Raw genomic sequence first — 72,089 nt, forward strand, 5'->3', positions numbered from 1 at the left:
CATTGCATATAACATTTAAATTAGTTCTTGCATTGTGAATATTATTACTTTTCTCAAAAATCTTAGGTAGTACATTATTCTCAAGGTTGATTTTCTTGAAATATTTTGGCTCATCTGGAGGCATGCAGCTTTAAGGCTTGATAGCAATTTATTGCTCACCTATTTTTTGTTGCTAATGTAATATTTAATATTTTTTCAATATTAGAACCTTATCTACTACCTACAGATACTTGCTTACTGATACTCTTTTAAATAATAATGTTCTATACTTTGGATGTTGTGTTTATTTAAGAAAAATGTTGTTGTATAATGACTGATACCTTTCAAAAGATTTTAATCTCTAGACAAAATAAGACTTTTAAACTGCAATAATTAAAGAATTTAGGTTTGATATTGATTTAAGTATCTGTAAGTGTTTTTTGATACTTTTAACAAAATTTGAAGTTTTTGCATCATTCTAAGTAAAACCATAAATATTTTGTTTAAATTTTAGCATCAGACAGGGTTCTACGACCAATGATTTTAACGAAGCAGCTAGATTTAGCTTCGGGATCTTCAGTCACTACACCAAGAATAAACTTAGTGAAAGAACTAGAAAAATTCAACCGAGAAATGTCTAGGAAGGCTAGTGAGACAACCGAGGCAAAACCTGTGACCACATCTTCATCAGAGAGTGTAACAGTAGAGAAACCACCTACACCGACCCCTGTGCGATCTGTGTCTAGACCTAACATCCTAAGAGGACGTCCACATTATCGCCCTCAAAAGCGTTCATCTTCTCTTGATTCTGCATCGGTAGCCTCTACATCAACAACAACAACAACGACAACAACCTCTTCATCACCAGCATCAGAATCATTGTCAAAAGTAATAAAGTCTGCTGCAATAGCATCTCGAATTTCATCATTGGTAGAGAAGAACAATGATGTCATGAAATTTTCGCAAGACCTGATTCAGTCAAAATCGGAAGTGCGATTCTTGAAAGGGGACCAAACACCAGTTTGTGCGGATGCTGTGCTGACTATTCCAAACCCATCATTCTTCGCGAGAACATCAAATGAATCTACTTGTGTATCTAGTGAAGTGTCAAATTCTGAACCAATAGTTTCTTCTGCTGTTTCAAATATACCTGTGTATACTAAAGCAAACATTAATAACAGGATACCTGAAGCTACAACTGCACCGGTAATGCTGTCAAAAAAAGCTCAAAATATTCAAAATTCAAATAATAAAATGGTTATAGGTAATGTTTATAAGACTTCAGTTGTATCAGATCCAACAGCTTTGCCAGTGTTGATGCCAGTTGCAACAGATAAAGCATTTCCAGCCAGTCCAGATGATGTTGTTCTACCTGCGGGAAAAGGGTATGTTGTTTTTAAACCTATGGGAAATCTTCCAAAAGATTGTGTATATACAATTGAATCCTCCACTGGTCTCATTAATGCTGTCGTTGACCCACATAAATTTGTTAAACCATCTGGCACTGCTCCGAGAATTGTTTCTAGTCATAGTTCGAAGGTAAGCTTTCAATCTAACCCCATAATGTCTGTTAAACAAAATCAGTCCGTACAGCCTGTGAAACCAGTAGTCGAAGTTCCTACTAATCCAATAATAAATCCTAAAATACAGGCCATTTTAAAGAAACATTTTGCTGTTACTGATAAACAAGGTGACTGTCATATCAAAGAGGAGGATGTTTCAAAAGAAAGTACAGTATCAACTATGTCAGATGGAACTGTTTACACATCTTTTCTAAGCCAAGTTGCTAAAAATCCAACATTGGTTACAAAGCCTTCTATATTCAAAAATAAAACCTCGGTCTCTCAGGACACATCAAATTCTGGTTGCACAGAACCCACTAGCACTCTTGTATTGTCAGGGAGTAACCCAAAAAGTAATGAAGTACCAGTTAAAGTAATAGGTTATCCGGCCCCACCTGGTACCTCAGGTTCTTCATTTACGTTAACTAAACCAGTGGTCACACTGTCATCTGTAAAGTCTTCACCAGCAGCTATATCATATATTAATATAGCTTCACCTAATCCTACTCTTAAAAAAGTTTTCACCGACCCCAAAGAAAATCTTAAACAAGAGCACAATACATTAAACAAACTCCTTCAACAAACAAAAGCAGTCAAATATCTCAAAACAGAAATTTCTAATGAGGTTACCATGACAACTAACACTCAAATAGTAGGGTCTTCTTTATCCTCTGAAAGTAATGTAAATTTACAGCCCATTTTACTGCCGACTGTGGTCCCTAGTGTTTTCCCTACTGAAGTTTCACACACAAGCTCTCAGACAGAGAAAAAAACACCCACAGTGTCTGTATCTAAAACCATGGTATACAAAGCATATCCAGGTAACAAAACAATCTATTTAGGTACTACTGAATAAAATGACAGGGCCCTCGATCAACCAAAATGTCCCCCACACCAAAACTTTTATGTTTTCTCCCCCTAGCAGAGGAAAAAATTCCACCTAAAAAAATGTAAGATCTTAAAGAAAAAAATTGAAAAGTTATGTTGTTTTTGAAAAGTAAAATCCATGTATTTCAATGATTTTTTTTGTAAGTAGAATATACATGTCTGCACCATTTTCTGTTTTCACATAGTTTGACAGTGTTTTATACCCAAGATTTGTCGTCAAATATTGGCCTTTTGAGATTGAATGTCCAGTTGTAAAAGTCCAAGGGTTAATCACTGAGCCAGTAAATCAGTTGCTCGCTTAGTAGTACAATCATATATCTATGTTATATTATATGAACTGCGTATCATAGCATAGTTTCATGTACAGTTGAAGTGTTAATTACAGAAATTGTCAAGGTATATGTAGTTTATTTTGTACTGAAGTGTTGAAGGTTGAAATGAGTTTGATAATCTTCAATTTTTTTCTCATTTAACATTAAATATGTTTATCACCAAACTTACACATTCTGAATGGTTCAAGTTTGTTTTTTTTGTATGGACTGCTATTTCCCTTTGATGGACCCCTGTAATTTTGTTGAATAGGAACATCATGGTTCTTCCCTTTTCCATAGTCATCTAATGTTTCAGAATAGAAGTCAGTGGTTTCTACTTGTGTGCCGGTTAATATCTATAATATTGTACAGAGGGCCTCCAGAGGTCATTGTCTTCCAAAGAAATATTATAAGTTGCCATATGACCTCAACTGTGTTGGTGTGATGTAAAACCCAACCAAAAAAAAAAAAATGTCAATCAGTAACAAGTATCAGAATGTCTCATTTATATTGTAAACTTTGTGTTTGAAAAATGGTTGTCAGTTGCTTTGAGTTGAATTATATACATTTCCTTGAGATACAAACTTGTAATTTCAAGGTCATGGCGTGTTTAGATGTAACTTTAGCTATTATAGGAAAAATTAGTTTAAGACTAAAGTTACCAGATGTAGTATTTTCTTTGCTATTTCTTGGGATGGGGGGTGGGGGTAGGGGAGATAGGATGGGGATTAAACTTTCTTATGATTAACTGATGTTTGTTTTCTTGTTAACTACTTGGTAAATTTTTATAATGGTAGCAATGTGTTGTAATATCTGAACCAATGAGATGCATATGTTTAATATACTTATAAAAGAAAAATTGATGATATAAAATGTGTATTTTCATTTTCTGTATTTTCACTGTAAAAATTTATTTTCAGTATTTTCACTGGTGTCTTAATGGACTACTTTCTTCTTAATTCAGTCAATACACAGAATCAATTTATTTAACTAGTTTTATTATGTTACCATTAAATACATTTATATAGTATTTTATACTGATTTGTATTGAATATAAATAAATATAAATATAAATTTGTAAGTTAAGTATACTTTTGAATATTTACTTTGTAAGTTTAATTTGAAACAAGTTGTTACTGCTATCAAATAACAGAAAATTGTTTTTATATACACTCTTAATTACAAACCTGCAGTGACAGGATAGTTGAATTTTTGCACATCCTTTCTTAACTATGTTTTTTAAAAGAAAATAGACTGCCACATAACTGGGCATCAATGTATACTAAAAGTCACACCTAGGTTAAGTTTTTATGAACCAACCTGTGTTTTCACTGAGGTATTAGTTCGTAGCTTGGAATAATTGTATATTACTTGTGCCACCACCTGGTGGTTCTGTCAACAATTATGACTGATGTATCCGCTTTTGAATTTTAATTAAGTTTTTTTTGAAGGACCTGATTTTTTCTGATGAATTTTGGCATAATTATTTCCTCTTTTTCTATATATACAATATTTTGAAGACCTATAGTTATTCCATCTATCAAACACTTGATTATTTTCGGGCCTGCTGTCATGTACTCAGCTTTCATATTTACCCACTGTTAAGGTTTTGTATATATTTTATACATAAATGATTTTGCTAAGTAAAACCAAACCTTTCAAGCCATACAGACTGGTTTAAAACCCTGAGATAATATCATAAATCTGCATTTGAATAAAAAAAAGAAAACAATTTTCTTCTTGAAGAATCTCACTATTGCTAGTTGCTTGCTGGTTTTCATAGCATTTCAATTCTACACATTTTATATTCTGTTATTTGAATACAGTATCCCAAATATGCATTGAATTTACTTGATATTTAGTATAAGATAATAAACACATAAAATTAAATGACTATTTTTCATTTTGGCTGGTACAGAGAGTAACACTGTATTACTGAAAGGCTCCGGTTTTGCTAGATTTTATATATACCTGGTGACTATAGTACATAGATTTTGATAGATTCAGATATTGTTTGATTGTTAAATATTGACAAATAAAATGTTGAATATTTGACTCAGTTTTATTCTATTGTATTGACTTTGGGATATGATAGTTCTTCAAGTGATGCTGTGTTTAAGCATAGAAATTGTGATAAAAATTGAACAAAAGTGATATTATATAATACAGTAACTGGTGGCATATAAAATGGTGAAAACTTACATGAAAATTAGGAGACAAGACCATATTGTGTCATCCCCTTAATAGTTTGAGATTTAGCCCAGAATGCAAAGGACAATAAGTTCCTATCACAATGAAATTGTAATAATTCAGTTATAGTCTTAATAAGGGGGTTGTTGTTGGTGGTGACTTGAGAAAAAAATTTCTACTTTGTCCTTTACTATATGAACTTAAGCCATGAGAGGATCACATACAGTTGGAATTTTGTATATTGAATTGATAGAAGACATCGTTTTAGCTCACCTGTCACAAAGTGACTTGTGACAGGGTGAGCTTTTGTGATCGCTTTTTGTCCGGCGTCCGGCCGGCGTCCTTAAACTTACTTTAAATGACATCTCCTCATAAACTGCTGAGCCAATTTCATCCAAACTTCACAGGAATGTTCCTTTGGTGGTCACCTTTAAAAATTGTTCAAAGAATTTAATTCCATGCAGAACTCTGGTTGCCATGGCAACCGATAGAAAAAACTTAAAATATCTTCTTTTAAAAAAACCCAAAGAGGTAGAGCTTAGATATTTGGCATGAAACATCTTCTAGTGAGTGTCTATCAATTTTGTTCAAATAAAAGCCCTGGGGTCAAAATTGGCCCCGCCCCAGGGGTCATTGATTTTCCCTATATGCATATAGTAAAAACTTAAAAAATCTTCTTTTAAAGAACCCAAAGAGCTAGAGCTAAGATATTTAGCATGAAACAACTTCTAATGGGTGTCTACCAAGTTTGTTCAAATAAAAGCCCTGGGGTCAAAATTGGCCCGGCCCCAGGGGGTCATTGATTTTCCCTATATGCATATAGTAAAAACTTATAAAATCTTCTTTTAAAGAACCAAAAGAGCTAGATCTAAGATATTTAGCATGAAACATCTTCTTATGAGTGTCTATCAAGTTTGTTCAAATAAAAGCCCTGGGGTCAAAATTGGCCCAGCCCCAGGGGGTCATTGATTTTCCCTATATGCATATAGTAAAAACTTTTAAAAAAAAATCTTCTTTGAAAAAAAAACAAATAGCTAGAGTTTAGATACTAAGCATGAAACATCTTCTAGTGAGTGTCTACAAAGTTTGTTCATATAAAAGCCCTTGGGTCAAAATTGGCCCCGCCCCAGGGGTCATTGATTTTATTTATGTGTAAGGCAAAAACTTAAAAAAATCTTTTTTAAAAAAATCCAAATAGCTAAGATATTAAGCATGAAACATCTTCCAGTTAGTGTCTTCAAAGTTTGTTCAAATAAAAGCCCTAGGGTCAAAATTGGCCCTGCCCGGGGGGACATTGATTTTCCTTATATGTGTATAGCAAAAACTTAAAAATCTTATTTAAAACAAAACAAATAGCTAGAGTTTGGATATTAAGCATGAAACATCTTCTAGTGAGTGTCCTCAAAGTTTGATCAAATAAAAGCCCTAGGGTCAAAACTTGCCCCGCCCAAGGGGTGTCATTGCTTTTAACTATATGTGTATAGTTAAAACTTCAAAAATCTTTTTTTTAAAAGCTCAACGAGCTAGACCTTAGATGTTTAGCATGAAATATCTTCTAATGGGTGTCTACCAATTTTGTTCAAATAAAAGCCCTGGGGTTTAAACTGGCCCCGCTTTGGGGGCCTATATACAGGTGAGCGACTTCAGGGCCATCATGGCCCTCTTGTTATAATTATAAGTCAGATTTAAATATGTCAAATTAGTTATTCTGTATTTCACATAGAGGTCATTTAGTAAATTGTGTTTCATATTAAGGGCATGTAAAATAAAAGCATGTCGTTTGAACTTAGTACAACTAATAATTATAAAACAAAGTAGTAGCATGTACTAATCTTAAGTTGAAATATGAACTGCAAGATAATGTAATTGACAGTTATGCTAATCAATTTATTTTGCTGATAATTACTTAAAAGTTACTAATATAGCAACTTTACCCTGATTTTCTTAATAAACATGTATTTATGATATTATAATTATTATGATTTTTATGTATTTGAGAATGTGTAGGAACATGTCTTTATGTGTTTTGTTAGCAGAAGTAACTCCGCGCCCTGTAGTCCTAGACACCGTTCAGAATCACCTGACCGCATGCTGCAGCTATCACCAAGCTCACTGCCTGACCGTCTTCCCGAAGAACCTGAAACATCTGCTCGGGAAGAAGCCGCAGACACCCTGCTTCAGTTGTCTCAGGATTTTGTACCTCTCACACTTGGCAATGTCAGTTTACTTGCTGCTAACCGTGATCTTCTGACCTGTCCTACCCCAGGTTGTGACGGTTCCGGGCATGTTTCCGGAAATTATAGTTCACACCGTAGTTTGTCTGGTTGCCCATTGGCTGATAGAGCAACAGTACAGGCCAATCAGGTGGAACAGAAGTAAGCATTTCTATGGTGATAGGTTCCTGTTGAACTATTCTGATTAGTGGAATTTTGAACATTACATAAAATTTAAGTAAATTACATGTTTGATTTTGCGGGAATAAAATTATAAAACCTCATCTTATAGCAAGTTATACGGTAAAATTTTAAAGTGAATGTTTCAACATTTCACAAAAAGGTTTCAAAGTCCGACAGTATGGGTAAGGCAAAGGCTACTCATAATGTTAACTTGCGAATGCTTATGCCACAATAATCAGGATACTGAATAATGCTTCATAACTTCCACTAACAGGACTTGTTTGTTGTTTTTATGTTATGTCGGATTGATGTTGTTTCTTGTTTTTGTTTTTGTTTATTTATGTTGTAGATACTGTTCCTGTGTTGTTGTTTTTTTCAGTATTGTAATGTTTTTATTGAGTTTGCTTTTTACTGTATTCTGTTTGAAAGAGCATTTCAGGTTTAACTCCTGCATGGAAGATACCCAGAATCAAAAATACATAAGTTAGCTAAGGTCTGTCCACTAACAAAAGAGTAAAATTCTGGAACATAATGGAATGCAGGAATGTAGAGTGTTGTGCTTGTGTTGAATGCAAAGAGGTGCATGTGATGTAACAATTTCAAAATATTTAATTTCTATCCTATCTCACTAGAAATACAGGTTGAACCTGTATATATTGGCCAATGATTCTCCCTACCATAAGACAGTAAATGCAATTAAGTCGGTTATCACAATGGAGTTTGACTGTATCGGTCTGAAGTTGAAAGCCTTGCAATATAATCAGTGGCATGGTTTGCTTTAGAAATAAACATGGTCATCAATTTGAACATATTTTCGTGTAGATCAGGTACAGTTGCATTTCAAAGTGGTTCATAAAGTATCATCAAACAATCCAGGTAAGATAATTGTTGTCTTTAATTAGTATTTTCTTTAGTTTTTATGCATGTTTTGTTTCTTTATTATTGTGATAGACATTTTATATATCATTGGTTAACTAGGTTATTTTTCATTTGATAATGAGAAATTTTATAAAGGCACCTGCCAAAATTGCAACAAAAGGTGTAACCCTTGTATGAGTTTGAAAATTTATCAATTTAGTACTTAACCTGCTGAATTTGAGTAATGGATTCACTTGGCTTTGAATTTGGAACAATCCATTATAAGTTTAAATGATTTTAATATTTAAAAAAAAGTTGAGCAGTCGGCAGAATAGAGCCTGGATGAGCAGGCTAGAAAATCTGGTTCTATAACAAATCACTTTGGTTTCTACAGGTTAGGTCATTTGTGTCCTGGAATACATTGATTGAAATCTGTTAAGTTACAGAAATAATTATTTTTAATAACTGTCCTAAATTTTAGTGATTTTAGTAAGAAATTAAAGGAAATTATTTGAAAGTAAGTAAATTCATGTCAAAACAATCAGTATTATTATCTTGATAGTTTTCATTTCAACATGACTAAAACAAAAATTTCATTTAATTGGACGTTTTATATATTTGAAAATCTTATGACGTTTTATATATAAAATAATAGTTACCATAATTATTAGTTTGAAGATATTATTTTTGGAAAAATTTTCAAAAAATTATAGATGTCCGACACCAGGATGTGATGGGTCAGGTCACGTGACGGGGAATTACACATCTCATAGAAGTTTGTCAGGATGTCCGAGGGCGGCAAAGCTTAAGAAAATATTTGGTAAAGAGATTGAAAAACGAGATGATGAGCCATTGAGGTATTCAGTTAAGTTTTATTATCCTTTACAAAATACTGAAGTTAAGCATTACATTATATAACCACTGTGTGTATGTTAGTTTCATAAGAATTATTTTGAAATTTCTTTATGAGTATACATTTTCATGGATTTTAAGGGTGATATTGTTTATATGGAGATCACCAATTTATCATACAATGTCTGTTTTTTTCTGCAGATGTCCTATTCCAAACTGTGATGGGTCAGGTCATATAACTGGAAAATATCTGTCTCATAGAAGGTAATTGGTTTGAGTGATTTTATTTTTTTTTAGTCACATTATTCCCAGATTTCATGTTTGATGTTAAAATATTTGGCCGTTATGTATTTAAGGTGCAACAGAAATAAATTTTGTCTTCTGTACAAATATCTTTATTATACATTTTATATGCTGTATTAAACACCTTAAATTTAAGGACTTATCTTAAATTGTCTGTTAATAGATTAAAATATTTTGTTTTCAAAATATGAGGATTGTAAAAACAGCACAGACTCTGGTTCTATAATGGTCAAGAACAATATACAGATAAACATTAATTACATCATAATAACAATACAATTTGGAATATTTTACAGTGCCTCAGGTTGTCCACTTGCCAATAGATTTAAGCTTCAACGTAACATTTTCCCAGGAATTGACAGTAATAGTGGTGTGGATATATCTGCAGCCCTCAAGATGGAACCTTGTGTGTAAGTAGTTGATTACTATAAAAATACTCAATTTCTTAACTTGATGGTATAGGATTGACTAAAACAGTGTTAGTTTGTATTAATTTGCAATAATTGGAGCCTCTATGTCTAAGTGTTTATGTTTGCTGGCGTTAAACCACTTCCCTCCTACTACTGTGGTATAATTTGATAATTTGTTAGTGTCAGTCAGCTAAAGAGAATAGAAATAAAAAAGGAAATAGCAAGTTTTATGTTATTAAGAAAATACCTGAATGTTATGTATTCCGCATGTGTGGTGTCTATCAAACAGTTTAGTTTTATGAAGTTGTCTTACACAAAATCAAACTTATAACATGTGTTAAACTCACCTGTGATGAGACCAATGTAAAAGTTACTGTATTTGCACCCATCTGACTTGTGTGTACAGGGCTCTAGCTAGACCAAAATTTTAGGGAGAAGTGACTTCTCCCTCAGCTCCTATCAGGGAGAAGTTTGACGACATAAGGAGAAGTGAAAAAGTGCTTAGTACATTGATTTGATCTATAAAAAGGAGTTTTACTTATTTATTGATAGTGATATTTGAAGTATAAGTTCTAGAACCCTCTATCATACCATTATAATGTTTTCTTCCTGATTAACTCACACACACCCCCCTCCCTTAAGAAAATATTCATTGTACAACACATACTGGCAAAATTTTCAATGAAAATTTATGTAAACGATACCTTAAGGAATTTTCATTAATAAACTACATTTTAAGTGCTATTGGACACATTTTAACAAAACAAATTTTTCTTTTGGTAACTATTATTTTCATCGTAAAAATCGGCATCGCGAAAATATGTGACAAATGAAAATTTGTCTGTTTCCTGCAGAAACACTTACAATTCTAGTTGTTGTTGATTTTGATTATATTTAATTAAATATTCAATGATTATTTTTAGATTGTTATTCCACCGCTTTTGCAACAGGCATTGTAAAACAAAATTTTCAAATTTGTAGTTTACCGCATAATTTACCGACGTTTATGTAACTTTTTGAAGAAAAAAGTTTATCTACTAGTGTTTTTGACTTGTCCAAAATTGGTCTAATGTGGGTCAATGTTTTTTAAGTTCTTTAACAAATTTCATTTTTACTATCAAACAGGTGTCAAACCATTTACTTGTGCTTCTGTGTGTATTAATTTATATGCAAGTAAATTTACACGATCTGTGTGAGGTTGCGTGTAATTACTGTCAAATATGGTAAGAGCAATTCCAGGTGTAATTTTTTTTAAATAGTGGCAGGTGTCGTAAAATTATGCCTAAAAAATGTGATGTTTACATCCGGGCCCTTTACATCGGCGAATTTCCGATGCATCTGCATAGCATGTCACTTAAATGTGTTAATTGATGTCAATTATCGGCAGTAACTGCATGTGCGTCACCAATTCAGTTTGATTTATGCCTGGAGGCGAGGATAAACTTAATTAACATGCACTGTATGATATATATGTACATGTGGTCAGTAAAAAAATGCGGCGAAATCGTTTTCGCTTTGATGTTCAAACTCGGCGAAGTTCTGACACTTTAGGCGACTAAGTCGCCGAAATCGCCCAGTTGCTAGAGCCCTGGTGTAGTATGCAATTTTCTGCCAATAATGATTCCTGTTCAAGGTCACAGTTATAGGTCATAGCATAAGAGGAAAGCTTCATGTGCAATGGAATTTAGTAATAGTATAAATATATAATTTTAAAAAATACAACTGTGACATTTTAATTATCTATTTTTCAAGTTGTCCAACACCTGGATGTGATGGGTCAGGTCATGCCAATGGTAACTTCCTGTCACATCGAAGCTTGTCAGGTTGTCCACGAGCCACTCAAGCCATGAAGAAGGCCAAGCTGAGTCCAGCAGAGATGGCTGTACTCCAACAAAAGGTGGAGAATGGTGAAGGTATGTTCTTTCATAACTATTATATCTAATGTATGATTTTGTTTTAAATTATATTTCTTTGTTGGTCATTGATATTAATAAAAATGCTTGTAGCATAGGTTTGTTTGAAAGCTATGAGTGTATTGTTTTGTATGTCCTTTGCTACAAACATAAAGTCGAAGAAAAATGCTAAGATTGTTTACAACAGATAAAATATGAAAAGATGATGTAAAGCATACTTAAAATGTCCCAGAATTTACTTGTCTTTTCATGTGAGGTGCAGCACACAAATATTTGTTATTATGGCATGTTTTTATACATTCAAATCTTGATTCAATGATTCACAGATTGACATGCAATATAAATGAGGTCAGACACCTTACATTATATAAATCATTTACATGAATATGAAATATCTTAATTAAAACAATTGAAAGCTAGGCAACTGATTTTATGATTGTATTTCAAATTCACATATTTCACACAGATTTAAATGAAGACAGAGAGCTAGAGGCAATGGATTGTGAAATTAAAGAGTTAAAAACAGCCAACCTTACAGAAGAGTCACAGATTATAAAGCTGAAGGCAGAGATTGCTTGTATGGAAGTCAAGGTAAGAACTGTTTCTTTGGATTGAGCTGTGGCTGTATTGATTGAATCTATCCATTTTAATTGCCACAATTTTGATTATAGCAGAAATATGATGAAAAAGATTACATCTTGTCACCTGCCTACTTTCAGCTTAATGGCATAAAAAAAATTATAATGGTAATTCTTTTGAGGTAATTTTACCCAAATACTTGTCATTTGCCTGAAGGCATGCATAGAAGGGCAACAAAACAAAACCTCACTTTCAATTAAGTCGCCTGCATCTAAATTTTGGTTCATATGTCTGTAAACAAGATCTAATAACGAGTATTAACAATATCACTAATCATTATAATGCATCCTTATTAACCAGGTTTTCAACATAAACTGGTTATTGTAATGCCGAAGTCGGTGGGCAGGTGTCTAATTTTAGCTTCCGCTCAATAACTTTAGTTCCCTTAGGCCTATTGACACCAAACTTGGTGTGTAAGTAGCTTATATCAAGAGGCAGCTTTGAATTGCTACCCAGGTGTCTGTGATCAAGGTCAATGTTACTAAAAATAGAAATTCAGTTTCTGGTCAATAACTTGAGTTTTGCTTTGACCTATTGACACCAAACTTGGTTGGTAAGTAGCTTTTATCAAGAGGCAGCTTGGGATTGCTACCTAGGTCAAGGTCACTGTTTCTGAAAATAGATATCAGTTTCAGCTTACTTTGAGCTTATATCAGTAGGCAACTTGAGATTACTACCCAGATGTCTATGATCAAAGTCAAAGTCAATGTTGCTAAAAATAGAAACTCAGTTTCCGCTTAATAACTTGAGTTTGCTTAGACCTATTGATACCAAATTTAGTATGTGGGTAGCTTATATCAAGAGGCAACTTGGGATTGCTACCCAGGTGTCTGAACAAGGTCAAGGCCACTGTTGCTTTTAAAAAGAAATTCAGTTTTCATGTTTGCTTCACCAAATTTGCTGTGTGGCAGCTTTGGATTGCTGCTTTGGATATCAGGGAGCAAATTCAAGGTCATTTGCTTACAATACAATTTTCAGCTTCTACTCAATAACTTCAGTGCTTTTTGACCTATTGATTGCTGTCACATCAAAACTTGGTCGTTGAAAACCTAGTTTTTGTTGTATTACAGCGCTTCATGTGTTTCTATAAAGATTTTTGACAGTTTATACGGCCCTATATAAATGGTTGTTTGCATATATAACCCAAGCTGCTAGGCAAGGACTATATTTTTATCAACTGTTTATTTAAGGTCATATAACCTGTGAAGAATCTTTAAGATGAATTTACAGCAAACTTATTTTATTAGAGAAAAATGGAATTTCTTCATAAAGTGACAGCAACAGTATATAAAATTCTATAAATGTCACGATTATTTAATGAAATGTGACATTACAAACATACAGTATTATAAAGATGTTAATGTAATGAATCTAATTTTCATATATAATTTAGATCCAGCAGAACGAGCACGAGAACTCCGTCATTGACATTCAGAACCAGCAACTGAAGGACTATCTGCAGACGGTACGATGTAAAATCATCGCCAGTCTTAACTGTGTCCGATTTCCTGCCGTCGAGGAAGTTTTCCGAGAGGAAAATTTTGATAACTGCCTGAGTATGATACATCATCTGTACGCATCTAGAGGCTCTACGGGAGATTATTACTTACAGAATACAATAAAATTAGCTTTGTCGGACATTCCAGTGGCCTAGAATATAATCATTACAATTAGAAATTATTAAATAACTTATTACATTTGGTTGTCACTAATTTTATAAGTCACAGTAGTTTAAGATTTCTGTTTAGGATTTATTTATTCGCTAAAAAGTCTAGAATGTTTTTCACTCACTTGGTAACTGAAAGTGGCTTTCTGATAGATTTGGTCTGTTGCCACAAGAATGCCAGCTTTGTGAAAATGAACAGTAGAGGTAGTTAATTTATTTTTATAACAAGTGTAATTCATGTACTTGTTAATGCTTTCTAAATGTGGTCAGGAACTGATGTTTTAATATGTTTATTTTTTTGAACTGCTGTGTTTTTTTAGTCAGATAACTGGCAGAATTGTTTTGGATTCATAAATGTTTAACCTGTTGTTTGTGTTATTGTTTGTGATGTTAGTCTACAAGTTTTATTTATATGTAAACCATTTATGTGGTGCTTTAGAAGGTAGGCTTGAATATAATAATGTTATTTATAACCATAGAGAATTGCTGGGAAAGTACAAATGTATAAAAATTGTGGTTTTTATTAACATAAGTTATTTAACAGGTGCTTTGATAACGAACATTGGGAGATCAAGATTTTTTTTGTTATTACATGTATATTATTATGAATATTTATTAACCCTTGTTTCACAATGGTGCTTGAATTTGGTTAAGTTTCCATACTCACATGATATTGATGGCCAACCAAACATTATTATGTATTATTATAGCAACATTTTCAATTATTTTTTAACCATGTTTAGAAGGGTAAGGGCAGATAACTTATGATGTTTCAATAAGTTTAATTGTCCATTTTGTGGAGTAGACCCCTAAAGACTGTTAGAAAGATTTCAAGATTTTGTTTTTCAATTAATTCACAATACTAGTAAATATGAGGTGAATAACAAATTACAAAAAGTTTATGAGGTTAATATAACTCACATCTTATAATATTCTTTCTACATAGACAGGAGAAAGTACATTTATACAAAATGAAATAAATTATTTAAAAAAAAAATTACATATGTACAGGACTGCTATTTCACGGTTTTCAATTAAATTGGTTGTAAATTTTATCATATAACTGACTATTTCATTAATTGATCTACTTTAAAATGGGTATCCTTCAAGGGTATCACATACACACTTGTCAAAATACAGAGTTTGCTATACACATATTCATCCTTGTGCAACTTTTATCATGTTGTCAAAAAAATGAAAAATGAGCCGCGTCACGACAAAACCAACATAAAGTGTTTGCAACCAGCATGGATCCTGATCAGACTGCGCGGATGCGGAGGCTGGTCTGGATCCATGCTGGTCGCAAACCCATTATGTTGATTTTGTCATGGCGCGACTCATTAATGTTTATCATTGATGCCAAATTTCTTAAGAAAGGTTCTTCTTTTTGGATGCCAGAGGAAGCAACAATTTTAAAACACATTTGTATTGTTCTGTTATATTTTTCTTTATTGTTTATGATTAAATTCATGTTAATACATTTTGATGATATATAAATATAGAAAGAAGGGTTTTTTTAACATTTGATGATCAATTATAGAAGGGTTCTTTTGAAGTTGTCAGAGTTTTATATGAACAAATATCCTGGACCGATCAAATGTCTCTACATAGAATATAATGTTAATTTATAAAGTGATATGTGAACCTGTCATACTGTGAATTCACTTAATGTCGTGGACATGAAATTTCGTGGTTTTGTCATAAACAACAGTTTTTCGTGGGTATTTGAATTTATTTACAGTTTATTTTTCCAGAAGATAAAATGTAAATAATGTGATGTAAATTAATCATACAGCAGACAAAATAAAATTTCATTTGATCTTAAATTTGTGGATTGACCTATCCACAAAAATTAGTTCCCCACAAATAATAATGATTTTGCAGTTTTGTCTGTCTCCATTTTACTTGTTATTTTTATTGAGGATGTTTTTTTAAATTTTTATAAACAAGATTTGCAGGTATTGTATTATTAAATTATTTAAATGGTCTATTTATAAAGTTACTGTTAATATTGTGCAATAGTTGTGGGGTTAGTGCTTTTTGTGTTATTTATACAGTTAGTTGTTTTTGTTGTCATTGTTTAATATATACAAGTGTTTGTAATATTTATTTATTTAAGTTGGTGTTTTAACATGTGTATACTTTATTGTTGTTTTTTAACCAGGCCTTTTTACTGAACAAAAAAAAACTGGTTTTGATCATTTAAACATTATTGGCAGAAATTGTAGTTCTACGACAGTTTACTGCATACAAAACAAAATATAAGTAATAATAATAACAGATGTGGGAGGTACCTGACCAAATCCCATTATTCTGGAACAAATAAAATTAATCATCTGAAAGTGCTTTCAAGTTATATTTTAAAAAATGGGACCAATGGTATTGAATTTCCTGCAGGAATTTTTATCTTGACCATGTTTTAATTATCAAGTTCTCTCCTTATAAATGTTATTTTTGTCCATGTCTTATTTGTATGACTTTATGAAATAATTATTCCATGTTTTTTGTGTTTTTTTTTAAATATTATGTAAAACCGGTACTAGTAAATTTGTTGGGAGAATGATGATCTGTTAAAATCTCAAGAGTGTAAAAACTTCATATGTTATATACATTAATCTTATCACAATGTCCGTTAAACTGTTTTAATTGATTCAGATTTACACTGTCCTGATATTCATTGAAATGTCTCATTTTAATTTAAATTATTTTTGTGTATATTTCTATACTTGTATGTGCAATGTTGTGTCGTGCAATATATCTGGTCATAAATTTTATACCAGGGATTATTTGGAAATAAATTTATCAAACTGTTCTCTGGTGTCAGTTTCCTTGTTTTTGTATCTTCCATTTTACTTAATTGGTTGTTTAAATAACACTTTCCCAGGATTTCAAATTTTGGAACTATTTAACCTTTACCCTGCAGACAGCAACTAACTATCCATGCAACCAGTGCATACCAAGAACAGCTGACATATCTTATCTTGGCTGATCATGGTATTTATTAATAGTTTGCTTTTCAGTCAGTATACTCGTATTTTGAAATTTTCCCTAAAAATTATTAATGGTTTTGTCCAGTTTGTATGATGGATAACTTGTATGATAGATAAGCCCATTTAAAGTGGTAAGGTTTAAGATATGACTTTCACATCACATGCTTCACAGTTTTACTAACACAATTATTGTATTTTCTTTAACATTTCTTTTCCTTCTTGAATGCTGTTTTGACAACAAAACTAAGAAGACTAAATATGTATACAATTAAAATTCTCTGCTATAGAATATCAACAGCTTAAAGAAGTTGTGAAACATATTACAATGGTTCTTTAATATGTAGACATGAAAATTGTTAAGTCCAAAGACATCAACATGGCAGGCTACAATGTATGTCGTGGAATATGGGTTAATTTATCATTGAAGATCAAGGAACTACATTGGTGAGATCAGAACTTTAAAACAAGTTATTATTTACTTTCACGTACCAAATTAAACAAGGATGGACAGCTAAATCCCCTTCCGCAGTGAACATGTGTGTACTTCTTGACCTTTTACCAACCATGACCTTGATGTGTCATGCATATCATAAGCACATAGTCTCACGATGGTGATTATTTGTGCCAAGTTATTTAAGATCTTCCATAAAGACAAAAAGTTATGGAGAACATATAACCTTGACCTTGGGTGTAGCAACCTGGATGTTGAGCTCTGCAGATTGTGTCATGGTGGGGATCATTTGTGCCAAGTAATTTTAAAACCTTTGAATTGTCAATAAGTTATAGAGCTGACATGAAAAATAGATGTTTTTACATTGGACCTTTGAGTGTGACCCTGACCTTTAGGGTTGTGACTTGATTATGCTCTGCCAGTGGTGTCATAATGGTGACCATTTCTGCCAAGTTATTTTAAAACATTGCAGTAGTTTAAATGTAATGGACAGACACGAAATGTTGTCTTTCTAACTTTTGACCTGTGTGACCTTGACCTTGGGGATAGCAATTCAATTATTGCGCTCTGCACGTCTCATAATGGTGATCAAGTTATTTTAAAAAAATTCAGCGGTTAAAATGTTATGGAGTGGAGACGAAATGTAGACTTTTTTAACATTAGACCTTAAAGTGTGACCTTGACCTTTTGGGTAGCAACCCAATTATTGTGATCTGCACGTTGTTTCATAATTGTGATCAGTTGTGCCCAGTTATTTTGAAAAATTTTCAGCGGTTTAAAAGTTATGGAGCGGACACAAAATGTACACTTTTTATTTTAAATGAAGACTTTTTAACATTTGACCTTTAAGTGTGACCTTGACATTGGGAATAAACACCCAATTTTTGTGCTCTGCACATCGTCTCATTATGGTGATTACTTGTGCCAAGTTATTTCAAAAATTTTCTGCGGGTAAAAAGTTGTGGAGAGGACACAAAATGTAGACTTTATTATGAAATTAAGACTTTTTAACATTTGACATTTATGTGTGACCTTGACCTTGGGGGTAGGTCGTATTATGGTGATCACTTGTACAAAGTTTTTTCAAAAAAAATTCAGTGGTTTGAAAGTTATGGAACAGACACGAAAGTGTAACAGACGGAAGGACAGACAGACTGAAGTCATTCCTATAATCCCCTTTCCGCTATGCAGTAGGGGATTAACAAACTAGTATAAGGAACCTAGGTGTTGTCCTGTCCTTGATAATATCGCATGAAAGGTATATCAAAATTATTATTGTTCAGTATTCAAACTAACAATGCTATAACATGTTATCAGAAACCAAGGGGCATGTGTTAGGTAATAATTATCAAAGCGGTTTAAACACAATAATAAAGAAAAAGGCTAGAACACAGATTTGTAGAACCAAGTTTATTAAGCAAAACAAAGTGATAGAACAGGCTAACGGTTGAATCATGAACATTATTTACATGTTATAGAAGAGGAAATTTCTAAAATATTTATAATTCCAAATTTACACTGCTTCAAACCTTTGTATCAAAATGTTCTTGTCGACATTCTCAAATTTTCCTCAACATCATTTGTTGTTTTTCAATTGGCACGCAAATACTTGTTCTGCTGATATGTTGACAACTTGACATTAAAAACATCAATATTCCTGTTTCTTTTTTTATTATGATAGATCTAGAGAAAACGTGAAAATAAATAAAGGATTTTACATACAGGAGACAAGGCTTTCCTGTAAGCTTTGCACATCTGTACCAGTTCCCTTTATTACAAAGCATAGCTAGAGACATTTAAATCCGGAAGATATAACAAAACCTACAAAATGAATGTTACAATTAAATCCAACTGCTCAAACATAAATGCAAATAATATATGACCTATTCAAAACCTGTGCTATTCTGCCGTCACAAAAAATACCAAATAAAAAACAAAGCGAGAATGATCTTGAAGTAAGGATTAAACAAAAACTAAAACAAATATCTGAAAGACTCAAAAAACCTCTTTATCAACTGATTGGAAGAAAAAAATTTTAAAAAGCTGTAAAATTGTAACTTATATCCTTAAAAGAAACTGAAGTGGAAAAGAAAATGAAATACATGTATTATGATGCTCTTTAACAAATCATAAGTAAACTATGAAATGTTTTGACATTGAAATAATTTACATTTAAAATTTTTTTTTTTGGAAAATGCTTCATTTGCAATATTTTACCTTCCCTCGATGAATATGCATAATGAACAAACCCCTCTTTTAAATCTTAACTACTGAATGATAAAGTTTCAGAGAAGTCTGTTTCACAATTGAGCACCCAACAGGAGGAGTCCAGCCAGACTGCAAAAAGTGTACGCTGGCCCGACCCTATCCTGGCAGCAAAGATGTGTTGATATTGCCTACAACATTTCATACAAAGGATTAAACCATGCCTACATAATTTTTCCTATTTAACTTATCTAAATATTGATTTATAACACAAAAGTGTATTATTTGGCCATAATTTAAGTACATGTACATATATTGACAATAACTGCCTGAAACAATTACAGAATACAGTTGATTGGTCCAGTATCATCTAAGTTCAATGGCAAAAACAACTTGCCACATACAGTGTAGAAATTTACATAGATTTCATGTTCCAAAACATTCAATATCAATAAACTACATTTATGTACAGACTCTTTTATGACAAATTAACAATGAACTTATAATACATGCAACAAAATCTTCATATATAAATCAAACAGTGATCCTTCAAAATTTCTTCTACAAACTTTTCAAACTTCCATTCCTGAACTGTCTATTATCAGTTTCGGGGATATAAAGACGAAAAAAAATTTGCAGCCAAAACTACGGAGCCTGGTCAAGTCGCATTGATGTGTAAACTGAGTTGACTCTAAACTGGCTGAAACAGGTGCTTTCCTCAAAACTGGCTGAAACAGGTGCTTTCCTACTGTCTGTTCCAGTAAGTTCTATGGGTTATATCACAAATCTTAACTATCTCAATTATAATAATCAATTGCACATGTGAATTACATAATATAATAATATATAAATCATGAAATAATAAACATTTATCACAGATTATCGCATCCCTCTCAATACATTATCTTAACATCATACATAAATGCAGAAAATTTATCAAAATCCAAAAAAGCAACTGGATTGGTGGAACATTCCAATTTCCAAAGTCGACCTTAATCTAACACTTGATGATTGCATCAAAAAGCATTTTGTCATTAACATATGTGTTATTCATAATATGCAACCATTCATTGTTAATAAAGCATAGAAGTTGTATAATGTGACCTAGGGTTGTCAAACCAAGGCAAATGTAGGCTAAAATAACTGGCACAATCACATTTTTGGCAACTTCAAAACTTTGAAAACACTCTGTTGTAGAAAACACTCTGTTGTGAAATGAAAAAAAAAATATAACCGTCTCAAATTCAAAATCGACAGCCTCAGAACAAATAATTAATGACAACACTGCATGACGTAGTAAGACTAGCTTTACTGTATTCTAATGAATTCTAATGACAAAGGTAATTGTCACCAACAGTGCTCTAAAAATATACAAGAATACTACATAATAATTTTGAGTGAACAAATAATGGACAAGTCCTTTTTATCAACCAATTTTGAATTATTACTGCAAATAGGAAAGAATGAAAGGAAAGCATGTAAGATTGTGTCTAACACTTAAAATGAATGGAATAAAAACAAGCTCTATGATTTTCCCCACATTACCAGATTTTTTGTGCTACTATGAAACAAGTTCTTGAGATTTTAATGTATGTATTTTTTGGTAAACAATTATTCAGAATCCAATTCCAAACCACCGAAAAGAGTATGGTACTCAATCATTCAATGAATATTGGACAATACACCCACATAAAATAGTCAGTCAATTCATATGTCAGTATGTGTGTATAGTATACATATATTAAGCCATACGGAAGAAATATATAATAATATTAGCTAATCCAAATTGAACGATGACTTAACATACATGTAAAGATATTGTTACATGAAATGTTTTATTATTCCAGGCGTATGCACAGCTTTGATCAACTACATGTACCAAACAGCAAAATTAGTGCTGTAATACCAATATATTATCTACACTGCATTAATAATAGATAATATAATATGAACACAATGAATTTGTACAAAATATACACATTTTCGGAGCACTAAGTCAGCACTAAATGTAACAAATAAGAGAAAAAAATTACATTGTTATAATCATCAACAAATAACATTTAATTGAAAGGGTTAATAAAACCAGAGTTAGTAAATCAGTCTATTAATGCCACTATCTTATTGGTCAATTTCAAAAATACGGAAAGAAATAGCCAATCAGATGCCAGATTAAAGTAAGACTGCTCTACCAACTTTAGTTAAACATTTATGGCCCAAAGTGAAAAAACAATAATTATATCACAATTTGTCGAAGATGCATTATAATTGCCTTCATTATAAGTATTAATTTACTCAACAGGGGAGATCCATACCGAGTAAAACAGTATTTCTTGCCTTCATTTAGATATGATTAATCTTAAGTTAATACGAAAATTTTAATTTTCATTATTTCTTGCTTTCATTTAGATTTGATTAATCAAAAAGAATATTAAAATTATCATTTTCAACTTAATTATCACTCAAAGCATATCTCAAACAATATTTGATCAAAACAAAATCATACAATGTACAAGAGAACATGCATGTACATTAAGATGTAGAAATATTTCATCTTATCCTTACTTTTCAACAAGAATTTATAAAATTAAGTTTAACTGTCAGACTAGATTATAAATTCAACGGTCATCTATTATCCATGCATTAAAGGTAAAAACCTCCTTTACTGGAGAAAATTCAAGGTAAGTTAATATTCTGTGAAATTAGCAATTATACTGTTTTAAACATCAAATTTATCAAGTAAGTCATTCACCATACGGCCATGCATCTCTCTATCCTAATCTCTATAGTATTTAATATAAGACTTCATCGAAGATGGTAAGGGTAGGGAATCTATGGCCTCTTTCATGCACACTGACAGGGAAAGTTTTGGAACATCTTCCTCCTCTTCAGAAACTTTCTCCTCTTCACTCTCAGATTCCTCAACATCCATCTTTTGGGTTTTATTTTCAGAACATCCAGGTTCAGGATCGAGATGGCTCCAGCCTGGGGACGTCTTCTCACTATCACATTGACCCATTTCTTCTTCTAGGTGTTCTTCAACAAATGAACCAATCCCTGAAGTTGTTGATGTATCAACACTTGTGCTGGATGAATATCTCGACTTCCTTGGAGGTTCTAATGTCTTTCCCTGTGCACCATACTTTATAAACTCTTCAATGTTATATATCTTGTCATCTTCAGCATCATCATCTGTATCTGACCAGTGGGCGTCTGGAGGTTTCAGATTCTGTGTATGATTTTTGTTTCCATCTGGACTACGAGCTAATACATTTGCAATCATTTCATCAATCATGGATGTTGACTGTTGTGTGCTCTTTCCAGCATCTTCAGCTGAAGTATTAACCTCAGCTACAGAGTTTATAGCTTCATTCACTTTTCCTTCTTCATCACTACCGTAGTCACTTTCAGAATCACTCTTATTATCATTTGGCTTTTCAGATACACTTTCGACACTTTTTCCATTCTTTCCATTTGCCTTTACTACCACATCTGTCTTTACAAACTTTTTACCAACGTTATCAGCTTTCACACAAGCTCCCTTGTCCGTGTTCACTTCTTCATCTTCATCAGTAGAAAATTTCCCATCTGATCCATCTTTACTGTCTTCAACATCATTCATTTCATCGTCATTATTTTCTTCCTCATTGTTTTCAATCTCTTCAACTCTTCTGTCTTGATCCTCATCACTATCTGTAAGACTATTTTCTCTGTCAAACTGATGTAGTATCATCATTCCCATACTTAATGGAACAATATTTAGATTAGAAAGTCCTTTTGGGGTCTTCTTTTTAGGCTTTTTAGGGCGTTTACGAACCTTTGTCAGTTCAGGGTGCTCTTTATGTATGTTAGTACGTATTACACGCCTGACAGATGTCCGACATAACTCTTGTAGGGTTGGTTGCTCAGGCTCAGCTAAAGAAACAAAATAAAATCTCAGTACAAAATCTAGCAGGATAGTGGAAATTCTAAATGACCCTACAATTTTATTGTTGTACATAACCAAAATAAAATGTTCAGATGCCACACTCATTAAAAGGTATTTTTAAATTATGTACTGTTCTAGTTTATACTATAGTATAGTAAGTCTTCTTATAAAGTTTAGCTTGTAAAGATTTCATGGAAACCAATTGTCAAACTGAACAACAAAATCTGTCTGTACCATATATCAAATGTATGCATACTTGAGGTATTGATCAATCTTGAAAAGTTTCATTAAAATTATAAATGAGAAGCAGTTCGGACAAACTTTAAAAACAAAAATAATCAAAGGGCCATTACTCTGACAAAAACCATAGAACTACATCCACAACTAGACTTAATGCCTGTTAAGTTTGGATGAAACTGCACCAGTAGTTTTTGAGTTGTCCGGACAAGTTTTGTGATGGATGGACAGACAGACGAAAATTAATCCATATATGTTGCTGCTACTCTGTAGCAGTCAGAAATGGAGCGCCTCAATCATTTGTACAACTTTAATAAGCAAAGAAAACAAAATTATCATCAGTTGATAAAGATTCCAATATATATTTTTTTCAGATTATTTTTTTAATTATTTTAATTCAGACCAAGATCAGCAAATGTAACTGGAATGAAGGGCAGAAAAAGAAACTTACGAAGGTCTATCAAATCTGGAGGAGCATCTGGACTTGGTGAGACGAGAGTGGCAAATGACACCGGCAACTTGTTCTTGATATCCCACTCTGTTTCACTTACTCTCTTTGCTTGAATCAGCTAAAAATAAGCCAAACAAATTTATGATTCATTAATGTTTATAATGGTTTTGTTGGGCAACTTTGGCTAAGTGATTACGGTCATTAACTTTAAACCACTTGCTTCTCACCACTGTGGGTTCGAATCACTGCAGGGACTTTGGATTCTTTCACATGAGGAAGTTACACATGTATTAATTGAGGTAGTTAACAGAATTCCAATTGTTCTACTCCGATGCCCAATCATGCCTGAAATAATGCATGGTGGGACATCTGAGGTTTTCCTTCCCTTATAAAGCTGGAAAGTCGCCATATGACCTTTAAAGTGTTGGTGCCATGTAAAACTCAACAAAGCATAAAGTTTTTATGTTTGAAATAAGCTGCGTCATCTCTTTAACAGAAATAAGCTGCGTCATTTCTTTAACAGGGAGGCTACACCAGTACTAGGCAGACAAGACTGACAAAAGATAATCAACGAAAGTTCAGTGCCCTTTTAAAGGACAAAATATCTGCTAAGTGAACCCTGTCAAAATGAAGTCTGTGAGTGTGAATTAATTAATAATTGTTGTAAACTTAAGTTTTGAACTTGAGACATTTCCTCTTTAAATTTCATATCTAAATATTATAAACGAGTACTACACTATTATATGGTAATCACTGATGGGTGTAATGGTAATCACTGAAGACTGTTATCAACCATGATTAAGTGCATCATAAATATCTGAAAACAAAATGCTCCAAGAGCTATGTTAGAAGATTGTATGGAATTAAATTGATTAATATTTAACTGAATTAAAAACAGTAATGTTTTTATTTCTTCTCTTACCCTTTCATTTAATGGCATTACAAGCACACCGCCTATCTTCAACATATTTTTCATGTAATTTTCATGCTCCGGTGGACAACCAGCTCCCACATATACTCTGTCATACAGCTGACATCCAGAGTTCAACTTGAGACAGTTGCCAACAATGAAGGTTGGCTCACAGAAATCAAACTCATCAAATGCAGCACTGTTGCGCTTGAATTCTGCCAGTCTCTCCTGAGCATACTGCACCACATCGTCATACTGCTCAACACCATGATTCACACCATATGGTCCTGCAATAATCACATACATCAATTAAATAGGACCTTCAGTAACTAATTAAGTCTAAAAATTTCTATAACTATACAATACATGTATAAGCAAATAAAGACATTAATTTCAATTAGAACTACACATTGTTAAAGCAGTATGTCTGCAGATAAATGCTAATTCTTCCTAAATCAACATAATTTATGTCAAAATAACTTAAATAGCTCTTACACTAAGTAACAAGAGTAGAAATATGCTGGAAAAAAGATTTAGTTTAAGGAATCATATGGGTTGTGCATGCAAATATATTTCTAAATATCAGAAATTTTCTTTTCAAAATTCATTGTTTAAAAATTTATCCACGTTCTAGGTGTACTTCAAATCTGTGCATGAAACTTTTGAAGTCTTGATCAACATTCAACAATGAAACTGTACAAATGATTTTTACTTTTTTTAAGGGCCAATTTGGGGTCAAAATTTCCCCCTTGCAGAGGTGGAGCCATATAAGGCTTACAGCAAATTAACAAGGTATTGTATTCAGTATTAACCAATAATATCACAGAATATTTGCTTAAACAGGGCATAACTCTGTCAAATGAGTTGATTAAAGTGAAAATTTATCTTAACTTGTGTTTTCATATAACATACTTGCATGCAAATTATAAAAGCAATTTATGAAATCCTTAAAAAAATATCTTCAATAATTTCACAGGAATTTTGCTTAAAAAAATGGGCATAACTCTATCAAAACTTATTTGGTTGTACACTACAAGAAGAACTTTAACCATAGTTTTACGCCAATGCAGATGCTGGCACCGATTCCAAGGTGTCAAAGTATGATAGCCCCACTTTTTTTCCAGTAGTAAAAACTAAAACTAAAAGTCTAACATGTTAATATGAATCCCTAAGGGTATATACTGGTACATACATCAAGTAATTGTTTCTCTCTATCATCTTTCAGAATATTGTTTATGCAAAATATAAAAAAATAAATTGAAAAATATGTCTTAGTTTTGACCTACCTAATATCAAACCAACCATTGTGCTCAGATAGCCGGTCCCACTACCAAGGTTAAGAAATGATAGGCCAGGCTCAAGTTGCAAAGCCTCCATAACTTCAGAGTAAATGCATGGTGCTGACATATGTAAATGCTCGTGTTTCCATGCTAAATCTTTGTATGCAGCTTCCCGTTGATCTGGTAAATAATAGTCTGCACGGTCAACAGCACGGAAGACTTTCTCCACCAATGGTGTTTTAATATAGTCAGCCTCAAGGAGATTGTCAACCAGATCATCATTGTCACTGCCTGTGCTTACAGCTCCGCCCATGATGTATCTTCAAGGTTTAATCGTAAGAAAGATTTTTTAAAAATAAATCTTTACATTTCTGGAAAGATTGAATTAATAGGTTAATCATACAGAAGAGACATGCATGTATGGTACAGTAATAATCAGCCCAGCCCAAGGTCAATCCAGCCTCAATTTAACCCAACCCCATATAATTGTTTATTATGTATATCAAGGGAAAACCCGTGACCCCCAACCCCCTGTAGTAACAGAAAGAACTATTTCTTCAAAAGGGTGAGCTCTGCCTTAGTATGCCTTTTTAAGTTTTACCAGTTATACAGTTAGAGAGGAAACAGGGCACTTCACCCCCCACATTTTGAAGACTCTTCACCCCCCAAAATCAGTAAGACACTTCATCCCTCATCCAATATAAAGTTAATAATTCAACAACAAATAAAGTTTTTGTATTTTTATTCTAATATTTCTTTAATAACTTTTCATTATGTAATTCATATTTTTGCAGTCAACATAAACTTTTATAATTAATACATAACATGAAGTACAGTATGAGTTTACAAACACTTAGATATTGTAAATCTATGTATCAGCTTCAGAAGTTGGCATACCAATATTGCTGATTAAATGACAATAAAACACTTTAATCAATAGATATATAAATTGCTAAGTTATTTCTTTCATAGTATACAGTTTATAATTTTTATACCTTTAAACCCTGCTAAGTTACAGTCTTTAAGGACATTCTCACTTTTGATTCATGAACTTACTTCTTTACAAAATATAACCTATACAAATTAAGTTTAAAGCTAAATAAGGAATTGATTGCGCTGCCTGTTGTATTATACAAAATACTTTCATCCATTATGTGTTTATTGCATGTCACCTTGTTTATTCAACATGTTGATTGGTTGTTTGGTTTATTCAACACTTATCACATAATTGAATAGTTAATTGGATTAAAGTGGTATTTCTGTAAACTATGATATAAATGAAAAAGCTTGATTGAATGTCTGCAAAAATGGCCTAGGGTGAAGTGTCTGAGGGGTGAACTGTCTGCAAATTATTAGAGATATATTGGATGATGTTTCAAGCCAAATATCTCAGACTAAGCGCTTGGTGTATCAGATAGGAAGATTTAACTGTCTGATAACTTTAAGTTTTAAACATTAAGATATATAAGGAAAACCAATGTCCCCCTAGGGTAGGGCCAATATGTAGACCAGCAAACTGAACATGCATTCATTTGAACATAGTGCCACCTGATATTGTACTATGCATTGGGGTGATGTGCTTTATTGTGTAAAGGCCATAACTCCCTCTGACCCTACAAATCTAAGTTTGGCATGTCATTTAGTTATGTAAAATTGTGTCATGGACATGGGTATATTTTTATTTGATTTAAATGGTTCTGCAGAATATGATTGTTATTTTGTCACTTCAAGCTGAAAAGAAGGAAATTCATGCAAATAAAAACTAATAGATGACAAAAAATGATGAAAATCCACATCACATTATAAAGTTCCAGATCTAGGACATTTGCTTAAAAATCAGCTGGTTACAAGTCTGTGCCTCCCAAACATGAACCGATTGTTATACATTATATTTCAAGTAGTGGCTCAATCTACAAGATCGGTTTTCACTATCAATGAATAAAGTCATATATTACCAACAAAAACCCTTATCGGTTTAATACTGTCGCATGTGTCCCTTATGTCCGTCACACAAAATAAATGTCAGACCTAACCAAAACAAAAACAAATGAGGTCATGACGTCATAATGCTGTTCAACATAAAACTTGTATAAAATACCTTGACAGGTAAATAGTTTATGGTTAATTTCACAGTAAACAGAAGTATGAATTATCGCAGAAATATTTGTAGCTCTTAAGCTGAGCCATTCATGCATTTGTTTCCCTGCAAAAATTTTCTAACCTTTTTCTGTATCTCGGACCATCCAATAACTATCAAAGCTGTGCCGAATAAACCGGAAATCGCCAAACGAGCTTCCGCTATTCCCAATTACTCCCTACAATGCAAATGGCGCAAGGGACGAAATTATAATGTGAATTTTCCGTAATAAATGTATAGTAAAAAAGTTTGAGGTGTTTTTAAATTTTGTGAAAGCTAAAACTTACTGTGTTTTAAAACATTACTATAGTTTTTACTCTATTGGTAAGAAATCTTCTTGTTAATTTTACAAAATTTAACCTGATTTCGGTTAAGAGGTTGCAGTTTTCGTTTTCATTTCAATTAAATTGGAACTTTGCTGCGATTAATTCAGCATATATATCGTTAATGTTTTCATGGCACTAAAATAATTTCTTAATGTTTTATAAAGAAATTGTTACAACATTTTACTTTTTTTGAGTGGGTGATTGCAGTTGGGATATGATTTAACCATCTAAAATAGTTTGTTGATCACGTCCGTTGAAATTGGAAACGAGGCTACAGGACACGGCATATTTTTAAGTGCGCTTATTTACTGTTAACGCTTTATTTAACTTGAGTTAGTCTCTAATACTCAGCAAAATTTTAGAAAAATATCGTTTGAAGTAGTTTAGGGTAATTTTATTTTGAATAATCTTGTAATTGTTTCATAATCTTGATTTGGAAATTATGCTTAAACAAACGGATGCGTCGCCATTTTGATGCGGTCACGGGCATTGAGCACGATTTACAAGGAACAATTTGCAAATTATTGCAGACTTTAAAAAAATGTCATGCAAAATTGCTTTGAAATTATTCATTTCAAAATAATTTCGAAATCATTGATGATTTGCAATTGATTATTTATTTATGCAAAAATCATTTTCAGCAGAATTGAATAAAGGGGTTCTCTAAAGGGGAAATATTTACAAAATAATTGAGTCATCCAAAGGGTGCAAACTATTTGGGGTTTCCAATCTTAATAAAGTCATATTTTATATATACATTTTCTCCAAAAAAAGACAATTATAATAACATGATATGTACTGAGATTGAGTTAATTTTATATATTTATAAACTTGGAGGGTTAGTTATAACACTAAATAATTATTTAATACATGTATTATAAGTAAGTTATAATATTCTATTTTTCAAATGATTTATTTTATTATATGTGATGACTTTTTTCAAGGTATGATACAGCTTTTTTTAAATAATTTTTTTTACAAATATAATTACTAAGTTATGAAAGAAAGGAAAACGCCTAAATATTTATAAGCTTTTTTATGCAAAACAAATATTTGAAGTATATCCATAATAATTATGAGTTTAATTAAAATTGTCTTCAAGATTGTGTTTTTTTCCCAATAAGTATATTGAATTAAACTTGAGAAAAAAAATTACTGAAAGGTATGTGTAGGAGACTCCCATTATAACCTGCTTGCCATGGGACTTAATTAAACTTTAAGTTATTTAATAATAATTTACTACTCTAGTGTTGAACTTGAGATCACTTCCTTTACATAACCACTTTTATGTTGATGGTTTCAAGCTTTTAAGTTTCTGTTAGGAACATTATTCTTCTTCTCACCAATTTCCATGGTGCTTTCCAAAAATTTCATGTTATACAGAGGCACAGATCCACCTGGGGGGTGGGGGGACGTAAAGGTTCAACCCTGGCCTGTTAATTTTTTATTTCTTTAAAAGAAGGTACAAAATAAGTCAGATATCATTCAAAACTGTCCTATTACTAAATCATTGTTTATCGGACCCCTGCTGAGCTTCCTGTCCTAAATTATTTCTGCCTTATTTACTTTTGAATTCTTTTATTTATATAAAAAACAGAACCATAAAATTAATGATGTATAATTTATCTAGTAAGTATTTTTAAATCTTCTCTTTTTTAATATTATGCATCATTGGGGTGTAGAAATATGAATTTTGAATTGTGTTTGTGAAAACACTTCAGAAACCTGCATTTTATTTTTAGATTTTTTTAATTGATCAACTAGAAGCTTACTAAAATTTTGTGAAAATTATGTGGACACTTGTCTTAAAATTTCACCTAAAATGCACCAGAAGCCACCATTTAACAAGTAGCTTACATATTTTCCCAAAAAGGCCCAAACAGAAACATAATTAGAAATCTATGAGAGAATATAGCCATGTGTTTTAGGAGCTGTCTCGTAATTCTAAAGAGTCACATTATATTTGTCTTTGAAACAGTAAATACTAATCAAGTTGGAAAGAATGAATCCACAACAGGATAGTGGAGAGCCTCCTAGCAAGAAACAAAGGTCAGACAGTGCAGATGATCCACTGGTGAAACATGACCCAGTTGCCATGGCAACAACTGCACTGACTTTACAAACAGTTCCAAGTACTCTACCAACAGTAGACTTAAATGACCCACTAGGTAAAAATGACATATTCATTTAGCTATATCTTTATAAAGAGGATATAAATACAGCTTTATACAGTAAACAACAAATCCCAGTCTGAGGTTATGGAATATTTGATTATTAACCTTTTTAATAAGTAATATTTTTTCATAAATTCGAAAATATTGGAAAGGGAAACCACTCCATACCTGTAACAAGGGGAGCTAGCATGAGCAGGTTTTTTTTTTAAAAAATGTAGCAAAATGATAATACATGTATGTCTAATTTTCATAAATGTACTTTATTACAAATACACAGGAAAAGGAAAAGCGTTACCAAGAGCAACTGTTGCTATAACAACAGGAAATGTTAGACCCAGTCTTCAGTCACATACACAGGCTGTGACAAGTGACATAGTTATGAAGGTAAGCATAATTTCATGGTTGCAAGTTTTCAGGCATATGCCTGAAGCTCTGGGGGTTTTTTGTGACAAATTTCATCATGTTTTACTATTAGATTATGTAGAATTACAGTTTTCAGGTTTTTCGAAATCTTCAACTTGCAATTGTAATTGTAATTTTACTTTTGTCATCTGAAGGCATGCAGCTTAAAGTAACGCCAGAGCTAGAGAACAACAGCCTGCGGCACTGTGGTCTCCTAATTGCTAAACAATGAGATATATTTCATGTCATTTTTGTGATAAATACTCTTCAGTCTTTTTGTGCAACTCCTAGCCCCTACATTTCTTAAGGAATTTCAACTAAATTGTCACTCATAACCCTTTGTTGTTGTATATTTTCATGTATAACTGAAAGCAGGAAAACTGTTCTGCTCTTTACTTTAATTAGGCCTGAACTATTTTTGAAGGGATTTCCCAATTATTTTTTTGCAGAAAACCTTGTTTTGTGACCATTCCTGACACAATCATGTATAGTAACATGTTTGCATGTATTTATAACCACAGGCCTAATAGCGAATTTTTGTAAAATCTCCATAGTGTTCTCAAATAGGGTTATCATTTAATTGAATTTGCTCATTAATTATTTTTATCTACTTATAATATTTCAGACACAACCTGTTCAAAGTGCCCGAATATCCATTACCAATCCCCAGTTTATAACCACTCAACAATATGTAAGTTATACAGTTTTGTTTTCATATAATTATTACTACCATTTAATGATAAATGTAAATTGTTTAACTGTATCAGAAATCTTCTTTTAGTTTGATTTCTGCATGAAGTCAAGGCATTTTTTGTCAAAGTTGTGAAGGGCCTGTTCATTTTGTGAAAAAAAAGCACGATATGTCATAAAATTGTGGAAAAAAAAGACATATTACTTGGCATTTCACGAGATTTTGAAACCGGAAATGGTTGATTATAATTACTGACCTGTGTAAAATCTGCTTCAAGTCGGTACATTAACCCGGTAAACATGTGCAAAAACCATTTAACTTTATTAAAACTATTTATGTGTTATTGCAATTAGCGTAAGTCAAGTTTTACTGGAAGGTAAACAATGTATTTCGAAGACAAAGTGCCAATATTTTGTGAAATCTCTTTTGAAATTGTGAAATTTTTCTGCTGCTTTGTGGAAAAAAAAGTGCAATTTTGAATTGTGAATGGGCCTTATACCAGCCCCTGTTCTAGAAGGGAAAAAAAGCCCTGGAAGTAATTTGTTGTTTTGTTGTTGATGGTTGTTTTAATAGACCATATTAGGTATTAGTTTTTTGTTGTTTTTTAACAAACTGTTTAAGGTATTTTCTTCAAACTTCAAAATATTTGTTGATTATTAAGGGGAGGTAAGTCTTCCATGACTTCTGCAGAATTATCCCCCCTTTTCTATGTTGCTTTTATTTAAATATCCTTATGTGGAAACAATATTAAATGAGTTCTATCTGCCACAACCATTGTCAGGTCCAATGAGAAAAGGGCAAGGGTGCTGGGATCTGTAATTACAAAACATAAAGTAGTATGTTAAAAAGAAGTGCAATGATTGTGATTAAAAGTGCAGTGGTGTAGGAACTTAAAAATTTGTTGATGCATCAGGATTTTTGCTTGTCACACACATTTTCCTGTGCAAAGGAATAGTGTAGGATACCCAGGGACCTGTTAAAACAAAACTTAAAACAGACCATTAGATCAAACTGCATTGACATAGGTACTCTAACCTTTATACGTAGAGGCACCTTAAGTCTTATCTATTGGCAATGATCTTTTTCAGTTAAAAAGTCAAAGGTCAGGGTCACAATTAATTTAACGGTTTTGATTAATATGTGAATGCCTCTTAATGAGAACTGCCTGTCAAGCCCATTTCAGGCCAAAGGTCAAGGCCAGTGTGGCCTAAATTAAAATTATCTCTTTATTTAGAAAAAGTGTAGTTAACTACCTTGAGAAAAGTTGTGTGTACTGCTCTTAGTATAGCTTTTGTTTTAAATATTTGAATTCCTAAATGTTTTAATTTTAGATGTTTAAACTTTTATTCTTTTTTCGTTGACAGATTCCAATACAGCAGACATCAGATGGTACATTTACGTTTCAGCTTACTCCAGGTTCTTATGGTAGCCAGCCAAAGTCTCCAGTCACCCCTCCAACAAGTATGACCTTGACCTCTGCTGGGGCACCAAGATATCCTTCCCCTCAGATCATTACACTCCCTAGCAGAACAACTGTTGCAAATACTACAAGTGCAAAACCAGTCAAGCCCACTTTGACAGTAGTGGATGCCAGGAACCAGCAACCAGTCCAAAGGGTGATACAGTCTGATGGTGGTAAACCAGTGGAACCAGTCAAATTAGGGCCTGGGCAAACACAGATAAGTTTCCAAGTTCCACTTAATTGGAATACACAAGGATCTAAATCTTTACTAGACAATTCAAAAACTGTATCATTAGTGCCATTAAACCCTTCAGAACCAAACTCACGTTCATTGTTGCAAGGGAATGAGACAATGACGTCACAGAGTGGTGTTGCAAATATAACTGTTCCAAAAGTTACTCTCTCTGGGGTGCCTAATACAGCACCTAAAACATACATTACTGGAAATAAAGTTTTTGGAAATTTAGGCACTGGTCAAGTGATTACACAAACAACAACTGGATTAATAGCAGTTACAAAACCTGGTCAAACAGCATCCATCGCCCGAATTCCAAAAGGTTCTTTCATGATCAGCAACAAACAGTATACAATAGTTCCATCAAGTACTGCCCCTGTTGTAACCCAACTTGTGAAAACTGAAAAATTAAGTAAAGGTAAAGTCACCATGGCTGAAGCTCAGATAATGTTACCCACTGGACCAGCTAAGATTTCATGGCCATTACAGACGCAAACTTGCTCTTCTGACAGTAAACACATCTTGATAACAACTCCTGGACAAGCATTGGCTGGAAAAACAGCAATTCCTAAAACTCATTTGGTTGTCACAACAAGTGATTCTAATATCAAAGTCTCCAACATTTCACCAGCAGTCCCAACAGCTAAAGTTGTAGAAGTTGGATCACCTAATAAAGTTGCCATGGCAACAGGAATTCAAGCTGTTGGGCAGAAAATGAATGCACCTACCACCAAAACAAGCATAATACCAGCCCAGAAGAACTGGGAGTTAGTAAAACAAAGTTCTCAATTGTTGCCAGGTAACTCATCAAAATCTCCTTCTCCTGTTGTTGGAAACAAAAATGGTAGTAAAGTTGAAGATAAAGTTCATAAGGATACAGTTACTGATGTTAAACAAGCAAATGATAAACATGTAAAAACTGATGTTGAAACAAAAGGAAAAACAATGGAAAATAAAGAGAAAAATGTTAATAAAGGAAGAAATGAAATGGATAATAGTGGTTTGTCAAAGAAACAAGTATCAAGGAGTGATTCAAGCAATGGAATAGAATCAAAGGAATTTAAGGAAGGAATTGAAACCACTCAGAATGACAACAGTAATGACAGTGTAGAAATAAAACTGGAGAATGTGAAAGATAACTCTGAAAAGATGGATGTTGATGATGTAAATATGGAATCTGTTAAAGAAGAGGCCGATCAAGGGGAAAGAAAAGATAAAAAGGAAGATTTTAATCCTATGGATGCTATGATATGGAATAATGGTATAGGGGAATTACCAGGCAGTAATTTAAAGGTAAGTTCTTGATTTAGTCTTAGATTCTGTATATACTAAATTTTGCCTGAGGACGCATAAACATAATTGATAGTAAACAAACATAAATTCATGTGCCAGCAAGTGATAACAGCATAAGCTGGTTGGATCCAGTCAATTGGAAGAAAAAAAAGGTCGTTACTGAAGTACTTGTGCCAAGTTGCTTAAGCCTCATAGTTAAGTACATAAATAACTAAAGGGATATATCTTTCTTTTGCTGTATCAGAGGTTACTATTTTGGTATGGTCACTGGATAAGGGTTTAATGTAATTGAATAAGTGATGTTGCCTTGATTGTAAAGTTAATGGAGTAAAAATTGAGATTTAATAGTGAATTTTTTTTCTTTTCATATTTAACCAGTTTCTAAATTATTATAGGAAAATACATTTGTATGTATAGAAATGCTCAGAAAAGTTAATAACGTATGTGATAATTATGTAAATATGTATACATATTGAAATGTAAATCTGAGTTTTCTGATATTTTTCCAGTTCCATTTGAATGATCTCGGTATTCTTGAAGTTTTGAATGATGACCTTGAATGTAATGAGACCTTGAATACAAGTGATGAGTTAGATCATATAGAGACTACAAATGACACAGAGAAAGAACCCAAACAAGAAAAGAAGACAGAAAAGCTAGAGCCGGGAAGTAAGCAGGGTAAAATGCTAAGTAATTCTGATTATATGATGATTGATCATATTTTTATATTTTTGAAATTTTATTGAAATTGTGTAATCTATGCTTAAGGTGAGCTATTGTAAGACCCGAATAATGGATGTCTGTTGTTAAAATTTTTATTTAAGGTAAACAACATATTACCCTGAACCACAATCCTGATGAAACTATACCAGACTTGTGTGATTCAGTATCAAATTTGCACAAATGGTTCTGGTCTGCTGAACAATATGGGCACCAAAGTTGAAAAACTTTTAAACAACATCTCAACTACTTGGTAGTTATCGATGAATCTGTGCAGCTGAATGATCAATCCTTTAAAAATTGCTCAAATGGCTCTAGTTTGTTGAACAAGAAGTGGCTGCCAGAGCTACATTGTAAAACTGAAGATGAAATTTAAATGACATCTTCTCCTCAGTCTCTTGGTCAAAAGTGATAAAAATATTTCCATGTACTGGCTTTTGATGAAACTAAACAGGAATGATCTTAAGGTGGTCCTCTTTAAGGATGTCATATCTCAAAATAGAAAAAGCCTATAAATGACATCCCTTCCTCAACCACTTGGAAGATTTTGATGAAACTGTCCAGCAATGATCAATATGGTCCTTCTGTAAGTGTCAGTGGTTTTGGTCTGTTAAACAAGATCAGAACAAGAGCTATATTTATAAATAAGCTTTAAATCACAACTCCTCCTGATTTGATACTTTGGCACAAGAATCCTTTAAGAAGAATTAACTGAATTTGACCTTGACCTTTAGTTTACCTTGAGATTTAAGGTCTCCATTGAGGCAATAGTGCTTTGATCAGACTTAAGCTTTGTACAAAATTACCTGAAATGAAAAATAAATTCATTTATCACATCATTGTAGAAACGTATCCAACACTGTAGTTTCAAAATTGAAAACAACAAATTAATGATTCCCTAAAAGTAACAAAATGATGTTATAAGCGTATTCTCAAATTTTTATGCCCCTGCCATATAGTGTTACCCTGTTCCGTCCTTCCGTCCTTCTGTCATTCCGTCATTCTGTCATTCCGTCATCATCAGTTTCCGTTCATTATCTTAGAAACTGTTGCACGTATTCAACTCAAATTTGACATATGGATATGTCATGAGAAAATACAGGTCAAGTTCGAATTTGGTCATGGTTCGATGATTTTTGGCAGAGTTATGCCCCTTTTACTTTAAAATAATATGAAATTTTCAGTTTCCGTTCATTATCTCCCCAACGGTACAACACATTCAACTCAAACTTGACATATGGATATGTCATGATAAAATACAGGTCAAGTTCGAATTTGGTCATGGTTCGATGATTTTTGGCAGAGTTATGCCCCTTTTACTTTGAAAATAATATGAAATTTTCAGTTTCCGTTCATTATCTCCCCAACGGTACAACACATTCAACTCAAATTTGACATATGGATATATCATGAGAAAATACAGGTCAAGTTCGAATTTGGTCATGGTTTGATGATTTTTGGCAGAGTTATGCCCCTTTCACTTTGAAAATAATATGAAATTTTCAGTTTCTGTTTATTATCTCCCCAACGGTACAACACATTCAACTCAAATTTGACATATGGATATGTTTTTGGAATGCCCAGGCCAAGTTTGAATTTGGTTATGGTTCAATGATTTTTGGCAGATTAATGCCCCTTTCACTTTGAAAATAATATGAAATTTACAGTTTCTGTTCATTATCTACCCAACAGTGTTACATATTAAGCTCAAATTTGACATATGGATATGTCAAAGGAAGGCACAGGTCAAGTTGGAATTTGGTCATGGTTCGATGATTTTTGGCAGAGTTATGTCCCTTTCACTTTGAAAATAATATAGATACATCTTAGGAATAAGCAGTTTAAGTTTGAATTTGGTCGTGGTTCAATGATTTTGGACAAACTTATCTTTCTTGAATGTTGGAAAAAGTTTGAACTTTCAGTTTCAGCACTCATACTTTTGTGGAAATGTATGTAGCCATTATTTTGGCTACAAATATGAAATACGCTTTTTTCAAAAGGTTAAGACTGAATAATTTCAGTGCCTTGAACATTGTATGAAATGGTTTGTGTTAACATTGAAAAGTTTTAAGGGCTTTGAACTTAAAATGAAAAAAATAATTTGTGCAAACAAATTTGGAACTAAATATTATAACATCTGAAATTTTGGCTGCATGCGGGGGCATCCGTGGCATGATGACACATTTCTAGTTTATAGTAGCAATTTCAAACTTAAGTATCTGTGTAACAACATACAAAATAATTCCGTGAATATGATATCAACAATATAATAAGCATATCCTCAATATTCATCAATAGTAATTTCTAACTGTCAGTATCTGTAATACTTGGTATATCATTTCTCTCTTTGAATGCATAATATGCATACATAGCATACATTGTTGTAACATTTTCAGAGCGAGAGCACATTAGAACATTAAATTTATGATTATTAAGATTATTAAAGAATCTTTGTCAATATAACTTTCTCTTTTCAAAGACAACTTTATACAAACTAAAACAAGATGATATTCATCGTGACAAAATTTACATATCCTTTGTTCTCTTAAAATATCCGGTATCTACCTTTTTCAATTTCTAAATCTTGGGAGGAAAACCGAAGTTTAGCAAGCATTTGAATTTTCAAATTGTCACTACTGTTAAGTAATATTCATTTTCAATATTGCGTTTAAACTGTCTATATGCATACAAATTAGAACTATCATTTATAATTGTTTGCCATTCTTGTAAATATTGGTCCCTTAATTTTTGTACAAAGGAATTTACAAAAAATTCTTCATTATTGACTGTTTGATTATACCAAATGTAACCAAAACCAATTTTTACACAAATTTACACAAATTTTTTCAGAGTTATACTTACACTCATTCAATATCCTCTATGTATCATATGGCGGGGATATTAATTCAACAAAATTGCTTGTAACATCTAAATGCATTGTTTTATTCAAAATCAATATCATTATTTAGTATATGTTTCACAATTGGTTTTTTGTTTTATTGATAATATTACATGAATGTAACAGTTTTATTATACACGTATATATGTGTTAACGGTTGGAGTAGAAAATAATCAAATAAACTATCAATGACTTGGCATGGAATCTGCTGGACTTATCAAAGGTGTACATATGTGTACATATGATGCTAAAATAACTGTGATTTAGTTTAAAATGTCATTAACATATGTTTTAGGAACCTCTAAAGAAGTAAGCAACAAGGATGAGATAAGTCAGTGTGAAAATTGTGCCGAATACGGTTTCACAACAGACTTTTATAAAGATGGCCGCTTTTGCAGTCAGACATGTATTCGAGCTTTCGAAAGCAAGTAAGTAAGAAATGTTTTGAAAACTCCGGGGATATTTTCTTTTTATTATTTTCATAAGGTCAATAAAGTCGTGAAGTTTTGTTTATTGGACATCCATATGTGAGACAACCTGTGTTAATTTGTACTGAGCATTTATACTAAACAATATATGACAAATTGTCGTACAAACTGACTTATTTTGTTGGTAGTCTGTCTTTCTTTCTGTCTCTCTGTCTGTTCATGCATTTTGGTACTTAAGTAGCTACCAGAACAATTATAATTATGTAACTGTACTTTTTCTTTGATGTCATTCATTCTGTAAGCTCTCTTATTCAAGATTCTTCAAAAATGATTGCTCCAAAATACTTTATAAGACACTATAACTGTAGATAAATTTAAAAGTCATTCTCACACTCTGCCCTCTTGTTTTAATATTTTCATTTTGGTTTATATTTTTGGCCTTTATTATGCCCCCGCCATGTAATGGCCAGGGCATATAGTGTTACCCTGTTCCGTCCTTCCGTCATTCTGTCATTCCGTCATCATCAGTTTCCGTTCATTATCTCCCCAACGGTACAACACATTCAACGCAAATTTGACATATGGATATGTCATGAGAAAATACAGGTCAAGTTCGAATTTGGTCATGGTTCGATGATTTTTGGCAGAGTTATGCCCCTTTTACTTTGAAAATAATATGAAATTTTCAGTTTCCGTTCATTATCTCCGAAACGGTACAACACATTCAACTCAAATTTGACATATGGATATGTCATGAGAAAATACAGGTCAAGTTCGAATTTGGTCATGGTTCGATGATTTATGGCAGAGTTATGCCCCTTTTACTTTGAAAATAATATGAAATTTTCAGTTTCCTTTCATTATCTCCCCAACGGTACAACACATTCAACTCAAATTTGACATATGTATATGTCATGAGAAAATACAGGTCAAGTTCGAATTTGGTCATGGTTCGATGATTTTTGGCAGAGTTATGCCCCTTTTACTTTGAAAATAATATGAAATTTTCAGTTTCTGTCATTATCTCCCCAACGGTACAACACATTCAACTCAAATTTGACATATGGATATGTCATGAGAAAATACAGGTCAAGTTCGAATTTGGTCATGGTTCGATGATTTTTGGTAGAGTTATGCCCCTTTTACTTTGAAAATAATGTGAAATTTTCAGTTTACGTTCATTATCTCCCAAACGGTACAACACATTCAACTCAAATTTGACATATGGATATGTCATGAGAAAATACAGGTAAAGTTCGAATTTGGTCATGGTACGATGATTTTTGGCAGAGTTATGCCCCTTTTTCTTTGTAAATAATGTGAAATTTTCAGTTTCCGTTCATTATCTCCCCAACAGTACAACACATTCAACTCAAATTTGACATATGGATATGTCATGAGAAAATACAGGTAAAGTTCGAATTTGGTCATGGTACGATGATTTTTGGCAGAGTTATGCCCCTTTTTCTTTGTAAATAATGTGAAATTTTCAGTTTCCGTTCATTATCTCCCCAACAGTACAACACATTCAACTCAAATTTGACATATGGATATGTTTCTGGAATGCACAGGCCAAGTTTGAATTTGGTTATGGTTCAATGATTTTTGGCAGAGTAATGCCCCTTTCACTTTGAAAATAATATGAAATTTACAGTTTCTGTTCATTATCTACCCAACAGTGTTACATATTCAACTCAAATTTGACATATGGATATGTCAAAGGAATGGGCAGGTAAAGATTGGAATTTGGTCATGGTTCGATGATTTTTTGGCAGAGTTATGTCCCTTTCACTTTGAAAATAATATAGATACGTCTTAGGAATAAGCAGTTTAAGTTTGAATTTGGTCATGGTTTAATGATTTTGGACAACCTTATCTTTCTTGAATATTGGAAATTTTTTGAACTTTTTGTTTCAGCACTCATACGTTTGTGGAAATGTATGTATAGCCATTATTTTGGCTACAAATATGAAATATGCTATTTTCAAAAGGTTAAGACTGAATAATTTCAGTGCCTTGAATATTGTATGAAAATGGTTTGTGTTAACACTGAAAAGTTTAAAGGGCTTTGAACTTAAAATGAAAACAATAATTTGTGCAAACAAATTTGGAACTAAATATTATAACATCTGAAATTTTGGCTGCATGCGGGGGCATCCGTGGCATGTTGACACATTTCTAGTTGGAAATGATTTAACTTTCTGCAATCAGAATTAAAGCAGGCCAGCTTGCTGAATAAAACCTGGAATTTATTTTTGAAAAATCTGTCAATTGTTTTGTCTTAAATCTGTAAAACAAGCTGACACACTAACATCTGTTCTATTTCTGACATTAATTGTTCCCGTGATATTGATTTTATAAATTATTTTATATTTCAAATGTTTCCTATATTTAACATATTCTCTGCATAAATTTCATTTTCATTTTTCGTTAGCTAGTTTACTATGATTGTACTGTATTAAAAATGTTGTCTAATATTCCAATTGGAATATAGATATTCTAGAATGCCTGATAGAATAACTGATATTGTGTATTTTATCTTTGTTTCAAGAAATGTTTCAGTTAAAAAAATTTAAGTTAATCTTACAGAAAGCAAACTTCTGACATTAATTCTAAAGTCATTTTTGCAGGAAAAAAAACAGTTAAAAGTGTATGAAATATGTGCTTATGTGTGGATTTTGAATAAATTATGCTTGGAGGAATTTCTATCATTGGTAAATTTGTGTGTTTTGATTTAAAATGTTCATCAACAATATTTTAAAGTTAAACAAGAAATAATTGTAGCAGTGCATAAAAATTAAAAATCTTTATTTTGAAGATCTTATTCCTGAAACAAAGGAAAGGTTGAAACTTTTATGTGTGATGATTTTCAGACATATGAGGGAAGTGAAAAAGCAAGGAACTATGTCAAAGATGATACTTAACATGAAAAAAGGGAAGAAAAAGTTGCTGTTAAAAGATGGCGTACCCAAAGATAGAGATGTCAAAGCTGATCCTCCTACTCCAGGTTAGTGAACAAAATTGTTTATTTAAAATTTAGTTTATTACAGAATTTATTTTAGTTTGATTGTTTAGGAAACTATAAGCTTATAGATAGTCGAAGGTCGGCATGAGACAACGACCACCAATGTCATTTTACAAGTGACATCAAAAGGCATTAACATTGTCAATGATGTTAAGAATAAAAAAGTGAATTGCCCTTGAAATGTTAACAGGGCTTCCATTAGGTTTCAACAATTGTAGGTTAAAAGACTGCAAATTGACATTGGAAGTCACATTTTATAGGTAATGAGGGGAAAGTATTATATTTTGGAAGCCACAAGCCAAAATCAAGGAGTAAATGACTCCCAAACTTCCACTTTTGGAAGCCCTACGTTAAAAATAAATATGAATAGGTACTGAAAGCAAATTTCTGAATTTTATAAAATTGAATATCCTAAAGAATAGAAATGTCAATTTTAAAGAAATAATGAGTGGCATTCAGTGTTGTTTTCCAATACAGACATTATTACCCTCTTGAATCTGTTCCTAGAACCAACCAGTATTGAGCAATGAGTTAAAAGTTTCTTGCTCACTGAAACAACAGCTTGCCCGTGACAGACGTTCAACCCAGGTGGATAGTGATCCTTTGATTACTAATCCTATGCATTACCCACTTGGCCATGCTGCAACATACTGTGTAATTGCTACAAAATACTGTGTAATAACACATATATTGTGCATTATTTCATACAAATCCTGATGGGCCGTTACCTAACACATGTTCCTAAATTATGTTGTTTTACTACTTTGTATAACTCGTCTTCTTGACCACCTAAATAAAATGAAACTGTGGTCACCTTTGCTTTATCTACAGAAATCACTATGTTTAGATCTACATAAGATTTTTTTTTCAATATTTAGTTACAAAATATTTAAGATTTACTGTTTAGTTAAGAGTTCAGACACTATGCTTTTTAAATGTAACTGAATGTTTAAAAGAATAATTTTGATTTTCTCATTTTATTGTAGGCAAGAAATCCAAAGCGTTTGTTTGGACAAGATATCTTGAACAGGAAAAAGCTGTAGAAGCCCCAGCAAGACTTTTTAAAAATGTAAGTTAAGAATATTCTATTGGGGTTATTTGGGAGCATAGTCAGGGGAGAGAATACTGTTTTTAAATTCTTGAAGAAACAGTTGCTATTTTGAAATGGCTAAAGTAAAATATAATAGTTTAAATAAATGTATGAGGTCATTCTTACTTTAAGGCACACTAAAAAGTTTTCTTGTATCTTTTCAGCCATTCCCCTCGGTGAAAAATAATTTCCGTATTGGAATGAAATTGGAAGGTGTCGACCCAATGCACCAATCAAAGTTCTGTGTTCTCAGTGTAGCGGAGGTCAGTGGGTACAGAGTGAGGCTACATTTTGATGGTTATTCTGAATGCTTTGATTTCTGGTTAGATATTGACTCTCCTTTTATATTTCCTGTCGGATTTTGTGAAAAACTTGGGAAAACTCTCCAGCCACCTAAAGGTAAGGAACATGAAACCTATCTTCAGAGGTGTCTTGTGTTCTTCATGTGCATGTATTATAATATAAAAGTTAATAACTATGTGAATAACTCATTTTTTGGGGATCTATTATACAGTTTTGAATGCTATGAATTTGATATTATATTGCTTGACAAAATGATTTTAGTTGTTGACTTGGTGTTTGCACTGAACTGCCTGAGTTGGCATGAAATAATGTGAAAAGGGGTATTTTTGTCTTGTATAAAGTATGAACTGCCTGAAAAATTTGACCATAAGGCTTAACTATGATATTTAAACTTAAAGCTCTTTCTGAACAATAGAAATAATGAAAAAACAGAAAATAGTTATTTTGATTGTTTTACACTGATAGACTTGACATTTCTGAATTTAATTTTAGTCGTCAGTCAAAAAATTATGGTGATGTATGTTTATTTATTTTATTATTTATATTTAAAATATGAACTTTACTTTCCCAGGATTCAGTGTGGATGAGTTCTCATGGACATCTTACTTGAAGTTAACCAAGGGTGTACCAGCACCAAAATCTCTTTTCTCAAATCAGCCAGTTCAGGTAACATTTCTGTCTTATCTGTCATATTAGAATTAATTTATGAAGCAAGTTATTTAAATTATATTTAGTTAATCTATATTATTGAGACTGCTTCCTCGAGCTAACAGTTACTAGTTCCATATGAAAAACCAAGTTGAGACCCATATATGGCTTAAACACCCCATTCTTGGTTTGAGTGGCAGAGTTCTTAGCCCTAATGTATTTGCTCATACTTCAATGGACTTGAAACAAAGATTTAAATCTCAAAGAAGAAAAATCAGAAATTGCTGATGAAACTTAAAGTTAAAAAATTGCTATTTATTTTATTTTTTTCTGTAATGCCAAACTGTTCTCTTTTGATTTATATTTCAAAATAGGCATTTATTAAGATTTTAGAAAAGTGAAAAAAAGATGATATAGGCCTAACATGCTAAATTCTGTGACAAATTGGCAGTAATTATCAGTAAATGCATTCTGTATGGTTTCAGTCTGTAACCCCAAACTTGTTCCGTGTTGGTAGCAAGCTGGAAGCTGTAGACAAGAAGAATTCCTCATTGATATGCGTGGCGAGTGTAGCAGATACTCTCGGTGACAAAGTTCTGATACATTTTGACAGCTGGGAAGATAACTACGACTACTGGTGTGATATGACATCACCATTTATACATCCAATCGGATACTGTGAGGAGACTGAACTAGTACTGTCACCACCTCTAGGTTAGTAACCTCTAAATTTAATGTGAAGAAAATGAACTACGTTAGTAATTACTAAATTCAAAGTAAAGTGAATGATATAGTGCTGTTGCCACCTCTAGTCTAAGGTCACAGTTTCCTAGCCTCTTGTTATTCAATGCAAATCATAGAGTTCATAAGAATCTGTGTAATGACCATGAAGTTTTGATGAATACAATTTGTCCTTTAACAATGATTAAAATGAGGTATGTGATGAAATTGCCAGTATCATGTCCTAAAACTGTAACATATTACTTTGGTCCAGAAAGCAGACTTAATTTTAACAGCATGTAATATGTAATACTGGTTCAACTGGTGTAAAACTTCATTAGGTTTGAAAAATTCATTAGGAGAGGATTATGAATTAATAAAAGTATATTATAAAATAATTATCTCTTATTTAAACCAAATAAAAAGCAGCTATAATTGTAAGAATGCAACTGATGTACTTGTAACTAGATTTCAATTTTATCGATTATTTTGTTATTTCAGATTGGAAAGATGTAACTTTGTTCTCGTGGGAAAAGTTCCTTAATAAAACAAAATCACAGCAAGTGCCTGCAAGGGCCTTTAAACCTGTAAGTGAATCACATGATTATTATAATGTTAAAGATCTAATCGAAGCTTTTCTGTTTGATAATTACTAGCAAGAAGGCTTTGTTTAAAATAGACTTGGAAATTCATATACATGTAGATTGCTTATTACAGCATTCCTATCTCCTGGAATACAAACTGAAATGTAATCGTAGCGTTTATTTTATACTACTCTACAGATACAGAATGAGTCTCACATACACTAGTGGATTATACACCAAGGTCTTTTCAGATTGATGGTACTACATTGGTGCCAGAAAGTAATGCACAAAGGGTCACCCGAGGTCTTCCTCCACCAGTAAAGCTGGAAAGTCATATTCTGACCTTTACAATGTCAGGATGACATCAAATCCAACATAACAAATAAACTATATTAGCATCAGAAAGTTTAAAATGTTCTTAACATGCAGACTTTATTGGATCTGCCCATCTTTTGAGGATTTCGGTATCAAAATACACAATTTGAGCTACCAAGGGTATAGAGCCTAGCAGACTCTTTGGATTGCACACTGGCCGGGCTCTATACTGGGGAAAGGGATTTCATTTTTTCAGTGCCAGCAAAAAAAAAGGTTTAAATTTGGGATCTTTTGAATCTATTCCTACAATTTCAAACAACCTATTGTTTTTTGAGCCAAAAGAGGTTAAAGTAGTAGAAAAACAAACCCCTCTGGTCAGGGTGGACAATAGAGGAAGTAGAAAATTACATGGTTAAAATCCACTTTGACGGCTGGTCCGACATCTACGATTACTGGTTAGAAGACGATTCCCCCGACCTTCATCCTCCGGGTTGGTGCGCCAAGACCGGTCATCCTCTTGTACCACCTATTAGTAAGTATACTGTCTATGTAATAGATTTGAGATAGCAAAATAAATTTAGTTCTTTTAAAAGAATCTAGCATCTGTGGAACAGATGAATTTTCCCTGTCATTATTAGTTGGGTTATTTTTATGTGATGGTTGTGTTTAAAAACGTTATATCAAAATTAATTGCTCATTAGTATCCACGTTTTCTATAAACTTATTTATTTGAACGCACACACATTTTTAGCTCACCTGTCACAAAGTGACAGGGTGAGCTTTTGTGATCGCTTTTCGTCCGGCGTCCGTCCGTCCGTCCGTCGTCCGTCGTCCGTCCGTAAACTTTTGCTTTAAATGACATCTCCTCATAAACCACTGAGCCAATTTCATCCAAACTTCACAGGAATGTTCCTTTGGTGGTCACCTTTAAAAATTGTTCAAAGAATTTAATTCCATGCAGAGAACTCTGGTTGCCATGGCAACCGAAAGAAAAATCTTTAAATATCTTCTTTTAAACAACCCTAAGAGCTAGAGCTTAGATATTTGGCATGAAACATCTTCTAATGAGTGTCTACCAAGTTTGTTCAAATAAAAGCCCTGGGGTCAAAATTGGCCCCGCCCCGGGGGTCATTGATTTTCCTATATGCATATAGTAAAAAACTTAAAAGATCTTCTTTTAAAGAACTGTAAGAGCTAGAGCTAAGATTTTTGGCATGGAACATCTTCTAGTGAGTGTCTACCAAGTTTGTTCAAATAAAAGCCCTGGGTCAAAATTGGCCCCGCCCCGGGGGGTCATTGATTTTCCCTATATGCATATAGTAAACACTTAAAAAATCTTCCTTTAAAGAACTGTAAGAGCTAGAGCTTAGATATTTGGCATGAAACATCTTCTAGTGAATGTCTACCAAGTTTGTTCAAATAAAAGCCCTGGGGTCAAAATTGGCCCCGCCCAGGGGGTCATTGATTTTCCCTATATGCATAAAGTAAAAACTTAAAAAATCTTCTTTTAAAGAACCCAAAGAGCTAGAGCTTAGATATTTGGCATGAAACATCTTCTAGTGAATGTCTACCAAGTTTGTTCAAATAAAAGCCCTGGGGTTAAAATTGGCCCCGCCCTGGGGGGGTAATTGATTTTCCCTATATGCATATAGTTTAAACTTAAAAAATCTTCTTTTAAAGAACCGTAAGAGCTAGAGCTTAGATATTTGGCATAAAACATCTTCTAGTAAATGTCTACCAAGTTTGTTCAAATAAAAGCCCTGGGGTCAAAATTGGCCCCGCCCCAGGGGGTCATTGTTTTTCCCTATATGCATATAGTAAAAACTTAAAAATCTTCTTTTAAAGAACTGTAAGAGCTAAAGCTTATATATTTGGCATGAAACATCTTCTAGTGAATGTCTACCAAGTTTGTTCAAATAAAACCCCTGGGGTCCAAATTGGCCCCTCCCCAGGGGTCATTGATTTTCCTTATATGCATATAGTAAAAACTTATAAAATCTTCTTTTAAAGAACCCAAAGAGCTAGAGCTAAGATATTTAGCATGAGACATGTTCTAATGGGTGTCTACCAAGTATGTTCAAATAAAAGCCCTGGGGTCAAAACTGGCCCCGCCCCGGGGTCATTGATTTTTTTATATACATAGCAAAAACTTAAAAATCTTCTTTGAAAAAACCCAAATAACTAGAGTTTAGATATTAAGCATGAAACATCTTTAAGTAAATATCTACAAAGTTTGTTCAAATAAAAGCCCAGGGGTCAAAACTGGCCCTGCCCGAGGGGTGTCATTGTTTTTTACTCTATGTGTATAGTAAAAACTTAAAAAATCTTCTTTTAAAAAACCCAATGAGCTAGAACTTAGATGTTTTGCATGAAACATCTTCTTATGGGTGTCTACCAAGTCTGTTCAAATAAACAAAATAAAAGCCCTTGGGTAAAAATTGGGCCGGGGGGGGGGGGGGGGGCTATATACAGGTGAGCGACCTCAGGGCCATCATGGCCCTCTTGTTAAATGATGATCAACAGTATTGAGCAAGTAAAACAGGTTCTCAAAATTTATAACTATTTTTTTTTAACCTGACTCAGAACATTTTATAAATGGAATCGTTATTAGTCATATTATTGATACTATGTTTTACTTCAATTTTTTCCAGCTCCCTCAGATTTAGTGGTAACAACCGGACCTGGTGTTTGCCCTACCCCAGGCTGTAAAGGGATTGGACACATTAAAGGTCCAAAATATTCCGGTCATCACAGGTATATTATAATCTGCTTTAAAATGACATTTTAACAACTCTACTTGAAATCTTTTGAGTTGTAATGTTGTTATTCATTACCCATTTTAGTACAACAGTCAGTATCAAAGCATTGTGTTTGTTAAATATTATGTAGTAAGGTTTTTATATAGGTTTTTATATTAATATAGCACAATGGAATTGTAATATCTTCTAGTTATATGAATTCTTTAGATAATAAAGCAGTACTTGTATGATTTGTTTTGTTTAACAAAGTTTACACCCATTATAACTTGACTGAAATGCTTTTCACCATGTGATGTGTTGTGTGCATGAAACAGGTCAAAATTCAGTCACAGAAAAAAGCTAAATGATTTTTATCATTTGATGTCATTTCCTTATAAACATTATTATGTCTTATTCTTTAGTACATTTGGCTGCCCATACTCAGACATCAACATGAACAAGGAGTCGGTTCTCGGTGACAGATTGAACTCTGTAGCTATCAGGCCTGAGGATACGGTATCCAGGCATTATGATGAACACAGAACATCGCCAGATTCTAAGTATGATAATATGATCAGTTTATATAAATTAACCTCATTAAAAGTTAAATAAACATTTCTTACCTTGCATGTTAAACTGGTCATTGTTAGTTTTAATGAATTTTAGTAAAAAATTACTGAGATGGAAGTATTCAGTATTGAGCCTTGTCTGATTTTAAGATTTTAATGCCAACTGGCATCAGTGCATGTAGCTTTGTTACTATCAAGTGCTTAGATCTGAAGTGTTTTAACCATCATTATCTTGTATAAATTTTCAGTGCAGTCTGTATACACTTATTTTCAAGTGATTTGTTTGTAAATCATCAATGTACCTATATCCACTTAATAAGAATGATATCTGATAAAAGATAATCATATGAAGTTTGCAGGTCATACCGCGACATTCCAGCTTTACTGGTGGAGGAAAACCTCAGGTGCCCTTCCATGCATTATTTCAGGCACGAACGTGTACCTGAGTAGAACCACCGACGTTCCGTAAGCTAGCTGGAAAAATTTTTCTTAGAATAGTTAAAATATATTAACTATTCTATCATTAAATACAAATGAATTATGATATACAGTAGAACTTCGGTAAGTCGAAGTTCAAGGGACTTGCGTAAAAAGTTCGACACATCGGGACTTCGACTCATATATACGTCCGAATTTTTGCAACAAAAATTTTTTCTCCACAACAGGATGTTTACAAATAACATTACAAATGGCATAACAAAGAAAAAGGGTGATAATTAAACCGTCTTATAGTACGGATCAGATACCATACAGTTTCATGCGTGTTTAAAACAAAACAAGAATCTTTTTTATTTTTTCAACAAAATTTATTTATTTATTTATTCATTTATTTATGTACAACAAATCAGGAAAAAATAAACATGATTGTGCTGCTCGATATCCATAACGGATCTAATTCATAGAGGTTCATATTCGAATCATATGAAAGTGATATTGTTAAAAACATATTAAAGGATATTTTCACACATAGAAATGCATGCAAAGGCTGTTAAAACACGCGGCTGTGTGTTAACACCTGTCAGATAAGATGATCGGCAATCATCTACGCGGGCAGAAAAGGTGTGAAAATTATCTCGAGATCAAAGGTGTCAAAATTATTGAAGGACTGCGACTTTTTTGTGGTAAATTGCACTTGATTTATTCTATACGAACCAGGAAAAAATTTGACACTAAAATTTTAACTCATTTGTAGGATTTTATAAGGAATATATAGGGGAAAACCTCGGGACTTTCATTTTACTTTGACACATCAAGAAAATCAACTAATCGAAGTTCAACTCACCGAAGTTCTACTGTATAGACAAAAATATATTTTGCCTAATATCACATTTTAAAATGAAATGAGATTTCATTATTGAAGTCAGATTGGAATTAAAATCTAGACTAAATTATTTGTTTTGATTGTTATTTAGAAAACACACAGATTCTGGACAACATGGTGATATCCCAAAGAAACTTGGAAGAGGAAGAAAACCAAAGTAAGTTGATAATTATAATTGAATTACTATTGAGCTTAATTGGTTTAGAACTGTTTTTCACTTGTAACTTTTAAAACAAACTTTAAATTCTTTAACAATATCGTTCAAAATGACATTACATTTGGAATTGGAACACTGACTAATATGGGAGATCTTGTTTATTTTACGCACATGTTTTCTATAACATAAAGTGTCACAATATGAGAGAGGTCTAAGTTGTCTTACTTTATGGCCCGGACTAATTGAAGAAATCATCACAGTAGCCTGTAAAGGGTTGTTGGTTCTACTCCAGTGCCCATTTGTGCTTGAAATAATACATGGAGGGCACTGTCATAAAATTATAACAAAATAAGGTGCAGAGTTATGGTAATTTCTAAAAAAAAAAAAAAACTACAGCAACTGAACCATTGATAATGATTGTTTATATACATGTTTATAGCATTCAAAACATATTTTCAATATTGTTTTAAGGAGTTATTATGTAGCCTTAGAAGAACAGAAAGTGGCAAGAGAAAAAGAGAGATTAGAGAAAGGTAAATTTTATAAGCTTGAATAATATTAAAATATTAAATTGTTTCAACTATTTATGAAAAACAACAGGAAGATAATTTATAATCTGCTTCAGTAAAGAGGATGGTTAATTTTTAGCTGTTCATTCGGAAAATACGATAAGCTATTGTGTTCACTGCTGCATTGGCATTGCCATCACACAGTTTTTGTGTGCAAGTTGGTTATCTCCAAAACTACTGAAGAGAATGGGTTGAAACTTCACACATTTTTTCTCTGTAATTATCTTACAGATACAGGTCCCATAATTCTTAGTTATCTTTTTACAGTGTTATACTGTCAAGAACTGAGAATAGCCGAGATTCTGTCTAACTGTCAGTTCATGTTTATTTAAATGTCACTGGAAATGTAAAAAAATCTTAAACTTTATAGTCAATAGTATCTGTCATAAGTGATAATAGTCTATTATTTAAACTAGGGTAGAAATAGCAATCATTCTACTGCTGTTTAGTTTAAAGAATGGTATTTAATCATGTACCAAATCAGTGGCAAAGAAAACAAAAAAGAAAACAAAATTAAACTGATTTTGAAATTGAGTAAAATAATCCATTTTATTTGGATTTCTTTGGCTTTCAAAAGTCTTAGTCATGCCCTTGTTTTATAGAGAGAGATATAAATTTTGATGGGAATGCCAGTAATGTTAATGTCATAATAAATAATTTATAAATATTAATATTTTCAGAAGAAACATTAAGACAAGGAATCCATAATTCGGTGTTCTCATCTTCCATGATCTCAACACCTAAACCAGATGTGCCATTATGTTGGGAACAACATTGTAAATTGTTGCCAGGGGTAACCAGTATCCGTGGCAACGATGTTAACAAGTGGACCATAGATCAAGTGGCAGCTTTTATAAATACTCTCCCAGGGTGTGAAGAGCAGGCAAAACTTTTCAAAGAGGAGGTAAAAAATGAGATTATTTGCATTTTCTTTTCTGTGTAAGGCTATGTATAAATTTATGAGATAAGATGTGCATACAAAGTTTAAAATAATATGAAACATTGTCTTTATTCTTCTTAGTTTTATTGCTATTACTAAATAGCACAAGATTTTGTAGAAAATAGAATTAAAGCAAAAGATGTTTGTTTGGTCACTTTAGTCAATGCAAAATGATATAAAAGAAAACAGGAGATGTGAAACATGTTTTAAAAAAAGGTTGATACTTCAACAAGGCATGTAAAATTATTTCTTGGTGAAAATTCAATAACAAAATTGATAGTGAATTTGATTTTATGTAAAACAGTAAATATTATTTTGAACTTGTAGTTAAAATTTTTATGCAAAACTGTATTAGTGAAAGATCTCTTTGTTTCAGACATAAAAATTGACAGCCTGATTGGCAATGAAATCTGAACAACAATCAAAATTCGTTCGTCAAAGTTTTAAGTTTTGTCTTTTTTTCTATTACAGCAAATAGATGGAGAGGCATTCCTGTTGTTAACTCAGTCAGATATTGTGAAAATAATGAACATTAAACTTGGCCCTGCATTAAAAATATTCAACAGTATCGTCATGTTCAAGAACTCAATAGAAGTATAGCACTCAAACTTTGTCATGGACTTGTCAGACGTAATGGAAATTTGTATCATCATGTCTATTTTTAGATACAATTATAATACAATATTTGATGTGAAACAAGACAAGCTTAAACCAAAATAAAATAGTCTTTATTTTTTTTAATTTTAATTAATGGAAGAAATTAATTTTTTATTAAATGGCAGGTGCAGATAGAGTTTTCATGATTTTTTTTTATGCCCCCGCCATGTAATGGCCGGGGCATATAGTGTTACCCTGTTCCGTCATTCCGTCCTTCCGTCCTTCCGTCCTTCCATCCTTCCGTCCTTCCGTCCTTCCGTCATTCTGTCATTCCGTCATCATCAGTTTCCGTTCATTATATTAAGAACGGTTGGACATATTCAACTCAAATTTGACATATAAATATGTCATGAGAAAATACAGGTCAAGTTTGAATTTGGTCATGGTTCGATGATTTTTGGCACAGTTATGCCCCTTTTACTTTGAAAATAATATGAAATTTCAGTTTCCGTTCATTATCTTAAGAACAGTTGGACACATTCAATTCAAACTTGACATATGGATATGTCATGAGAAAATACAGGTCAAGTTTGAATTTGGTTATGGTTCGATGATTTTTGGCAGAGTTATGCCCCTTTTACTTTGAAAAAAATATGAAATTTTCAGTTTCCGTTCATTATCTCCCCAATGGTACAACACAATCAACTCAAACTTGACATATTGATATGTCATGAAAAAATACAGGTCAAGTTCGAATTTGGTCATGGTTCGATGATTTTTGGCAGAGTTATGCCCCTTTAACTTTGAAAATAATATGAAATTTTCAGTTTCCATTCATTATCTCCCTCAAGGTACAACACATTCAACTCAAATGTGACATATGGATGCGTCAAAGGAATGTGCAGGTCAAGTTCAAATTTGGTCATGGTTCAATGATTTTAGGTAGAGTAATGCCCCTTTCACTTTGAAAATAATATGAAATTTACAGTTTCTGTTCATTATCTACCCAACAGTGTGTCACATATTCAACTTTAATTTGACATATGGATATGTCAAAAGAATGGGCAGGTCAAGTTGGAATTTGGTCATGGTTTGATGATTTTTTGGCAGAGTTATGTCTCTTTCACTTTGAAAATAATATAGATACATCTTAGGAATAAGCAGTTTAAGTTTGAATTTGGTCATGGTTCAATGATTTTAGACAAACTTATCTTTCCTGAATGTTGGAAAAATTTTGAACTTTCAGTTTCACCACTCATTCTTTTAGCCATTATTTTGGCTACAAATATGCAATATGCTATTTCTAAAAGGTTAAGACTGAATAATTTCAGTGCCTTGAACATTGTATGGAAATGGTTTGTGTTAACATTGAAAAGTTTTAAGGGCTTTGAACTTAAAATGAAAAAAAATAATTAATGCACCATCTGAAATTTTGGCTGCATGCGGGGGCATCCGTGGCATGATGACACATTTCTAGTTGGGTCAAGGGGTCAAAGGTCAAGGTCACATTGACCTTGTAGGTAAAAACGGTTTCCAATCAATAACTTAAAGAAATAAGAAATCTTAGGCCTAGGAACTAACTTGGTACGGTGGTTGTGCGTAACCAGCAATTGACCCCAATCGATTTTAAGGTAAAGGGGTCAAAGGTTAAAGTCACATTGACCTTGTAGGTAAAAAACGGTCTCGGATCAATAACTAAAGAAAGCTTAGGCCTAGGAACTTCAAACATGGTACTGTGATTGTTCATGACCATTAGATGACTCCTATTTATTTTGGGGTAAAGGGGTTAAAGGTCAATGTCAAATTGACTGTGTAGGAAAAAATGGTTTCTGATCAATAACTTGATAAGCTATTGGCCTTTAAACTTTGTAGGTGCATTGGTCTTTGCCAGAAGATGGCCAGATTGATTTTTGGGTCAAAGGTCAAGGACTGGACAACCCATGGACCCTTGACCTTGAAGCTGTACATATGCATTGCTTTAGGTCAGAAGATAAACTCAATTTTTGGGGTTAAGGGTCAGAGATCAAGATCATATTGACCTTATATATAAGTAAAAATGCTTTCTAATCAATATCCCAACAACTCTTTGGCTTTACCTTCAAACTTCACAGGTGCATTGGTCTTGGCCAGTAGATAACCCTGATTGATTTAAGGGTCAAAGACAGTTGTATGTAGAGATGGTTTTTGACCAATAACTTAACAACTCAAGTTGCCTTGGTTGATTTTTTTTAGCTCGACTATTCGCAGAATAATCAGTCACCCATTTGTCGGCTTCGGAGTCCCTGTGGTTAAGTTTTTGTGTGTAAGCTGGTATCTCCATAACTTCTGAAGGGAATGGATTGAAAAACTTTACACACTTGTTCTATGTGATTATCTAACATGATTGGCACCAGTCCCATAACTCTGATTTGCTTTTTTGCATAATTATGCCCTTTTTCAACTTAGAAATTCTTGGTTAAGTTTTTTGCTTGTAAGCTGGTATGTCCATAACTACTGAAGGGAATGGATTGAAACTTCACACACTTGTTTCTCTTTGATTATCTAACATGATTGACACAAGTCCCATAACTCTGATTTTTTTTTGCATAATTATGCCCCTTTTTCGACTTAGAAATTCTAGGTAAAGTTTTTGCGTGCAAGCTGGTATCTCCATAACTACTGAAGGGAATGGATTGAATCTTCACACATTTGTTCTCTGTGATTATCTAACATGATTGACACAAGTCCCATAATTCTGGTTTGCTTTTTTGCATAATTATGACCCTTTTTCAACTTAGAAATTCTTGGTTAAATTTTTGCTTGTAAGCTGGTATCTCCATAACTACTGAAGGGAATGGATTGAATCTTCACACATTTGTTCTCTGTGATTATCTAACATAATTGACACAAGTCAAATAACTCTGATTTGCTTTTTTGCATAATTATGCCCCTTTTTCGACTTAGAAATTCTAGGTAAAGTTTTTGCGTGTAAGCAAGTATCTTAAAAACTTTGTAAAGGAATGGATTGAAACTTCACACACTTGTTCTCTGTGATTATCTAACATGATTGGCACAAGTCCAATAACTTTGATTTTTTTTTTTTGTATAAGTATGCTCCTTTTTGGGCTTAGAAATTCTAGGTAAAGTTTTTGCTTGTAAGCTGGTATCTCCATACCTTCTGAAGGGTTTGTGCTTTTTTTTGAACAATTTTAAGCATTCATAATAATAAAGCAGTGATTAATTCGATAAAACATTTTAATAACAAGCCTTTGTACCTTTTCGGTCAATTTTATGTATTCATATAGGTCAGCATTATTATACTCAATGAAACTCCCTTATGACAACTTTTCGATCAGTCGAGCATTACTATCCTCTGACAGTTCTTGTTTATTAATCTAAAAATGCTTTTGGTATACACATTTTAAGGTCTTATGTAATATAACAACTTGGCTGTCATTAATGAGGCCTAATTGATTAATAAAATTTACGCATATGTTATTTGGTATGATTTGTGATAACTTTGTCATAAAATTGCTGTACACAACCTTTCTGTCACAATTACCTAGTGACTAGTCATGACCAATATTTAACCCTTACTTATTTTTGGTCACTAGGTCAAAAGTCAGTCATAATAACCTGATCACATGACTTATTGGGTGCCGATAGGGGGCATATGTGTTTTACAAACATATCTTGTTTCTGATTAGATTTTGCAAGTTAGATTTTTTTTTTGCTTTTTTCTTGTTTTCTAGTTTTTGGCTTAATGCTTTTTTACCTTTATACATGTACCTATAATAAGACATTTAGAGATTGTTACATTCAGAGATTGCTATCAGTTATTTGGATTATTTGTTCCTATATGTACTTGTGTAGCAGTATTCTTCGTTCAACTAGGAGTTGCTTCCCTTTGATTAATGAACCCTGGCAGATAGTTTTGAAGGGAAGTTTTTTATCACTTTGTATGTCTTTATGCATTAAAACAGTAAAACTATCAAGTTTGATATAAATATTGCCAGTTATTACTCATGACAGTGTAGTATAGGTCACTGATTGTTGATATATAGTCCCTCACTGCTGCAGGCTCGAATCTAGAAAACAATTCCGGATAGCTTGCATCACAAGGACTTCTCTTACTCAAGTGTCTATTTATGTATAAGATAGCCAGATGTTTTCATTCACCCAGTGAGCTGGAAAGTTGTCATATGACCTTTTCGCTACTAAAAAAGTAAATATCAAATTAAAAAAAAAAAGAAGTGTATTAATAATATCATGTACAACAATCCAATTGTCTATCTGATTAAATGTCATAAATTTACAATAAGAATATTCAGATATTAGTGCTGAAAGACATTTCATGCTCGACTTTTTTTGAAGAAATAGTCAAGCTATTATGATAACCTCGTCAACATTGTCCTGTAAAAGCTTAAATGTAGCACATTTTAAAAAGTATCAGCATGAATCTTGGAGTACTTGTTTAGCATGACATGATGCAGAACTTTGTTAGACAAGGGGCATAATTCTTAAAGCATCATTTTCGGAGTCGTTCCCCCTTTTTGAACCGAATTTTTGTTTTGAACAGGTGAGCGCTAACACTGCATGTGGTGCACTTGTTTTAAATATAAAAAGAATTGTTAGTGTGTTGTGAGTGAGCTTTAAGTTCTGTTGTAAATTGTGCTCAATATGTTGAAATAACTAGCATTTTGGTGCTTCTTGTTAATTGTTTATTTGTTAAGACAAATTTGATAAATCATTGTGCAATGAATAAAAGTTTTTGATAAATACTATGTTTTCTTTAATTTTGTTTCATGTTATCTGGGTTTGGTACTGTAGTGCCTGAAAAGGGATCAACGGACTACGTACATTTAGTGTATTTTATTTCCCTCAGAATACACAGGTAGAACAATATATCAATTGGACCATACAGTCTTGGATTACCTATAAACAAAGGATACTTGATGCTACCTATTTGACATTCACTGCTGATACTTTACATGCAGTCACTGTATCATTAGTATTTAAGTCTTGAAACTTCAGAATATGGGATTAAACTCGTACATAGTTAATAAAGTTGTTTCTCATTTGAAACTAAAATTGCTTTTTTCAAGTCAGAAGGTTCTAAATAAGTTATAAGAACTTATTTTGCATTCAAGCTTACCTGAAAATTAAATTTACATTGATATAATGTATACACCTTGTTAAGTTACATGAATTACAAACAAAATCTTAGTGTCAAGGATATACTATACTAGTATATAGTTCGCAACAATTGTTTGCTATATACTCGACCAGTGTATATAAACATTGACTAGTAAGAGCCTACAAAGAAGGAACTTTGCAACTCTTAGGACAATTATATAATACAGCCAAACAACAATTGGTTGCCTGTTCCATACATTGTCAATGTAGAATTAGGGTTGTTTCCCCATGTACTGTACATGACACTTCATGACCATTGGTCATGATAGGGTTGGACTATGATCTTTTTTTTGTCTTCTTGGCACTTCAGATGACTGTACACTTTGTATTGTAGAAAATAAGGTAGTCCATCCAATAATCGTGTCTTCCCCTAAAATACGTGTATTCTTCTGTAGAACTGAACATTTAAAGTGGCATTATTCCCATTTAAGTGTAATGGTCAGTGAACATGTAAAAGTCAAAATAACTTGCTATTTTACTATGAAAAAATACTCAATGACTCCGTCATCAACGGAAATTTCTATATATAGGTTATGCTGGATTCTTAAAAAGTGTAGGGCAGTCTTATTTAAAGTTAATGTAGTTTTTATATTGTTTCAAACATTTTTCGTTATCAATAATTGGTCAATCTCCAGTATAAAGTTATACTACTTATTTTTTAAAATACAGCGAAAAAATGTTTTCATAAAAGTCACTATTCACAAGGGTTTACATATAGAAATTGACATATGATTTTCCGTGGCAATTTTTTATTTAGCTTTTTTCATTTTCATTTTACATTTTGTTTTAAGAAACCTTTCCTTTAAAACATGAAATACAAAGCCCCAACTATGCTCTAGATTTGCAAAGGCATAATTCAATGCGTCTTTTTGATTTTTTTTATTGAAATGACATTTATTGCTAATATATACATGTTAATATACAGAAACAACTGGTTTTCGAAATAATAAATTAATAGCAATAGGGTTAGGCCCAAGTATTAGCGATCGACCCTCGATCTCCAATTTGAATGTTCTCGGTACGATAGGAGAAGTTTGTCAATTACAGTTTACCAGATGTAAAATCTGTTGTACCTGGTGAGATCCCACACACCGTACAATCAAATGGGCAGACAGCAGTTCCAACGTCGACAGCTGTACAGTATACATGTCGGCGCACGAAACACAATTGACGGATCTATTTCTAACATATCCCAACTGTGTTGAGTAAATCAATGGTATGGATTCATTGTCAACATCCAAAGGAGCATACTGATAAATTTCTGGCCCTGTGCAAGCTTTACTTCACGTGAATTTTGAATGAAAATAACCACACTATCGATGAGATGCGACATTTTTATTTTTAAGTCACAAAAACTTATATTTTCTCATGATAATAAATCCTTTTATCATACGATTCGTAAACGTCAACATTTCGTCATTAAATATTCCAATACAAACCATATCTTCAAAAATGCTTTTCTGTTAAAGTTATAGGGTATTTAAGTTTGAGTGTGATCAAAATTTTAGTAACGTCATCAGCCGTTCACCTCTTTTAAATGATAACATCGACAGCCATTCATCAGCAAGAATGATCGATAACGCTGGGAAAGCCGTTCAGGGAAACAATTCTCAGCGCTTTTTTTTGGTATGTGACAAATAGGATTAAATTCCCTTGAAACATCACAATAAACTTTTTTTTATAGTATTGCAATGTCTATTCTAAGAGGGGAGGGGGCATTCACTCCGTTATTTGACCCCCCCCCCCCCTCATATTTTTTCAGAGGCAGGGTAAACATTTTACATAGAAAAAATAGGAAAAAATCAGTAAATGTAATACATTCTCACTTTTCGATAAAAATCCCCCGTCTTTTTCAAATCCTAGAATAGACACTGGTATTGCTAGATCGAAGGCTAGCAAAAGAGCAACATACGTAGCTATTTAATAATTAAATAATAATTATACATGTATAAGTATATAAACATCTTCATGTACACATGGATATTAATATCAAATGTATATATGTCTGTGATTTACAATGCCACTTTTACGCGGTGCTTAAACTTTCATAAAAAGGGTCCCTCGAATACGTTTCATTTGGGCATAATATTTAACTATAAACATTTTTAAAAGTCAATGGTTCTGTAGGCCATACCCTTGATTTAAGATAGTTCACGTTATATCACAATATATTCATATTGATATTGCAATATGAATTTTCTTTGCAATAATGAGGAAGGGCCGACCGCTTATTAATAATTTTGTTATTACTAGCATGAGGCCGCCTTTTTAATTTAAGACAACATAGCCCTAGCAATATGACGTTGCTTTGAGATTTTTTTTACTTCTCAGCAAAGGAACATATAAACTATATATACAACAAGCCCGTTACGTCTGACCAGGGTCTTTGAAATAGAATGATTTTTTTTTTTGAAAGACCCTGGTCTGACACATTGGACTAATGACAGCAGTGGTTAGTAGATATATCTATACCTTAAATCATTCATGTATTTTTAAGAATCAAATTGTCTTATCTTGAACTATTAAACGTGTAAAAAAATACTCGTATACTTATTTTACACAGTCGAAAGTATGGCATATAGATCTAGTACCGCACATTTTTTTTGTCGTCGTTGTTTATTTATATTGGTTGCTACTCTTGGTCACGTGACTTTTTAAGGAGCAAATAGCAACAACTGTCATGGCGGAGGTGAGTGTTTTGCCAAAAATTGGTACATTTTCAAACAAAGCTACATATTTTCAATTATTAATTAACAAATATGTTTTTTACAAATGTTCTTTGATTTCAAAGGCAATCTGTAAGTTTCATAAAACTGTAAAAAATTCTGGAAACAAAGTGATCCCTCGGAAGCATTAATCACAACAAAATAACATAAGAATTGCAGACTCGGTTTGATTGAGTCTGTACATGAGGGATAATGAATAAGTGCAACATCCCTCACGCCCCCTAGCACCGGCTTGAGCGTTACTCAATTCTCAACACTTTATAGTGTTGGCATCAATGTAAAGAATGCAAGTGTCTACAAAATTGAAAACACTGAAATTAGGCTGATGATCATCATATTCACTAAAGGAAGTGGCTAGCCGTACGGACCCGTACGGCTAGCCAAAAGGTCTAGCCGTACGTGAGTCACGTACGACTAGCCAGGACGCACTAGCCGTACGGCACTTTTTAAAATTATATGTTATTTTGTGTCTTTAAACGAGGATTTTAATCAAGTCTCTGCATTTGTCCTCGTGTGTTCACTTTAATAAAGATGCTCCGTCATTTTGTAAAAAATGAATACGAACAAGCGTTGTATAATCTATCAATTAAAGTTGCATGTTATAAGTTATACCGTCGTTGATTTTCATGCTTATCATTTGTTGTTTTATTTGTATGAAAGATGCATTATTAAATCATTTTTGTTAATTAAGCACATGGATCGAAATAAATAGTTGATCGGAGTGGAATAAGTAAATAAATAAAAAGAACATTAAAAAAGAAAACGGTGATAAGGTAAACATATTTCTATATTCAATATTTTACAAATACAGAAGATTAATACGGAACGCTATTTAATGAACTTTTCCTAAGAGATGGACAAAATACTTCTATACTGTCGGTAATTTGACGGCAATTATGCAAGAGCTGCCAACAACAATAATTCGGTTTTCCCATTTTAAAGGTTCGAAAAATAAAGCTAAAATGGAACAAAAAAAGGATATTAATCAAACTCTTGTAAACTATTTTCAAATTGTCTAAATGCCAACAATGACAAAGATCGCAGCCACAAGTGCGATTAATTTCTCAACAAGATTAGACATTCGAAGACAATTGCTGTTTCTTGGTTAAAATCCTCGTTTAAGTCATAAAATACATATGCATTTCGACTTCCATATAATTTTGAAACAGTGCCGTTACGGCTAGCCAATAGCAGTTGGTCCTTCCTGGTTAGTCGTACGTGACTCACGGTTTACGGCTTAAGACCTTTTGGCTAGCCGTAAAGGCCCGTTACGGCTAGCCACTTCCTTCAACTAAAATATGCAGAGAATCAACTTTTGTCAACAAAGTGTAAACATTATAACATGATCATCACTGTTCATGTCAAATGTATAATGCCAATATTGTTGTTGCCCAAAAGCCCCAAAATATTGCCCAAGTATGTTTAAATTATCATTTATGATTCTCACTGATAATGGCATATGTTGAGAAATTGGTGCTTATAAATTTATGCTTAATGTTTTTCTGAGTTCCTTAATGTTGCATGTTGTTTTAAACGTTTTACATAGCTTTTTTGTTTTGTTTTTTTTTTGGAATACCCCATTGCAAGTTTTAAAATTTTTCATTCCCCCCCCCTTTCCTATTTTTCACCTTGGTTTTGCAATGCGGGTTATTAACTTGCTTTTGATCAGTTCACTTTTAGATTTAGATAATTCAACCTTGTTCGAAGTGAAACTGTGAAGATTTTTGAATTATTGAAGCCATTTATCACAAACAAGCTAATGGTAATCTACTGGCATGCAAGCAGTTCTCGTACAGAAATAGTACACATATTTTTTTGTGTAAACGCTTGATTTTTACTTGCGTTCTTTAAAAAGTGATGTCAAATTATGCTGACATGTGAATGATACAAAATCTAAGTGTCAGTTCGGCAATATGTACAAAAAGTTTTCATTTTAAATCACTCACCTGTGTGTTGTCAAAACAAGAGCTTGTAAATGTTGGAGGATTCCATCTTTGTGCAGATAAGCTAAAATACTAACATATGAGGCCTGTTTTCAATCATACGACATCATGTGACATGTGTACAGATAAGTGGGCAATATGATAAACAATTGGTTTAATTGAATTCCAAATTAATATTTAAAAAATGGTTTTTGGGTTTAAACCATTCTTCAGTTGTTGGGGTTTGATTTTCCTTTTCCATTTATCCAGCTTATTTCCCCCGAAAGGCCAAGTTTTTTGGAAAAAATTAAAAAAAAAAAATGGAAAATTTGGAAACAGTTTAATTTTGATTTTTTGTTGAAACAACCCTGCCATGAAAATTATTTTAATTTTGGCTCAACTTTTTCTTATTTTCATTGGATTCAGATGGGATACCAAAAGATTTCTAATTTAATTTGAAGGAATCCCTTTTTTAAAAAATACAAAAACAATTATGGTGAGGGAACATACAGAGCTCAAGCAATGGTGACCACCCATTTCTTTCTCTATCAATTTGTTTCAGTCATAATATTCATTAGTCATGCAATGTTTAAGACAATTTTTATTCCTGGTTTATATTTACCTTCTTTGCCTTTGTAAAAAAAATAAAAAATAATAAAATTTCCAATTAGGGGCCTAAATGGTTAAATTGACATACAGCTTACAGGTATAATCAGCTGATATATATATATATGCTATATAGGTAATTTTATCTACTAAGAGGATATCATTCAGTTTAATCTATGATAAACATATTTGTTGAGACATAGCTCTAATTGGGTTTAGTTTGTGTCAGAACTCTCTTTTTAAGATAGAAATATGAGTTAAACTATTGTATGCTCTATGAAAGAAAGAACAAATAAATAAAGTTATTTATAGATGACTAATTGTATAATAATTACACAACATTATTTTTATAGACTGAGAGAAAAAAATTACGTTTACAACACTTCTTTTTCTGATTTCTCTCATTTCCATTGAAAATGTACATATGACATTGCGGCTAACTAATTGTTTGATAATTAATGTTATTGGCACAAAACTATTTTTGTATATAGCAAGAAACACACCTACACTTTCAACACCTGTTATTCCAATTTCTCACATTTTCCATTAAAAATGTATAGATGACATTGCAGCTAACTAACTGCACAAGCTGTTCACAGTGGTGAATTGTTGATAACATAATCATATCTTTTTATTGATTTCAGATCGCATTCCACAAACAGTAAACAGTCAATATGTAAGCTACCTAGATGATGATTCCCTCCAGTGATAGTGATTGTACACCATTTTTCAACACTATCTCTATACAGGAGTATAAAGTTAGGAAGAATTAAAATTTATCAGAATATTGAATTTTCTGGTTCTTTGTGCTTTTAAAGGGATTTGAAAGTAGTTGCATGTATTAGGGGGAAAAAAATACGAATAAAACAGTGAAAATGAATCGGTATACAGTAACGAAGCAACTGGGAGATGGGACTTACGGAAGTGTTTTGTTGGCTACATGTATCGAAACAAATGAAAAGGTGGCCATCAAAAAGTAAGTTTCTTTTAAATAATTATATGCATGTATTACCGTACATTATTCTGTTTATATGTGCCGCATCATGACAAAACCAACATAATGAGTTTGAGACCAGCATGGATCCAGACCAGCCTGCGCATCCGCGCAGTCTGGTCAGGATCCATGCTGTTCGCTATCAGTTTCTCTACTTGTAATAGGGTTTGTAAGCGAACAGCATGGATCCTTATCAGACTGTGCGGATGCGCAGGCTGGTCTGGATCCATGCTGGTCGCAAACGCACTATGTTGGTTTTGTCGTGACGCGGCTCATATCTTTTAGTAGTTCATATTTTCACAGCTCAAAAGTCAAAATGAGTAAAATACTGTAAATGGCTAAATGCCTTTCAATTAATAATGTCTTAATCAAAGGGCTCAGATGCATAATAGCAATCTTCAAGACTTACTTATTAAGCATGTAGAAATATACATGTACATTAAATTTTGTACCTTATGCAATAGATGTGAGACTGTTGCCATTTTCATGCGGCATCTTATTAGCAATATACACAGGTTAATCAATACTTTTGTGTTACAGCCTTACATACAAGCAAAAATAATCATCAATAAAAAACCTGAACTTTCTCCTATAAAATGTATTTTCCCTGAAAAAATAATATAGTTTATCAGCTTTATTTTCTTTTTTTATTATATTTTTGCTGAAATATTAAATTTTCTACAGACTGTCTGGAACCGTCTTTTTGTTATAGTATTTGCAATGCATTTACCGGTAATTACAATAATTATCAGTTCAACTGTTGACATGTAAAGGTTTTCTATTTATATGTGGTTTATTTAGTAATTCTTATTCTAGACATGCAGAATCAAGCCTGAAGCTTTTCCATTCTGTCCATGTCAATATTTGTTGTATAAATGTAATTATGCTTTTGGCATCATGAATAATGCACAGCTATTCAAAACAGCATAGATTCAAAAGATATTGTTTATTACACATACATAACCTGGACAATATACAAATATGATCAGTGATGCAAAAAGTTAATCAAATTTGCTATTGATCGAATAATTTCCAAGTCTGGAGGCTAATTAGGTAAAAGCATGGATATTGTGTTGTGATTTGATAAAGTTTGCTGAATATCGTGTTGTACGGTTAATATGCCTATTTCTTTCTATGACATGCTTTACAAAATTGGTAATGTATTGAGTCATGAATCTGACCAAGCTTTAAATCAAAGGATTATGAACAAGTTTGTTAATACATATTAAATTATTTGTCCTATGATAGTCTCAATTGGTGAATATCGGTAGTTATTGCATTCCAACAAATATAATAGTACTGTCTGTACATGTATCATATTACTCAGGAAGTGCCACTTCCATGAGTAGATTATTTGGATATACATGTATTTTACCTTTTTACCTTGGAATACCATAATTTTAATCAACCTTTTTACTAAATTGTAAACACCTTGTTTAGCTGCATTGTATGCTTCACTGGAATAAATCTTTTTTTACCAGAGAAAAGAAGTATTTTATAAAGTAACAAATATATACAATTTCTTTCTTTACAGAATGAAGAAAAAGTATTACTCTTGGGATGAATGCTTAAACCTCAGGGAAGTTAAGGTAAGGTATTATTCTGATTTAATACAACCCTATTTATTGCACCCATGCCTCTTCACCCCCAGGAAGAAGTGGATGGGTAATGTTGCTTTTTGATTTTCAAACCCCTTTGAAAGGTAGGGGACAGAGAAAAAAGGTAGAAACTGCACATTTCCCCTGCAAATCTTTGGGAAATGGAGGGTCAGGATAGCAATTGACTGGTACATGTACATTAAGACAAATATGGCTGGGAATCATGCATGAGTGTTACTTACCTCAGATGAGTGTCAGTTTTACAGAGGGCGTTGGTCTGAAGATTATTTAGCACTTTCAAGTCAACTGTCAAGTAAATTATCAATTTGGTCAAAAAATATGTTTTGATGAAGTTTTAGCCAGGTAAAGTATGTACATTGACCTGTGCTATGTATTTAGCATTCTCTTTCTCCTAAATTATAGTTTATTATTTTAAATGCATATTTAGACAGGGTCATGGAACATGGTATTAAGAGTTTTTAATAATAATTATAAAAAAGCAGTTATTATTGTCCGTTGTGTACAAGCCAAAAAACTCATAGGTAGTTAGTTTACATAAAATGTACAACTTTGCTATTGTTTAAGAATTTTTTACGATTTGCAAGCCCCCCAAAGTTTTTTTTTTTATACATCTCAGCATATTAAAAGTTAATAGATATGATACTCAGATATCATGGGTTTAAGGTTTACCAGGGTCAGAACCAAGTTTTTTTTCATATGACTCAAGATCTAGTTAAATAATACCAGGAAGTGGACTCCAAAGTATAGCTAAAAAGTTACAATGCTTTTTTCCGTAATCAAGGCCCGATTAAATAATGTTAAAACTAATTTTATTTCAGTCTTTACGGAAGCTCAATCACGCAAATATTGTGAAGTTGAAGGAAGTGATCAGAGAGAATGATCAGTTGTTCTTTGTGTTTGAGTTTATGAAGGAGAATCTCTATCAAATGATGAAGGACAGGTGAGTCTTTTAATAATAAATGTCTCCAGTAAGTTAAGGTCAGTATGTACCCAGCAGCCCAGATGTGCTGAAAGAAAAAGTATAGCTTGACAGTGGGAGTCAAGTTTCATTGGTTATTTTCTACAGTAATAACATATATGAGTCGGGTAACGACAAAACCAACATAGTGGGTTTGCGACCAGCATGGATCCAGACCAGCCTGCGCATCCGCGCAGTCTGATCAGGATCCATGCTTTACGCTATCAGTTTCTCTACTTGTAATAGAGTTGGTAAGCGAACAGCATGGATCCTGATCAGACTGCGCGGATGCGCAGGCTGGTCTGGATCCATGCTGGTCGCAAACCCACTATGTTGGTTTTGTCATGACGCGGCTCATGTCATTATCAGTGTCAAAGTACCAAAATGTTATGAAAATATGAAAGTTGTCTGTTTACTTTCAGGAAGAAATGTAAATTTAAGTTTTCAGTTGGGTAAATGTTTGTCTTTGAGACAACATGCAAATTATCCCATTTGTTGTTGATTACTTATTCGAGGATGATTTATGTGGGAAAGAACCCTGTTAATACTAAATAAATATCAAAGTACATATATCAAAGTACATACATAGTAAGGTAAATTTATGCTAAGCTGCTGTTATAAATATGCATGTTACTAATGCAAAACAAATTACTAAGGTTACAGTAATGCACAAAAAAAATTCAGCTGTGTTGCAAAAAAAAAGAGAAAAGATCCTGACATACAACAAATATTGTTAATATAGGTCAGTTTAAAATATATACCAGAGGTCACTTGTCATTAAATGGGTCACAGATTTAATATATTTAAAGCATTTCTTCTGATAAAGGAAGTGAATATTTATTGTTGTAAGTAACAACTGAATCAGAAATAAGATATTATAATTGTTTTATTGAAGGATGATGAAGTAAGTTGATTTTTGAAGTAAATGCTACTGTGTGGGTCATAGTGAAGAGAGTTAGGGGCAACTTGTAATTGTATATATTATATATATGATTTACTAAGCCATGTACGTAAATTGCTAGGAAAAATATACCAATATGAGATATATGTTTTACTAAGTTTATATAAGTTTAACCACATGGTAATGTTATTTAGTTACTTTGTTGAGTTAGCAGCTAGAAATTCTCGGTAATGATTTAATGCCATGCTCCCAACAATGAAGCTATGATTTTGTCGCCACTCACAAGTCCATTGTTTTCTAATCCAACTTATTGTAACTTGAGATAATGTGCTATTTTTGTATAGGCAATATCTCCCCTTAGAAGCAAGGTTCTGACTCGGAACAAAACTATCTTAGGATCAACTTTGGCACATCAAAATATTTGACTAATTGTTTTCAAACTACTTTTTATACACCAAATCAACAAATGTCTTCCCTATTCTAATTCCAAAGGGGCATTATGAAATCATAAATCGCCTGCTTTTTGTTTAAGATAAATCATGTCATCGTATCATTGCAAGTGTTAGTCCTTTTTTTTTGCCATTACAAACCTGTGCAAAACTATAGACTTGGTCTATTGGCCATACAATCATGGGCTTATATAACAGAGCACTGTCATATTCCCTGTATTGATCAAAGTTTAACACAGTAAGTTGTGATGCAATATTGGTCTGAACAGAGAACTTGCAACACTTGTTTAATTTAGCTAATTAACCTGGTTGCTCAAGGCTGAAATAATACTTTTACCAGACTCTGATAATGGAACATACAGGCCTTTAGGAAAATTCTGTAATCCTTGAATATAAACGTTAATTTTGTTTAACTCTCTTAAATTATCAGTTGTTAGCTTAAGGAGCTGAGAAGATGGAAAAGTGTGTTCAAGTTAGGGCAATATCCCTTTTGAAAAATATTAATACAATCATTTGTTTGTTTAGACTACAATAAATGTGAAATGATATATATATTTTTTTTATATAATGCTAGAAATCATGTCTCTTATCATGTCATTTATGCTTTCATTATATCTGTCTCTCTCCCTCTTTGTGCTAGGAATAGAAAAAACATGTGAGTGAATTTAGTTTGCTTTTGCAAGAGTCAAAAATATATCTGCATATGCATTATAATTTATAATTATACCTTAAGCTTCATACCCATATTATGCTGGTATTTAATGAAAGTCATAAGTAGACCAGTTCAGTATTTAGATCTAGGTTCAATGTGCATGTAAATAGTTTAAATATGTGTTTCTCAATTGAAAAAGTTATCAAATGTTTCAAAAATTGGTTTAATAGATATATAAATAGTTGGTTATTTATAGTGAACTTGCAGACCCAGCATTCTTTAATCCTCTGTACAGTAGCAGCTATAACAGCAGAACTGTGCCACAACTCCTGCAGTCTGTCCAGACTCTATTATGCTGACTGCTCAATTTAACTATTTTAATATAGAAATGACTTGATAATTTCAAGGTTAAGTTTTAACCCTTCACCACTTGAACTGCATGTAATTAGCCCTTGCCACCAGTATACATAACCAGGCCAGCCGCACATCCATGCAGGGGACCATTCTGTTAGCTCAATAGGTGGAGCACTTGACTGTGAATCAGGTGACTTGAGTTCAATTCCCAGACAGTGCAGGTCATTTTCATTGTGATTGATCATGACATCCTTTCTACTGTCATTCGCACTTTACCTCTGCTCTGGCATGTACAGAAGTTAAAGTAAACTGCTCGAAAGCCTGTCTAGAAAGTAGAAACGAGATTGTGGCTGAACTGTGCTCTGGTAAATTCAGTGTGGCTTACTGGCATGATCCTGAGTGAAAACTACCATCACCAACACATCTGTGTAGTCTGACCAGGTTCTTTACTGCTGGCCGACTAACTTCAAATTTTCTTCTTGATATCCCCAAACTTAATAATTATTTAATGGACAGTTCCAAAAATCTCAAGGCTTCTAATACACAAACTTATTTTAGAAATAAACTTCATAAAATGGATTAATGGTTTAAGAAATGTATAAAAACAATCCATATAAAAGCATAGTAATGGAAATTTTATCAATATATTCCAAACATGTGACTTATGAAGTAATGCCTTGTTAGCTTATTTTGTCACATTTGACATACTGTTGATTTTAAGATGTTTTTATATATATATATCAGCTTAAAGCTAGCAGTATTTCTACTTTATATGTACACTTCATAAATTCTCATAAACATTTGCTTTAATTTGCATTCTAGGATAAAAAAAAATGTAAATATGAATGTGTTTACAGTCTCTTGACTTTGCAGGGGATGTCATTTCATTGAAATTGCTTGTTTTATTTGAGACTGCCATGCAGCTTGCTTTATTTAAGACAGCCATGCAGCTGGCTTAAGGTTTAAGGCCTTAATTTATAAAATTGTTGCATTACTTTCAATTTTTTAGGATCTGTTCAGATATTGTCACTATCATTAATGTACAAAGTATACATGTAGGTTCATAAGATAACTGTGGAAGGCAAGATCTTCTATCATCTTAAAAAGGACAGCTATGTAATAGTTGCATTAAGATATACATTTCCTTGCTGTTATTAAAGTGAAGTGGGTTAAAGATATGTTAATAGTGAAGGTGCTGGCACTATTCCAGATATTATTGTAAAATTTAGATTGTAAATAAAACATGCCTTGTAACCTGATCAATAAGGAATCAAATTGTCACAAGTTATTGTAGGTAGTCCATATACTTAGATAATGGTGATTTTATTGGAAAGTTGAAATTCTTATTTAAGCTTATTTGATTTTTTGATTGTAAGAAAATAGTTAACCCTTTTGCTATCTTCCTTTATGCATTGAAAGATAAGGTGACATATTTGCCAGTCTCCCCTCCCCTCTCCTATTGTTAAAGACATCACTTTCTTCTGTCTTTCCAAAAGTTTTATTTACATGATTAGATATACTAGTCTATACCTTTTATATAAGAAATGCATTCTTAGAACTGTGTCTTGGTTAGAGGTGCAATTACAGGTAACTTAATTGTTTACTTGACTTCCTGTTTTTCTCCAGGAACTATTGTTATTCATTCTTTCTGATTTTATGGAGAGCAAAATCTCCTTTGTCTGAGTCCTCTTGTGGCTGAGTCGGTTGACTTTTGATTCTTTTCATGTGAGGTAGCTATCCAGCTAGCTTACAGAACATCAGTGGTTTTACTCAGGTGCCTGTTTGTGGCTGGCGTAATGCATTGAGGGGTACCTGAGGTCTTCCTCCATCAGTAAAGCTGGAAAGTCACCTTTTGACTTCTGTGCCATATGACCTCTTCTGGGTTGGTGCCACATAAAACCCAACCAAAAAGAAAAAATGCAAAGCCTTTGGAAGTTGTATAGACTGAAGTTGAGTTTGGTTTTTCTGAAGTTAATATTTAATAAGTAAAAATTTTCAACATAGAACTTCAATCGTATTAAAGGAAACATGATGTGTGTAATGAATATTTTATCAAAGGATTAACTCATAGATTATCTTGTAACAAGGATTTGCAAGTCTTTGATGTGTTGTCTGAAGGTATTTGTAAACTAATGTCATACTTTTCTCTTGTGCTCTAGTAATGTATGTCAAGCTTTTTCATACTTTTGACTTATTATAGTCTGACATTGTGGCTTGAAAGTAATTTCTTGCAGGAATTACATCAACTATTATCATGTGATTATAATTACTCTACCCTAGCGATAGCTACAAATGTATCTTTGACCCTTATGTGCATATTTTCTATTTCAAATGTCCTATTCAATCTGTGGAATAATTTCAAATTTTATGTGCTTAGCGGTTTTTAGACCTCAGTGGAGTTCCTTTAATACACATGTATTGCCGGCTTGCAGTTGTTCAAACAGAATTAAATATACTTAAGAATAAGATAATTTAATTATTTTTTTAAGACCAATGATCATAAACAATGAGTAAATTACTTTAGTTATAAACAAACTAATGTATTATATCCTGATTATTTCTGACACAGACTGTGACTTTGTATTCATAAACATATCTATAATACCAGTCTGTTTGTCTTTAATGCCTGACTTAAGGTAGATTAGAATAATGATTTCAGACAATGTAAGGAAATTGCACTGGCCAATAGTTGACACCTCTGTGAATATTTGATGATATGATTGTTTTCATTCACGGGATTGGGTAAATAGAAGCTTATCAAATTGATTTTAATCAAATCTGTACTGAAACCTTGGAGGTGTGAGACAGAAACTTTTAATGTATGTCTAGTAGCTACAAATAGGTTCAAATAATTAAAATCGGTTCAATGTGGTATCAATGACCTTTTTACTGCAGCTAACCATTTGTTCTGAAGAAGGACACGGTAGTTTTAAAAGGAACAAGTGTTACATTTGAGAAACTTTAGAAGTTACCC

At 32.7% G+C, this 72,089-nt stretch overlaps 4 protein-coding genes across 6 annotated transcripts in view; 3 read left to right on the forward strand and 1 right to left on the reverse strand.

Moving 5' to 3' along the window:
• Positions 1–492: 492 nt before the first annotated feature.
• Positions 493–16,779, forward strand: LOC132724303 (myelin transcription factor 1-like; the record flags this gene model as incomplete). The annotated part of the gene is given in 8 exon segments (XM_060709142.1): positions 493–1,364; positions 6,967–7,305; positions 8,898–9,041; positions 9,238–9,300; positions 9,636–9,749; positions 11,502–11,662; positions 12,129–12,253; positions 13,695–16,779. Coding segments are annotated over 8 exon segments (2,079 nt in total), but the record flags the coding sequence as incomplete, so codon positions are not given.
• A 2,024-nt stretch (positions 16,780–18,803) lies between these two features.
• On the reverse strand, positions 18,804–28,731 carry LOC132724305 (protein-L-isoaspartate O-methyltransferase domain-containing protein 1-like). Of its 3 annotated transcripts, none has more exons than XM_060709145.1 (5): positions 28,638–28,731; positions 26,423–26,787; positions 25,149–25,423; positions 24,227–24,344; positions 18,804–23,525 (listed from the first exon to the last, which is right to left on the reverse strand). In XM_060709145.1, exons 2-5 carry the CDS (start codon positions 26,727–26,729, stop codon positions 22,387–22,389), a joined length of 1,839 nt encoding a protein of 612 aa, XP_060565128.1. In that variant the 5' UTR covers positions 26,730–26,787; positions 28,638–28,731; the 3' UTR covers positions 18,804–22,386. The 3 variants fall into 3 exon arrangements, with proteins under 3 accessions (XP_060565128.1, XP_060565127.1, XP_060565126.1); XM_060709144.1 differs by having other exon boundaries at positions 28,515–28,653; XM_060709143.1 differs by lacking the exon at positions 28,638–28,731 and adding an exon at positions 28,372–28,508.
• Positions 28,724–53,690, forward strand: LOC132724306 (lethal(3)malignant brain tumor-like protein 3). Its single transcript, XM_060709146.1, is given in 22 exon segments — positions 28,724–28,877; positions 30,858–31,047; positions 31,331–31,437; positions 32,081–32,146; positions 33,511–35,136; positions 35,646–35,826; positions 39,051–39,183; positions 42,057–42,190; positions 43,195–43,277; positions 43,463–43,697; positions 44,173–44,267; positions 44,735–44,963; positions 45,471–45,564; positions 45,852–45,883; positions 46,220–46,250; positions 46,252–46,400; positions 48,520–48,622; positions 49,029–49,166; positions 50,588–50,653; positions 51,125–51,186; positions 51,903–52,126; positions 52,634–53,690. Coding segments are annotated over 21 exon segments (4,083 nt in total). The 5' UTR covers positions 28,724–28,877; positions 30,858–30,881; the 3' UTR covers positions 52,763–53,690.
• A 6,862-nt stretch (positions 53,691–60,552) lies between these two features.
• The window catches only part of LOC132724307 (serine/threonine-protein kinase ICK-like), an 18,631-nt gene continuing 7,094 nt past the window's right edge, over positions 60,553–72,089 (forward strand). Inside the window, 5 exon segments of the mRNA XM_060709148.1 lie at positions 60,553–60,623; positions 63,833–64,164; positions 65,717–65,771; positions 66,620–66,745; positions 70,556–70,610. Coding sequence (XP_060565131.1) covers positions 64,064–64,164; positions 65,717–65,771; positions 66,620–66,745; positions 70,556–70,610 — 337 coding nt within the window. The 5' untranslated portion in view covers positions 60,553–60,623; positions 63,833–64,063.

Source organism: Ruditapes philippinarum, unplaced genomic scaffold (genome assembly GCF_026571515.1).
Source record: "Ruditapes philippinarum isolate M1 unplaced genomic scaffold, ASM2657151v2 ctg3371_1_1_1_1, whole genome shotgun sequence".
Taxonomy (NCBI): Eukaryota; Metazoa; Mollusca; class Bivalvia; order Venerida; family Veneridae; genus Ruditapes; species Ruditapes philippinarum.

Excerpts from the sequence above, each read along its gene's own strand:
- LOC132724305 (XM_060709145.1), bottom strand. The coding sequence starts at position 26,729 with ATGGGCGGAGCTGTAAGCACAGGCAGTGACAATGATGATCTGGTTGAC. Across the intron at positions 24,345-25,148 it reads TAATGCCATTAAATGAAAGG|CTGATTCAAGCAAAGAGAGT; the intron begins GTAAGAGAAGAA and ends GCTTATTTTTAG. Across the intron at positions 23,526-24,226 it reads TCCAGATTTGATAGACCTTC|CTGAGCCTGAGCAACCAACC; the intron begins GTAAGTTTCTTT and ends TTGTTTCTTTAG.